The sequence below is a fragment of the Acipenser ruthenus genome, chromosome 32 (genome assembly GCF_902713425.1).
Source record: "Acipenser ruthenus chromosome 32, fAciRut3.2 maternal haplotype, whole genome shotgun sequence".
NCBI lineage: Eukaryota > Metazoa > Chordata > Actinopteri > Acipenseriformes > Acipenseridae > Acipenser > Acipenser ruthenus.
Window position 1 is genome coordinate 3,215,285 of NC_081220.1, and position 60,948 is coordinate 3,276,232.

Consider the following 60,948-nt stretch of genomic DNA (forward strand, 5'->3'; position numbering starts at 1 on the left):
CGTCACTACGCAGCACTGATACCCCCGTCACTACGCAGCACTGACACCCCCGTCGCTACGCAGCACTGACACCCCCGTCACTACGCAGCACTGACACCCCCGTCGCTACGCAGCACTGACACCCCCGTCACTACGCAGCACTGACACCTCCCCCACTACGCAGCACTGACACCCCGTCACTACGCAGCACTGACACCCCCCCACTACGCAGCACTGACACCCCCCCACTACGCAGCACTGACACCCCCGTCACTACGCAGCACTGACACCCCCGTCACTACGCAGCACTGACACCCCCGTCGCTACGCAGCACTGACACCCCCGTCGCTACGCAGCACTGACACCCCCGTCGCTACGCAGCACTGACACCCCCGTCACTACGCAGCACTGACACCCCCGTCACTACGCAGCACTGACACCCCCGTCGCTACGCAGCACTGACACCCCCGTCGCTACGCAGCACTGACACCCCCGTCACTACGCAGCACTGACACCCCTGTCACTGCGCAGCACTGACACCCCTGTCACTGCGCAGCACTGACACCCCCCCACTACGCAGCACTGCCACCCCTGTCACTGCGCAGCACTGATACCCCCGTCACTGCGCAGCACTGACACCCGTCACTACGCAGCACTGACACCCCCGTCACTACGCAGCACTGACACCCCCGTCACTACGCAGCACTGACACCCCCCCACTACGCAGCACTGACACCCCCCCACTACGCAGCACTGACACCCCCCCACTACGCAGCACTGACACCCCCGTCACTACGCAGCACTGACACCCCCGTCGCTACGCAGCACTGACACCCCCGTCACTACGCAGCACTGACACCCCCGTCACTACGCAGCACTGACACCCCTGTCAATGCGCAGCACTGACACCCCCCCACTACGCAGCACTGACACCCCCCCACTACGCAGCACTGACACCTCCCCACTACGCAGCACTGACACCTCCCCCACTACGCAGCACTGACACCCCCGTCACTACGCAGCACTGACACCCCCCCACTACGCAGCACTGACACCCCCGTCACTACGCAGCACTGACACCCCCGTCACTACGCAGCACTGACACCCCCGTCGCTACGCAGCACTGACACCCCCGTCGCTACGCAGCACTGACACCCCCGTCACTACGCAGCACTGACACCCCTGTCACTGCGCAGCACTGACACCCCTGTCACTGCGCAGCACTGACACCCCCCCACTACGCAGCACTGCCACCCCTGTCACTGCGCAGCACTGACACCCCCGTCACTGCGCAGCACTGACACCCGTCACTACGCAGCACTGACACCCCCGTCACTACGCAGCACTGACACCCCCGTCACTGCGCAGCACTGACACCCGTCACTACGCAGCACTGACACCCCCGTCACTACGCAGCACTGACACCCCCGTCGCTACGCAGCACTGACACCCCCGTCACTACGCAGCACTGACACCCCCCACTACGCAGCACTGCCACCCCCCACTACGCAGCACTGACACCCCCGTCACTACGCAGCACTGACACCCCCGTCACTACGCAGCACTGACACCCCCGTCACTACGCAGCACTGACACCCCCGTCACTACGCAGCACTGACACCCCCCCACTACGCAGCACTGACACCCCCGTCACTACGCAGCACTGACACCCCCATCACTACGCAGCACTGACACCCCCGTCACTGCGCAGCACTGACACCCCTGTCACTGCGCAGCACTGACACCCCCCCACTACGCAGCACTGCCACCCCTGTCACTGCGCAGCACTGACACCCCCGTCACTACGCAGCACTGACACCCCCCACTACGCAGCACTGCCACCCCCCACTACGCAGCACTGACACCCCCGTCACTACGCAGCACTGACACCCCCATCACTACGCAGCACTGACACCCCCGTCACTACGCAGCACTGACACCCCCCCACTACGCAGCACTGCCACCCCCCACTACGCAGCACTGACACCCCCGTCACTACGCAGCACTGACACCCCCATCACTACGCAGCACTGACACCCCCGTCACTGCGCAGCACTGACACCCCCGTCACTGCGCAGCACTGACACCCCTGTCACTGCGCAGCACTGACACCCCCCCACTACGCAGCACTGCCACCCCTGTCACTGCGCAGCACTGACACCCCCGTCACTACGCAGCACTGACACCCCCCACTACGCAGCACTGCCACCCCCCACTACGCAGCACTGACACCCCCGTCACTACGCAGCACTGACACCCCCATCACTACGCAGCACTGACACCCCCGTCACTGCGCAGCACTGACACCCCTGTCACTGCGCAGCACTGACACCCCCCCCACTACGCAGCACTGCCACCCCTGTCACTGCGCAGCACTGCCACCCCTGTCACTACGCAGCACTGACACCCCCGTCACTACGCAGCACTGACACCCCCGTCACTACGCAGCACTGACACCCCCGTCACTACGCAGCACTGACACCCCCGTCGCTACGCAGCACTGACACCTCCGTCGCTGCGCAGCACTGACACCCCCCCCACTACGCAGCACTGCCACCCCTGTCACTGCGCAGCACTGACACCCCCGTCACTACGCAGCACTGACACCCCCGTCACTACGCAGCACTGACACCCCCGTCACTACGCAGCACTGACACCCCCGTCACTACGCAGCACTGACACCCCCGTCGCTACGCAGCACTGACACCCCCGTCGCTACGCAGCACTGACACCCCCGTCGCTACGCAGCACTGACACCCCCCACTACGCAGCACTGACACCTCCGTCACTACGCAGCACTGACACCCCCGTCACTACGCAGCACTGACACCCCCGTCGCTACGCAGCACTGCCACCCCCCACTACGCAGCACTGACACCCCCGTCACTACGCAGCACTGACACCCCCATCACTACGCAGCACTGACACCCCCGTCACTACGCAGCACTGACACCCCCCCACTACGCAGCACTGCCACCCCCCACTACGCAGCACTGACACCCCCGTCACTACGCAGCACTGACACCCCCCACTACGCAGCACTGCCACCCCCCACTACGCAGCACTGACACCCCCGTCACTACGCAGCACTGACACCCCCATCACTACGCAGCACTGACACCCCCGTCACTACGCAGCACTGACACCCCCCCACTACGCAGCACTGCCACCCCCCACTACGCAGCACTGACACCCCCGTCACTACGCAGCACTGACACCCCCGTCACTGCGCAGCACTGCCACCCCTGTCACTGCGCAGCACTGACACCCCCGTCACTACGCAGCACTGACACCCCCCACTACGCAGCACTGACACCCCCGTCACTACGCAGCACTGACACCCCCCCACTACGCAGCACTGACTCCCCCGTCGCTACGCAGCACTGACACCCCCGTCACTACGCAGCACTGACACCCCCGTCGCTACGCAGCACTGACACCCCCGTCACTACGCAGCACTGACACCCCTGTCACTGCGCAGCACTGACACCCCCGTCACTACGCAGCACTGCCACCCCCCACTACGCAGCACTGACACCCCCGTCACTACGCAGCACTGACACCCCCATCACTACGCAGCACTGACACCTCCCCCACTACGCAGCACTGACACCCCCGTCACTACGCAGCACTGACACCCCCGTCACTGCGCAGCACTGACACCCCTGTCACTGCGCAGCACTGACACCCCCCCACTACGCAGCACTGACACCTCCCCCACTACGCAGCACTGACACCCCCGTCACTACGCAGCACTGACACCCCCCCACTACGCAGCACTGACACCCCCGTCACTACGCAGCACTGACACCCCCGTCACTACGCAGCACTGACACCCCCGTCGCTACGCAGCACTGACACCCCCGTCGCTACGCAGCACTGACACCCCCGTCACTACGCAGCACTGACACCCCTGTCAATGCGCAGCACTGACACCCCCCCACTACGCAGCACTGACACCCCCCCACTACGCAGCACTGACACCCCCCCACTACGCAGCACTGACACCTCCCCACTACGCAGCACTGACACCTCCCCCACTACGCAGCACTGACACCCCCGTCACTACGCAGCACTGACACCCCCCCACTACGCAGCACTGACACCCCTGTCACTGCGCAGCACTGACACCCCCCCACTACGCAGCACTGCCACCCCTGTCACTGCGCAGCACTGACACCCCCGTCACTACGCAGCACTGACACCCCCGTCACTACGCAGCACTGACACCCCCCACTACGCAGCACTGACACCTCCGTCACTACGCAGCACTGACACCCCCGTCACTACGCAGCACTGACACCCCCGTCGCTACGCAGCACTGCCACCCCCCCACTACGCAGCACTGACACCCCCGTCACTACGCAGCACTGACACCCCCGTCGCTACGCAGCACTGACACCCCCGTCGCTACGCAGCACTGACACCCCCGTCGCTACGCAGCACTGACACCCCCGTCGCTACGCAGCACTGACACCCCCGTCGCTACGCAGCACTGACACCCCCGTCGCTACGCAGCACTGCCACCCCCGTCGCTACGCAGCACTGCCACCCCCGTCGCTACGCAGCACTGCCACCCCCGTCGCTACGCAGCACTGACACCCCTGTCACTGCGCAGCACTGACACCCCCGTCACTACGCAGCACTGCCACCCCCCCACTACGCAGCACTGACACCCCCGTCACTACGCAGCACTGACACCCCCGTCACTACGCAGCACTGACACCCCCCTATATATATAAATAACATTTTTCTAACATGTTAAGAACATAAGGACATAAGAACATAAGAAAGTTTACAAACGAGAGGAGGCCATTCAGCCCATCTTGCTTGTTTGGTTTTTAGTAGCTTATTGATCCCAGAATCTCATTAAGCAGCTTCTTGAAGGATCCCAGGGTGACAGCTTCAACAACATTACTGGGGAGTTGGTTCCAGACCCTCACAGTGTCAACATTCTAACAATCTGCCCGATGCTACATGGCCACAGCTCTAGATCCAGCTACCAAATCATCCTACACTATTGGCTGGTCAACATATTCAACCTTCTGTGCTCAAAATCATATCCACACATACGTTACATACGTTTTGCTAACACTGCTTCTAAAACACAGAGTGGCACACAGATATAGAGAACATTTTTGAATTCCTACAAAATGATTTCTTGTTGGAAATCTGTGTGCTGACTGACCCTTACTCATGAGTGCTTTTTACTGTATATAATTCATTATATCTTCCCAGAAGACATGCTATTTCTTGTTTTGTTTCAAAGAACAGATGTAAAGAAATGTTTTAAAGCTATAACATTGAAAGGTCACCATATTACTTTTTGTATGCCATAGAAGGATAAAGAAAGCAGACAAATTTATATATTTAAAAAAAAAGTTTTTTCTAAGATTTTTATGCAAAAACCAGCGAGATATGTCTTTGCTAAAGTTCACAAAACAAAATTCAATGTACAGTCATCTTTTTCAGACAAAAAAAATGGTTAAGAACAAATATGTAAATAGATTGGTCTTGTGAAATGGTCTCAGAATGCAGATAAAATGACCCAATCTTAATTAATTGTTAGTAATTTACTTTACACATCTTAAATAATAAATAGTGAGAAAACAAAATCTATCTATTAGTTATTTTTAAACAGCATTCTTTGGCTTTCTCAGATATTCAGAGTTCACCGTCGCATCAGCTTCCAGCTTTCCTGCATCAGGCATCCGTTCCTGTGACCACTTCCTGTTTCATGACTCGCACTTCCTCATCTGGCTCCGCACCTCCAAAACCGACCAACTCCATCAAGGACACTTTATTCAACTGTCAAAAATAGACTCTCCAGAATACCCCTACTCCTCCATGACAAAGTACATTTCCCTCAAGAAACCCAGTCAGAGCCACTGTTCATCGATTCCTCCTGCACAATCATATTCCACCACTGCTTCTCATCTCATCTAACCACCCTTGTCTCCAGAGCAGGCCTTCTGACTCAGTTCTATACCCCTCACTCATTTAGAATCGGAGCAGCCACTTCCGCAGCCAAGGCTAACATTAATCTTCATCTGATTAAAAATATGGGGCGCTGGACTTCCTCAGCAGTTCATACATATATCCGCTCATCATCTACCGACATTGCCCACCAGAAAATAGGTAGCATGCAGGGAGTGGGGTCTATCTGCCCGCGGGACCACCAGACATTTTCCCCTCATTAGTCAATGGGTTTTTTTCCTCTCCACTGAGTGGCAGGTACACACATAACCATCTCTCACACTAACCTTGTCTAACCCACTCTTCTTCTTTATCTTGTATGTCCTTCTTGCTTTTATGGTATGCACTGGCGTGTCTACTGTTGTTTGTCTCACGGTGGAGTTCTGCGGGGAGCCGGGGGTCCACCCTTTGGGGGGCAGGTGAGTCTCACTTCCCCGACCTCAGGTCAGCTACGCTACCTCTTCCTTCACAGAGGGGGGTTCTCATCACGTGAGTCAGAGGGGACCCCCGGGCATACTATCCTTTCTCAGCTCATGCGCTTACCTTACCTCAGTACGTGAGGCCCTGCTCTATTTCCTTTCGGGACGTGGCCCGCTTTACGCTCTCTGTGCTCGTGTCGCAGACTAACCCATCTGCTCTGTTTTACAGGTTCCCTGCGGGACGCCTCTCCACTCCCGGCTTCGGAGGCCTGTGCTTCACCTCATCCGAGGGCTGCACCAGACGAGTCAGGGAACCCTTTACCATTTCCTTTCAGGTCCGCACCGCACCAGGACTGTTCCTATCGCCCTGAGAGGCGCCTCTGCTGAGTCAGAGCCCTTTTATGTGTTTTCAGATCCTCGCGCTAGCACCCTTCGAGACTGAGCCCTCTCCTCCGAGCAGGACGGCTCCTCGGTCGGGGAGCTCTTCTTTTCCTAATTTCCAAGTCCAGGCCCTCTCAGACCGCTTCTAAGACCGGGCTAGCAGCTCGCTCCTCTAAACTAGTCCAGGCCCTCTCAGACTGGGCTAGCAGCTCGCTCCTCTAAACTAGTCCAGGCCCTCTCAGACTGGGCTAGCAGCTCGCTCCTCTAATCTAGTCCAGGCCCTCTCAGACTGGACTAGCAGCTCGCTCCTCTAAACTAGTCCAGGCCTTCTCAGACTGGGCTAGCAGCTCGCTCCTCTAAACTAGTCCAGGCCCTCTCAGACTGGGCTAGCAGCTCGCTCCTCTAATCTAGTCCAGGCCCTCTCAGACTGGGCTAGCAGCTCGCTCCTCTAAACTAGTCCAGGCCCTCTCAGACTGGGCTAGCAGCTCACTCCTCTAAACTAGTCCAGGCCCTCTCAGACTGGGCTAGCAGCTCGCTCCTCTAAACTAGTCCAGGCCCTCTCAGACTGGGCTAGCAGCTCGCTCCTCTAAACTAGTCCGCATTGCTCGTTTTTATTTTTCTGTACGTAGCCTACTATTAGATTGAATGCATGTTTAATAAACCCCTTGTTTTAAAACAGATTCCCAGTATATCATTTGCCTGTGTAACACCCTCGATGTATGACCTTTAAATGAAATAGATTGTGGTGTATTGTTTGTTGTAACGTGTATATCTGCTATCATTTCCAGAGAGCGATACTGATACAGGTTTATACATTATAATAAAATGTGGTTATGTTTTTAACAATATTAACTGCTACTATATCACTCACTGTTATGGACGTCCCGAAACGAGATGCTGCTGAAAGGTGAATTGTAATAGGAATCTGTTTTCACATTTAACAAACTAACGGCATGATAATTGTTGAAAATAAGACAATTCTCACAAATAGTAAACTATTAGCGCGATTGCATTGCATAGCATTACTGTAATACATTACTGTAACGTTACGTTACGGTTTCCTCTATAAAGAGAAACGTTTTGCGTAATAAACGCAGGGCGTGCTTGTCTCCTATCTAGAACCCATACCATTCGAGCTGCCTGGAATTCGGTACTGGTGCCAGCACCAGATCTGTAGTGTACGAAACACGGACACTTCTAATCTGCTGGCTTCCTGCCTAGATTAGTCATAGTCATAGCCAACCACTGATAGAGGGTGCTGTTTATGCCATTACTTGCTCAGTATGACCATCTGTGTCAACTCTCCTTTGCATGCAGGAGATGACCGGGTCGCTGTTGAGGAAGGGAAGTGAAGTAATGCCAGTGGGCCATTTCCATTCTGCAGTATAGCGCCCCCTGGTGTCAGAATCCTGTTCCGTGTGTGTGGATGTTTCTCATAACAGTTCCCCTGTAGCTTTGTTTATAGAATCCGAATAGTCTTAAACAGAACCCTCCGTAATACAGAAGACAAGTTCTGAAGATTCCTCCCATCAGTGCGCATCTGGCCCCCAGCAGCTGGTTGATCCCAGAACTTTGCCTAGTCAACTCAGAAGGGCTTGGTAACCCGTTCCATGCCCCCAGCCCTCTCTGTGTAAGTGTCTCCTTCGCTGTGTCCTGTCTGTTTGTAACAGTGTCCTCCAGTCCTGCTTTCTGTGCGGTGCTTGAAATAGTGACGAGAGTAAGTTTGTCAACATATTTCAGGATTTTAAAAACTTCAACCGATGTCTTCACAGTGTGTTTGAAGCTCATTTTAAATGTGGGTCCTTATGCCCTTGAAACTAAATCCCAGATTAAATCAAAATGATGGCAGCGATTTTCAAGTAAGGCTATTTGGATTGGATTGAGTCTATGTGAGGAGACATCAGGTCCGCTGGACTGGTAGCCATGTACCTGTGATCAATGTGATCAGACCTGTGCACAATAATGTTTCAGCTCTGGAAATATATGATGCACACTAGTCCATGTATAAATGTGAACTTACAAAATCACTTTAAATACTTTGAAATAACCCTGAAGCAGCATTTTGGTAAGAAAACAAAGTAAAATCAATGTGTGTCTCTATTAGTTAATAACAAAAGTAATGTAATGTCTGTACATAAAGCCGCCAGCAGATGGCACTGTTGAGTGCATTGTAAAGCAGAGAGACTGTGGTGTTGTCATGTGAGTCAGAAACAATGAATTCCAAGCACCTCAGTATGCAGCACATCTTGATTATGTGCTCCAGGCTCACTCACACACAGTCGATTCTCCAGGTACATCCACGCTTTTACATCTACACACAAACCTACTCCAAACTTTAAACCACAATTTTCTCCCCTAGCACCTTACGCGGATGGCGCCTAGCTCTTCCTCTCCTTCCCCTCCTTTGATTCCCACATCTCCTCCCGCATCTCAGAATTCCTCTCAGCTATCTCAACTTGGACACATTCTCACTACCTCAAACTCAACCTCTCTAAATCTGATCTTTTGCTTCTCCTCCTTCCTCTCCCTCTCATTATCCCTCGATTCTATAACACTCTCCATCTCCTTGAGCTAAAACCCTAGGTGCTACTCTTGACCCCCCTCTCCTTCTCTCAACACATCTCTTCCGTAACATGCAGCTGCCGCTTCTACTTATTATTCCACCCAACTCCTGGCCCAAGCTCTTGTACTCTCCATATTAGACTACTAGCTATCCGCCCCCTTCAGCTAATTCAAAATTCTGCTGCTAGTCTCCCAACCCTGCTACTCTCATGCTGCCCCTCTGCTTCACACTCTCCACTGGCTACCTATCTCTGCTTACATTCAATTCAAGATCCTTGTTCTTGTCTACCACACTCTTCACCACACTGCCCCCTCCTACCTCTAATCCCTCGTGTCCCCCTACACCCCCTCTCCGCTCCTCCTCTCCTGGCGGGCTGGTCATGCTTTCCCTCCACTCTCCATCCTCCCGTGCTGCTCCTTCTCTTCTCTAGCCAGTCAGATTTTGCATATACTTCTTTTATTGCTCTGAGCACACTCAAACTCAGGGGAGACGTTTAAGGAGGACAGAGATGTTTTAAACTCCTGTAGTGGATTGTTCATGCACTGGGCTTGCAATGTATTATTGCACTACTACGTTATTGTAGATATAACTTGCAATCCTAACTTGTTGCATCCTATTTCATAGTGTATTCTTTTAGTATTATTGCACTTACTGTAAACTATACAGTATTTAATTATGAATCCTGCATTGTAACCCTGTACTGCCCTGTAATACCTGTACGTCACCTTGGATAAAAGGTGTCTGCCAAATGAATAAATAATACTAACACAAAATGTAGTTATCTGTCATGTTATACTATTGTGTTTTTATCACTTTAAACAGTGTAGCCTTTTTATTTTGTACATGATCTTTAAAATATATCAATCAATATATACTGAATAAACCAATTGAATTATGAAGAACAAAGCTGCTGTCTAATATAGTTGCTATCTTGCTAGCTTTAGAAATCCTGCAGTACCTCAGAAACAGTAGGTGGGCTCCGGAGTGGCGCATCCTGTGAAGGCACTCCACGTGGAGTGCAGGATGCGCCCTATAGCCTGGAGATTGCTGGTTTGAGGCCAGACTATTCCACTGCCGACCATGGACGGGAGCTCTGAGGTGGCGGCGCACAATTGGCTGAGCACCGCCAGGGTGACCCCTGTGGACTGGCTGAGCGCCTGCGTGCCTGCCTGTAAGTTGCCCAGAGCTGTGTGGCCCTCCAATGCTGTAGCTCTGAGATGGCTGCATGGCAGGCCTGCAGAGTGAAAAGAAGCGGACGGCTGACGGCACACGTGAAATAAAAATAATTGGGCATTTCAAATTGGGGAGAAAAACTTGAAAAATAATTGTGAAAAAAAAAAAGAAACAGTAGGTGGTAGTCTAACTCCAAACGTCTTGTGTTTAGGGAAGCTTCTGTGTAACAGTGGGTTATATTTCAGGATGATTAAAATGTTTTGAAGTTCATAGTGTTATAGTGATATTTGTTATATTTAGAGAAATCAAGAAACAAAAGACAGGGGGTTCAAATTGCAAACCTTTATTAATCTTATAATCCCAAGAAATACACACAGAAATCCAGACTATAAAGTGAGCTATGACTCACGCTATCTATTACAGATTTCCAGTTTAGTTAAAACTGCAGCATCATATTAAAATAGAACTACTAAAATATAACTACTAAAATATAACTAGTGTGTCTGTTTATTACATTCAACAGAATAGCATGAGGTGGTTTCACCAGAAACCAGGCCCTGTTGGCTGTCCAGTTTGTTTGCATTCCCCAGAGGCAGGTTGTTTCAGCTGCAGGCAGGCAGGCACACAAGCTTCCTCCCTCCTTTGAAGCTTTCTGGCCACTCTGTGTCACTCTGATGTGCCCTAAACAGGCCTAACCCCAACCCCAACCCCAACCCCAACGCTCTGCTGCAGCTCAGGGAAGCAACACAAACGTGCAAACAAGGAAAATAAAAAGTTTGATTCTCTTTTGTTTTCCATGTGGCGATTTTGTATACTGGTGCTGATGACATCATACAGGCCTGACTGATGACAGACACGCTCTCTAAATATGTAAAAACTATTTTTATATTTAAATAAAATAAAGTGCTTAAAAGTAGCAATAATGAGAATAGCAAGCTAAGCATTACCCCCTCTGAACTGCTCCCCTATACCCTATATTAAAGGACTGCTAACTCCAGCTTTCAAATTCATTTTCTGAAAGCTTACCAACACCAGCAATATTATCACTGGACCTTTTTTTTTTTGCTTGTGTTTTATATTTCAATTTGGAACATGTAGATATTTCAAAGGCAATGTTCTACATAATAATAACTGAAACCAAGTGAAACCAATTGAAACCAAAGGTACCAGGATGCAGCAGTTTATCTACATGCTGCATTTTAAACAGCTGTGGATCCAGAATTAATAAAAACAAGTGAAGCAGCTTCTGAAAAGACTGCTCAAGGCTGATTGTGAGGAAGTGATTTTGAGTCTTTTCAGAAGCCACGATTGCTGGAATAGTTAGTAAGCATGGCAGATAATGCTCTGAGCGGAAACAATAGAGAATCATACAGAACACACACAATAGGATATTAAACAATTATGGAATGAAATATCACAATAATTTAGATCATTAAAGATTGCTACATAGTATTTCCTTCTCGTGGATTGTGTAGTATTTTGGTGCACTACTCCTATAGTAAAGCTCTGGGTTCTGTGGAGACAGTGGTTCTCAGATGGGGGCTGGGACCCCCTGGGGGTCACAGAAAGGTTTTTAATGACCACATCACAAGCAGACCTAGCATCCGCGATGGCTGCAGTGCATTGCAGCACCTCTTTATAGAGAGCAGACATGGCATTGTCCAGCTCTGTCAGACACAAGATTTATTTCTGTTTTATTATTCACACATTCCATGTTCATACGATTTAAATTTAGATATTTCTAAAGTGACTTTAAAGGGGTCCCAACTAGAGATAGTTTGAGAGCCACTGTTGTAAAACCTTTTCTGGTAGTTTTTAATCTTTGAAACAGACAAAGGGGAGCTTTTCATAGCAGCACAGATCATTCCATTCAGCACCCCCATCCTCCCGCAGCACCATCTCCCCACAGTGCTCAAAGTAAGGATTGTTGGGCTCCCCAGGGGCCCAGTCAGTGTAGTTTAGGGGGGACCTCTTATCCTTACCAGCAACCCAGTACCAGTTAGCATACACAACGGTTCTGTGCAGGCCGATCCAGAATCGCGACGCAGTGCTGTTCCTGACGAGCTCCGACACTCTGTTCTGTGCAGCCAGGCTTGTGAGGCTCACTAGGTCAGTGTAGTGATCCTTGCAGTACTGCCAAGCCTCCGGCCAGACCATACTGTGAGAGATCAGGTGGAGCTCCTCAGGGACTGGAGTGCCTGGTAATGATAATAATAATAATGTCATTGACTTCAATATGCTTTTATATGTGTGCCATTCATGTACTATTCATGTGCCAGAGTGTTGGGTTGGTGTTTGCAGTAATGTTTAAATTGTGCTTCTACAGCTGCCATCAGCCTACATTTCTTTATGACAGCAATATGGCTCAGATTATCCTCAAGCCAGACTGGACTTGCAGCACACATGTAACAATGGTGGAGTTTCCATGCATGGTTTTTTTTAGCTCGAGAGATTTGCTCGAGAAAAATGTCTCGTGTAAAATGCTTTTTTGGGTTTCCATTCGCTCAGTTTAGTTTACTTGAGTTTTTCACCTGGCATCATGCAAATGAATGGAAAAGGTGGGGGTTGATATGTAAATTAGCTATGCGTAAAGAACTCGTGCTGTTTTTGAAGATTACTAGTGACACTTTGTGAAAATGTGGTTTCCATGCGCAGAGAACTGGTACACGAGTGAATCTAAGCTGCTGTAATAAAGCAAAATACCTCGTGCAGGGTTGGTTAATAATGTGTTTTACTGCTCTTGACCAAATTGTTTTTCAAATGTCATTAGTGGGGTGTCATGTCGTTAGTAGTGAATACTGTTTCAACTCATTTATCTTACGACTCGTTAATTAAAAATGAACTCAGGAGGTATAAAATGAAACTGACCAACAGGTATTGCAGATCATCATGGCTGAAAACCGGAGGAGGCAGCAGTGTGGAGTAGTGGTTAGGGCTCTGGACTCTTGACCGGAGGGTTGTGGGTTCAATCCCCAGTGGGGGACACTGCTGTTGTACCCTTGAGCAAGGTACTTTACCTAGATTGCTCCAGTAAAAACCCAACTGTATAAATGGGTAATTGTATGTAAAAATAATGTGATATCTTGTAACAATTGTAAGTCGCCCTGGATAAGGGCGTCTGCTAAGAAATAAATAATAATAATAATAATATATATATCCCTTTCATTCAGGCAATACAGCATATAGGGGATCAGGTGATGCTGCGTATACTACCCTTGCATAGAAACCCTATCCATTCGGACGGCTGACAGCTGCTGAGGAAGCATTCAACATCACGCTTGGGCAAATACGGGTAGTGGGCACTTGAAAGGGAGGTGGCGGATACTGATGAAACGGACTGAAGTGCAGCATTAGTTCATTCCCAACATTGCCGCTGCCTGCTGTATCCTGCACAAACTCTGTCAACAACAGAATGAGGTGTTCAGGAATCAGTGGCTGCCTGTGAGACAGACGGGGAAGGTTACCAGTGTTGCCAAGTCTCACGAGAAAAAAAAGCGTCACTGCCTTTCAAAACAAGCCCAAAACAAGCCCAACCCATGCTAGAGTATGGATGTTTATGCAAATTACAACCCACGACTCTCAAAGAAAAAAGCACAACCCAGCTTATTGTAAGCGGCAACTGTGAAGGTCACCTCAGCCACCAGTTTAAATTGGACAGCAGCGATCTGAGGAGGCTCGTGATGTCAGAGATTCTCTCCTTTGTTTTAAGTTGTGTTGGATTTACTGTCAGTGTTAAATATTAATGATGCAAACAAATAAAACACAATCAATACTGTAGCGTGCACCGGGGAAGGCAGCAGCAGGGCTGGTAGGTGACGTAATCACACATGAGGACATAAGCCCGATATACGCTCCTTGCAGGGGAGCCGGCTCTTTTGTACAGCGGTATCGGCGCTGTGCTTTAGTGCGAGAGGTCCCAGGTTCACGATCGCCCTCCGCCTGTGTGTGGATTGCCTTGCCCTGTGTGATGCGCCTGCCCTCGTTAACAGAGATCGCTATAATACGTTAATTTGCTATTTTATTTGGTCAGTTCTGAGAGTGCATCAAGGTGAACTACACCACTGCTAACCATAAAACCGCCCATCAACCACTTACTTTCTGCCATCTTGGAATCCACAGTAACAGCTGACCTGCTCCCTTGCAGTATTTATAGTGATGTCACTTAAGGATAGACACGCTCATTCACATTTACACGTGAAATGCTGGTTTCCATGTGAAACTGGGCATGGATTTTCCTATGTGTTTCGTCATCTACACAAGTAAATGAGATTTACCCTATCCCTCTCTTTGGCCATTTTTTTCGGCCACAAACCTGATTTACCCGAGTAATTCTCCCAAACGTGCCCGCGCAACGCCATTTCACGTGTAAATTGCCCTGCACGGAAACCCCATGAATGTTACCTGTACATAATGCAGCACAGCCTTCTGATGATAACATCATTTGAGTAGGACATTATCAGGCAGTCGATTTTCCTAAGATAGATTATTTGAACTGTACAATATCATGTAACTGTATAAATTAGGATTCCAAGCCGAAAGACAACCTTCTGCTCTCCTAGTGTTGTTGCTGAATAGTTGCACACAACTCACACAGCTTATATAGGTCTAGTGGATCACATGACATGTGAGGTGGGCTGTCAATCACACTGAACACACTGCCATCTTCAAACTGCACTTACTTTGAGAGACCAGAGTGGAAGGGGGGCTAGTGGGGTTTGAATCTGTAAAATAAATAAAATAATGAAGTAATTTATAACAAAGCTACAATGTTACCAGTACATACTGCAGCATAACCTACTGATGATAAAATCATTTGAGTGCAGTGGGACATTATCAGGCAGTCGATTTTGCTAAGACAGATTCTTTGAACTGTACAATATCATGTAACTGTATAAATTAGGATTCCAAGCCTAAAGACAACCTTCTGCTCTCCTAGTGTTGTTGCTGAATAGTTGCACACAACTCACACAGCTTATATAGGTCTAGTGGATCACATGACATGTGAGGTGTGCTGTCAATCACACTGAACACACTGCCATCTTCAAACTGCACTTACTTTGAGAGACCGGAGTGGAAGAGGGGCTCGAGGATTCTGGTTATGTAAAAAGAAAAAGAGAAAAAAGAAAGATTATAACAAAGCCAGATTCCTGCTGTGGATTCTGAATCCACTGAACTGATTACACTGCATACTTTGAGAGACCGGAGTGGAAGGGGGGCTAGTGGGGTTTGAATCTGTAAAATAAATAAAATAATGAAGTAATTTATAACAAAGCTACAATGTTACCAGTACATACTGCAGCATAACCTACTGATGATAAAATCATTTGAGTGCAGTGGGACATTATCAGGCAGTCGATTTTGCTAAGACAGATTCTTTGAACTGTACAATATCATGTAACTGTATAAATTAGGATTCCAAGCCTAAAGACAACCTTCTGCTCTCCTAGTGTTGTTGCTGAATAGTTGCACACAACTCACACAGCTTATATAGGTCTAGTGGATCACATGACATGTGAGGTGTGCTGTCAATCACACTGAACACACTGCCATCTTCAAACTGCACTTACTTTGAGAGACCGGAGTGGAAGAGGGGCTCGAGGATTCTGGTTATGTAAAAAGAAAAAGAGAAAAAAGAAAGATTATAACAAAGCCAGATTCCTGCTGTGGATTCTGAATCCACTGAACTGATTACACTGCATACTTTGAGAGACCGGAGTGGAAGGGGGGCTAGTGGGGTTTGAATCTGTAAAATAAATAAAATAATGAAGTAATTTATAACAAAGCTACAATGTTACCAGTACATACTGCAGCATAACCTACTGATGATAAAATCATTTGAGTGCAGTGGGACATTATCAGGCAGTCGATTTTGCTAAGACAGATTCTTTGAACTGTACAATATCATGTAACTGTATAAATTAGGATTCCAAGCCGAAAGACAACCTTCTGCTCTCATAGTGTTGTTGCTGAATAGTTGCACACAACTCACACAGCTTATATAGGTCTAGTGGATCACATGACATGTGAGGTGGGCTGTCAATCACACTGAACACACTGCCATCTTCAAACTGCACTTACCGTGAGAGACCGGAGTGGAAGAGGGTCTCCAGGTTTCTGGTTATGTAAAAAGAAAGAGAAAAAAGAAAGATTAGAACAAAGCCAGATTCCTGCTGTGGATTCTGAATCCACTGAACTGATTACACTGCATACTTTGAGAGTCCAGAGTGGAAGGGGGGGGGGGGGGGTTGACTCTGTAAAAACACACAAGAAGATTTAGCGTTTCCTGTTTTAAGTGTATTGATCAAATGAATTGAAATGAAAATGTGTCTGTGCTGCTGTCTCCACCTGGGCAATGTTCACAATGACATGGCTTATTGTTTTCAAATTAATACAATAAATAGTTTATAGAGATAAATAGTAAGAATGTATATCACAGCACACGTCTCTCCTGGGTATAACAATGAGGGGTAGCTGCTCCCTCTCACACTCTTAATGACCGGGCTGGATTCTGGCTCTTCAGATCTCTAGACTACACCCTGCCCTGCTCTGGAGGTCAGACAGCTACTGTAGGATGAGATGGACTGAGCCTCTGAGTCCCTGCTCACAGACTGGGGTACGAACAGCAGCACAGACTGAGCAGGATCCTTACGGTTAGAGCAGAAGAAGGGGAGGAGATAGCTGCAGCCGTAGTCATTCCATCCACCACTCTTACTCATTGTCACACACTTCACATTGTCTCCCCCACTGTTTGGTTCCCCATTGCTCCAGTTGTGAAATGTGTAGTTATGCCCCCGGTGTGACCACTTCCAGGGCTCATTGAACAGGCCTATCCAGAAGGGTGTGCCCTGCGCTTTCTTCACTATTTCTTCATTTTCACTGGCGTTCTTTATACTGACGAGGTCGGTGTGATATTCTCTACAGTACTGCTGAGCTTCAGTCCAGGTTTTCAGTTCTTCAATCAGGGTGTATCTCTCAGTGATGTCGCTGGCCTCTGTAAACACAAACAGCAGATCAAAGTCAATGTCAGCTTTGGAGGTGCGCTGGCTCTCCTGCTGTAAAGTGATTGAACCCGAGTCCCATGTGCAATAAGACTGCCCGTGTATAATAAGGGTGATGATAAAACTGCTAACCTCAATTTTTAAAAACAAACTCCACCACCACTGCATGAATCCAACAAAACTGTTTGGAATAGAAATAAAGGTTATATTTGTCATGAACAACAAGACTGACTCATGTGACTATGTAGCCTGGTGTTGGTTAGGGAAGCACCTACTGTGCTATCAGCTCTGTATCAAAATCTGTCAGATCCGTTGCCCATGATGTCTGAAACTAACTTGCAACAGGGAGATGCAACTTTAATATATTGCAGAATAGCTGTCAGACTAATTTGCGTAACACATGAATCAGTCATGAGAGGTTCAGCCCACTGCACATAATATAGCAAAGCTACAAACCCCATTATCACCTTTTATGTGAATAAAAAAAAATATTCTAACTGTTAAACCTATTTCTTATACATATCTAATAAGGGCTACACATTTAAAACAAGGATTTTGGTATCTGAAACATAAACAATCTAAACCAAAAAAATAAGAACATTTCTTTGAAGAATACTAGAAAGCTTGTGAGGTTTCAGGCAGAAAACCTACAGTACAAGGGCCTGGCACATTCATTGGTTAATCTACAAGCCTATTACCAGCAAGCTATAAGGTACAGTGCCGTGAAAAAGTATTTTTCACATTGTATTTGGTCAGATTTTTTTGTGGGCTGTAGTAGTATATAGAGGGAGTCTGAGAGAAAAAATGACACCAAAGTTTGGTGCTTCTTGCGTTTGTTTTGTGTGCAAGGTAATCAAACATGCAATCTTCAGGTGTGAAAAAGTTATTGCCCCTCCTAGTTAACTCAACCCAATTAAAGGGATAATTAGGGTCAGCTGTTTGAGTACTTAACAACCAGGCCTAATTTGGGCCAGCCCTGCCCAATATAAATCTGACTAACTTTGTGCTGACAACAGAGTGAAGTTGTCAGCACACAGGTTCTAGAGCAGGGGTGTCAAACTCCGTTCCTGGAGGGGCGCAGTGTCTTCTGGCTTTCGTTCCACCCGAGCTCTCAATTACTTAATTAGTCTAATTATTTGATTAACTGGACACATTTAACACTTCTCTTCTGGCCTCAAAATGTTTCACAGGTAGTGTACCTTGAATCAAGTGCATTTTTTAAATCCTCAAGTGTAAAAGACCTTGAAACATATGAAATATGTCCAATTGAACTACTAATTAGATCAATTATGTTAATTGAGAGCTTAAGTTGGAATGAAAACCAGAAGACCCTGCGGCCCTCGAGGACTGGAGTTTGACTCCCCTGTTCTAGAGGCACATCATGCCACGAACAAAAGAAATTCCTGAAGACCTCCGGAAAAAAAAGTTGTTGATGCCAATCAGTCTGGAAAGGGTTACAAAGCCATTTCTAAGACTCTGGGGATCCACCGAACCACAATCAGAGCCATATTGTCCAAATGGAGAAAGTTTGGGACAGTAGTGAATCTTCCCAGGAGTGGCCGTCCTGCCAAAATCTCTCCAAGAGCAAGGCGTAAAATCGTCCAGGAAGTCACAAAGAACCCTAGAACAACATCCAGGGATCTGCAGGCCTCTCTCGCCTCAGCTAAGGTCAGTGTTCAAGCACCTGGATGATCCTCAAGAGTTCTGGAACAATGTCCTATGGACAGATGAGTCAAAAGTGGAACATTTTGGCCGACATGGGCCCCGTTATGTCTGGCGAAAACCAAACACTGCATTCCACAGTAAGAACCTCATACCAACGGTCAAGCATGGTGGTGGTAGTGTCATGGTTTGGGGATGCTTTGCTGCATCAGGACCTGGATGCCTTGCCATCATTGAAGGAACCATGAATTCTGCTCTGTATCAGAGAATTCTACAGGAGACTGTCAGGCCATCCGTCCGTGAGCTGAAGCTGAAGCGCAGCTGGGTCATGCAGCAAGACAATGATCCGAAACACACAAGCAAGTCTACATCAGAATGGTTGAAGAACAAGAATTTTAAAGTTTTGGAATGGCCTAGTCAAAGTCCAGACCTAAACCCCATTGAGATGTTGTGGCAGGACCTGAAATGAGCAGTTCATGCTTGAAAACCCACAAATGTCACTGAGTTGAAGCAGTTCTGCATGGAGGAGTGGGCCAAAATTCCTCCACGGCGCTGTGAGAGACTAATCAATAACTACAGGAAGCGTATGGTTGCAGTTATTGCTGCTAAAGGTGGTGTAACCAGTTATTGAGTCTAAGGGGGGGATTACTTTTTCACACGGGGGCATTGGGTGTTGCATAACTTTCTTTAATAAATAAATGAAATATGTATCAAATTCGTGTTATTTGTTCACTCAGGGTCCCTTTTATCTAATATTAGGTTTTGGTTGAAGATCTGATAACATTCAGTGTCAAAAATATGCAAAAATGCAGAAAATCAGACAGGGTGCAGATACTTTTTCACGGCACTGTATATAAACCTATTTTGCAAACTTTTGCCATGATTTTGAATTAGCACCTCCTCCCCAGCCACCACCACCTCACTCCCAGCCTTGTCCTAAGGGTTGGAGTATACGATGCTCTCTGCCTCATCACTTTTCTTCACCGGGTTGAACACGTCGCATAGATTTATTATTGTATTGTTTGTTTTTTAGCAGGCAGCCCATTGTTTGGGTTCAATGTTTTTGGAAATCTGTAAGATTTTGTATTGTAATAAAGGTGGTTATTTAACACAAGATTGTCCTGACAAATATTTTTCTTCAGTTTCTTATGAAGGAAAAAAAAGAACATTTGTTATAAATAACAAATCTTCGTAGCCTTTTCTAAAAAATCTTAGAAACATGCTGGATTTAAGATGATGTTTCTTCTTTTGAATGTTTCAAGAATACAGCCCGTTTCATTAACAAAGGAATTGAATCTCAACTCACCGCTGTAGCACATGAAATACTTTCTCTGATCGCAGATTGAATCCTCCCACTCTCCCTCCGCATTGACTGAAGCACAGAAGAGGTGTCGTCCCCAGTTGGAGTAGATGACATCACCTCCACTGGACCACTGCCAGTTCTCTTTGTCATGATACAGCCCGATCCAGTAAGCTGTGTCATTAGTTGAAGATATAAGACCTATAAGCTCATTAACCCTGGCCTGGTCGTAAATGCTGGGCAGGTCTCTGCCTTGGTTTCTGCAGTAGCTCTGAGCTTCCTGCCATGTCTTCTTAGTTCCTTCATAGAAACACTGACCAGAGGAGCCGCCTGGGGAGAGGGGACAGCACAATAAAGATGAGTGAAAACATGTTCTTCAGAGAAAAGATTTCCACTGGAAATGGAACCAACAGTCACAGATTACTGGGCTTGTAAGAATGTAGGATACTAGTAGAACTGTATGGTGATAATAAATATGCTAACAACATGCTTGTGGTTTGTACTGTAACATGAGTGACGAAGGTCATGGAAACACCAGGTAGACAAAGAAATCGTTGTGAGAAAAACTCAATTCACTGTCAATCAATGTTAATGTTGTTTTAGAATGTGTAAAGGTACATGTCTTGTTATTATAGGATATTGCACAGCACCTTAAAGCCTAAGTAATAGAAATGGGGTTTACTCTTTTAACCCCATTTAGACCCTCTGTGATTGATTCCCGCAGTGGATTTGTCACCACCAGGACCTATTGAAGTGATCTAATCATGCATCCCTCGTTCCCCCTGAAGATTTACACTGAATTAAATGAGAACACAGTCTGAACAGGGTCCTCACCCTCACAGCAGAAGAAGGAGTTCAGATCATTGCAGCCAGTGTCAGTCCATTCACCAGTCTTACTCATCATCACACAGTTCTGATTGCCTCCGTCATTGTTTGGTTCCCCTTTGCTCCAGCTGTAAAATGTGTAGTTATCCCCCTGGTGTGGCCACTTCCAGGTCTCATTGAACAGGCCTATCCAGAAGGGCGTGCCCTGTGCTTTCTTCACTAAGTCTTCATGTTCACTGGCACTCTTTATACTGACGAGGTCGGTGTGGTTTTCTCTACAGTACTGCTGAGCTTCAGTCCAGGTTTTCAGTTCTTCAATCAGGGTGTATCTCTCAGTGATGTCGCTGGCCTCTGTAAACACAAACAGCAGATCAAAGTCAATGTCAGCTGTGGAGGTGCGCTGGCTCTCCTGCTGTAAAGTGATTGAACCCGAGTTCCATGTGCAATAAGACTGCCCGTGTATAAAAAGGGTGATGATAAAACTGCTAACCTCAATTTTTAAAAACAAACTCCACCACCACTGCATGAATCCAACAAAAGTGTTTGGAAGAGAAATAAAGGGTATACTTCTCATGAACAACAAGACTGACTCATCACTTTGGAGACCTCATGAAACATGGCATTTATGTAGCCTGGTGTTGGTTAGGGAAGCACCTGCCAATCAAGCACCTATTGTGCTATCAGCTCTGTATCAAAATCTGTCAGATCCGTTGCCCATGGTGACTGAAACTAACTTGCAACAGGGAGATGCAACTTTTATATATTGCAGAATAGCTGTCAGACTAATTTGCGTAACACATGAATCAGTCATAAGAGGTTCAGCCCACTGCACATAATATAGCAAAGCTACAAACCCCATTATCACCTTTTATGTGAATAAAAAAAAATATTCTAACTGTTAAACCTATTTCTTATACATATCTAATAAGGGCTACACATTTAAAACAAGGATTTTGGTATCTGAAACATAAACAATCTAAACCAAAAAAATAAGAACATTTCTTTGAAGAATACTAGAAAGCTTGTGAGGTTTCAGGCAGAAAACCTACAGTACAAGGGTCTGGTACATTCATTGGTTAATCTACAAGCCTATTACAAGCAAGTTCCAATTAACCCATAAAGGTGTATAAACCTATTTTGCAAAGTTTTGCCATGCTTTCGAATTAGCAGCTCCTCCCCACCACCTCACTCCCAGCCTTGTCCTAAGGGTTGGAGTATACGATGCTCTCTGCCTCATCACTTTTCTTCACCGGGTTGAACACGTCGCATAGATTTATTATTGTATTGTTTGTTTTTTAGCAGGCGGCCCATTGTTTGGGTTCAATGTTTTTGGAAATCTGTAAGATTTTGTATTGTAATAAAGGTGGTTATTTAACACAAGATTGTCCTGACAAATATTTTTCTTCAGTTTCTTATGAAGGAAAAAAAAGAACATTTGTTATAAATAACAAATCTTCGTAGCCTTTTCTAAAAAATCTTAGAAACATGCTGGATTTAAGATGATGTTTCTTCTTTTGAATGTTTCAAGAATACAGCCCGTTTCATTAACAAAGGAATTGAATCTCAACTCACCGCTGTAGCACATGAAATACTTTCTCTGATCGCAGATTGAATCCTCCCACTCTCCCTCCGCATTGACTGAAGCACATAAGAGGTGTGGTTCCCAGTTGGAGTAGATGTCACCATCTCCACTGGACCACTGCCCGTTCTCTTTGTCATGATACAGCCCAATCCAGTAAGCTGTGTCATTAGTTGAAGATACAAGACCTATAAGCTCATTAACCCTGGCCTGGTCGTAAATGCTGGGCAGGTCTCTGCCTTGGTTTCTACAGTAGCTCTGAGCTTCCTGCCATGTCTTCCCAGCTCCTTCATAGAAACACTGACCAGAGGAGCCGCCTGGGGAGAGGGGACAGCACAATAAAGATGAGTGAAAACATGTTCTTCAGAGAAAAGATTTCCACTGGAAATGGAACCAACAGTCACAGATTACTGGGCTTGTAAGAATGTAGGATACTAGTAGAACTGTATGGTGATAATAAATATACTAACAACATGCTTGTGGTTTGTACTGTAACACGAGTATCATTCTGGCATGAGTGACGAAGGTCATGGAAACACCAGGTAGGCAAAGAAATCGTTGTGAGAAAAACTCAATTCACTGTCAATCAATGTTAATGTTGTTTTAGAATGTGTAAAGGTACATGTCGTGTTATTATAGGATATTGCAAAGCACAGCACAGCACAATACCTTAAAGCCTAAGTAAATAGAAATGGGGTTTACTCTTTTAACCCCATTTAGACCCTCTGTGATTGATTCCCGCAGTGGATTTGTCACCAACAGGACCTATTGAAGTGATCTAATCATGCTTCCCTTGTTCCCCCTGAATTAAATGAGAACACAGTCTGAACAAGGTCCTCACCCTCACAGCAGAAGAAGGGGAAGAGAGAGTTGCAGTCATAGCCAAGCCATCCACCACTCTTACTCATTGTCACACACTTCACATTGTCTCCCCCACTGTTTGGTTCCCCATTGCTCCAGTTGTAAAATGTGTAGCTATCCCCCTGGTGTGACCACTTCCAGGGCTCATTGAACAGGCCTATCCAGAAGGGCGTTCCCTGTGCTTTGTTCACTAAGTCTTCATTTTCACTGGCACTCTTTATACTGACGAGGTCAGTGTGGTGTTCTCTACAGTACTGCTGAGCTTCAGTCCAGGTTTTCTGTTCATCAATCAGGGTGTATCTCTCAGTGATGTTGCTGGTCTCTGTAAACACAAACAAACAGCAGCTGAGAGGCTGGGAGCTGTGGAGGGGAGCTGGCTCTGAACCCCAAACAAACTGTGTGTTTCCAGCAATCCTACAATTTATCACAAACTGTCTTGTCCACAGTCAAGCACATTTTTGTGTTATTTAAAAACATGGGGCAAAATTCACAGAAAGTTGTTATGCCAAAAGTATATTCTTTAGTTGGCTAATTTACTTCTGTTACGGTATTCTTAGTTGGTTATTGTAGATCATATTGCAGACAGATTGGTATTCTCTGCAAAAAGTCAGCAAATGCGTAGACAGAGGCTATCCCTACTTAATCAAGACAATTTACTCAGTATGCAAATGCAGAGACACGGCTTAACACCAATTAATCAGTGTAATCTACTCAGACCGGCCGACACAGGAGACAGGTGATTGGCACCTCCACTTCAAACAGTGTCTCAGCTCTGATATGACTAGCCAATCAGAACATTTCTGCATCGAAAGTGCCATCTCACTAGAAACTAGAGGACTGAGCACAAGCTGTGATGATGGGCGGAGTTTCAAATGACACTAAGGAAGTAAGGAGAGCAGCTGCCATGGAGCTGAAGCTGGATCTTGAGGTGTTTGTAAACTCGTTGTATGCGAAGCACACATGTTCTAGTACGTTTTCAACTTTATGTATCTCAAAAGATGTTTGTTAGTTGTCGGACACCCTCGCGTCCAAGATCGAACCAGACTTTAGACAACAACCCGACCACGGTGTCAGGGGACAGTGCCTCAGTCTCACGCAGACACTTCAAATCCAGGTCGGTAATTCGGAGGGTGGTGTCTGGCCTTGTCTTGTCTTTACCTGAGTTTTCCTGACTGACAGGAATACATTACTGCTAGTTTTAAACTCGCTCTCAGCAGAGATGTTAAAACTTCTACTGCTAAAATATCTATTTAGTCCAGCGTTATAAAACTGGAGACTGAATACTGGTCCCAGTGAACTTCTGCACTGGCTTAAAATTCCCTTAATGTTGTTGAGATTTGTTGGACTTATTTCCATAAAATGAAAGTCCATATTTTTTTTTTCTTTTAGTCCATTATCCAGCCCATGCTGTAGTTTGTTGTGTGTTTTATTCAATCTGTTTTCTTCTATTTCAGTTTGCTGTTCCTCGTCTACTGTTATGTGTCTACTCTTATTTTTTATCCTCTATTCTATAATATTTCTAATATTTCCTATTGTCAATATTTTAAGCTGTTATCACCTTTTATTATCTGTATTATCCTTTACATTTGTTTTACGATTATTGTTGTACCACGAAGTACAGAAACTTTGAACATTCTCAGATAACCAATCATTATTCTGAGTCTGTGCAATTCTAAAATTAGACTTACTTGGATGGAGAAATGATTTAACTAATTGAGACAAACATTAGGAATACTCCAGTTACTCGTTAAGGAAAAGTTTAATTAGTTCAAAAAACACAAGTTTACACTGAGTGTGTGATGTACTGAGTCAGTGATTGTACAGTAAATAACACACACGTCATTACTGTATAATATTCCTTAACTAATTCCCTAACCTGTATGCCAGATATAGGAATAATTCAAAGGAAACATGGTACACATTATAACAACTTTTATTTGTGGAATTTGTATTCATTCATTTCTTTCCTTTTTTTGTCCAACCTTGTAGTCTCCATTGCATGACTACAATAGGACAATAACTGAACAGTGAATTATTTTATTTTTACTAGACTTACTTTCCCATTGAAGCTCGTCTGTAAATAAAAGGGGGGGGGGGGGGAATTCGCTGTTCTTTCACTATCTTTACGAAGGACTGCCATTACTTTTCACTGAGAATAACATTGTCCCTTTATTTATTTATTTTCTTCCCCAAACATATAGTGTAGAAGGACCCAGCCATAGGGAAACCTAGCAGTGGCTCTCCTAAAGAAAGCTCTTGCTAACTAATCTGGCTGGACACCGCAATCATAGACGAGTGAGTGCCCCAGACACAGAGACAGACACACGCACACACACAGAGACAGACACACGCACAGACACACGCACACACACAGAGACAGACACACGCACACACACAGAGACAGACACACGCACAGACACACGCACACACACAGAGACAGACACACGCACAGACACACGCACACACACAGAGACAGACACACGCACAGACACACGCACACACACAGAGACAGACACACGCACACACACACAGAGACAGACACACGCACAGACTCACACACACACACAGAGACAGACACACGCACACACACAGAGACAGACACACGCACAGACACACGCACACACACAGAGACAGACACACGCACACACACAGAGACAGACACACGCACACACACAGAGACAGACACACGCACACACACAGACAGACACACGCACAGACACACGCACACACACAGAGACAGACACACGCACAGACACACGCACACACACAGAGACAGACACACGCACAGACACACGCACACACACAGAGACAGACACACGCACACACACAGAGACAGACACACGCACAGACACACGCACACACACAGAGACAGACACACGCACACACACAGAGACAGACACACGCACAGACACACGCACACACACAGAGACAGACACACGCACAGACACACGCACACACACAGAGACAGACACACGCACACACACAGAGACAGACACACGCACACACACAGAGACAGACACACGCACAGACACACGCACACACACAGAGACAGACACACGCACCAACACTACACAGAATAAGTTAGCAATCAGGATTCACTGAATACGGAGTGCTAACTGCTACCATACTATCACTGGAGCCCCCGGTCATAATAGTGTAGGAATAGGACATGTCAGCCGAACAACTGGTGATCTCTGCATTCCTCTACAATGCTGCAATTCAAGAACCAAGCAACTCGCCTGAGATGATCGAATGGCAAAGTCAATCTACTGCAGAGCTGGAAAGCTATCAGCAAGACAATGACTGGCAATGTGAGAAGAATTCAAAGATGAGATCTGCATCCAGAGCTGCCCACTACGCTGCTGTCGGGGGTGACAGGCTGTGGCAGGAATGGCTGAGTGGTCTGACGTCACGGCAGAAGAAGGGACAACCAAAACAAAAAGGTATTGTGCAGTGGCGCGGGCGCCGTTTTATTTAAAGAATCCAAAATAAATAAAATATTCAAACAGAAAACACTCGCTCACAGAGCAAAATAAATAATTAAACAAAAAGAAATCACTAACACAAAAACACAGGTCAGGCTGGGCAGATCGCCGTCACTGTTCCTGTATGCTATGATTTAGTTTCGTTTTTAAGTAACTCCGTCTCCTCTCACACACTCTCTCCTTCTGACACCCACCCAGAGTGCCGAGAGCTGCAGGCTTTTATTAACAGGTGACCATCTCCCGATTAGCAACAAATTAAATCACCTAATTAATTCGGGAGATGGCCACCTTCTGCACGAGTTTTTATTATTACTCCTGGCAGAGGACGAGCACCGATCTCGCCTCTGCCAGGACACGTTTTAAAAATAAACAAAACACGGCGCTACGCCGTCATAAATATAATACAATAAAACTAAATAAATAATACAAAACACTCTGCACAGGGGCGGAGGGGGAGACCCCGATCTAAAAATAAATAAACAATATCATTAAACAGCAGGGCTTTTCTTCCGCCCTGCTACATATCCCCCTCCTTGTGCGAAGCACACATGGCCCCAACGGCCACCTCCCCCCTCAGTTCTCCCCTTCTGGCTGAGGCGGTAGGGGCTCCTCCCCTTCAGGCGGCCAAGGCGGCAGGGCTTCCTCCCCTTCAGGCGGCCAAGGCGGCAGGGCTTCCTCCCCTTCAGGCGGCCAAGGCGGCAGGGCTTCCTCCCCTTCAGGCGGCAGGGCTTCCTCCCCTTCAGGCGGCAGGGCTTCCTCCCCTTCAGGCGGCAGGGCTTCCTCCCCTTCAGGCGGCAGGGCTTCCTCCCCTTCAGGCGGCGAAGGCGGCAGGGCTTCCTCCCCGTCAGGCTGCGAAGGCGGCAGGGCTTCCTCCCCGTCAGGCTGCGAAGGCGGCAGGGCTTCCTCCCCTTCAGGCTGCGAAGGCGGCAGGGCTTCCTCCCCTTCAGGCTGCGAAGGCGGCAGGGCTTCCTCCCCTTCAGGCTGCGAAGGCGGCAGGGCTTCCTCCCCTTCAGGCTGCGAAGGCGGCAGGGCTTCCTCCCCTTCAGGCTGCGAAGGCGGCAGGGGCTCCTCCTCTTAAGGCTGCGAAGGCGGCTCCTCCCCTTCTGGCAGCGAAGGCGGCTCCTCCCCTTCTGGCAGCGAAGGCGGCTCCTCCCCTTCGGGCTGCAACAGGGAAACCAGCAAGCATGTTCCCTCTGCTGGCGGTGGTGGAAGCGGAACCAGCAGGCATGCTCCCTCTGCTGGTGGTGGTGGTGGGAGCGACATGTCGTCCTCCCACGGAGACGGAGGTGGCACCAGCAGGTATGCTCCCTCTGCTGGCGGAGGTGGGAGCGACTCACAGTCCTCCAACGGCAGTGGAGGTGGAACCAGCAGGTATGCTCCCTCTGCTGGTGGAGGTGGGAGCGGCTCACAGTCCTCCCACGGAGACGGAGGTAGCACCAGCAGGTATTCTCCCTCTGCTGGCGGAGGTGGAACCAGCAGGCATGCTCCCTCTGCTGGCGGAGGTGGGAGCGACTCACAGTCCTCCCAGGGCAGTGGAGATGGCACCAGCAGGTATGCTCCCTCTGCTGGCGGAGGTGGGAGCGACTCACAGTCCTCCCAGGGCAGTGGAGATGGCACCAGCAGGTATGCTCCCTCTGCTGGCGGAGGTGGGAGCGACTCACAGTCCTCCCACGGAGACGGAGGTGTCACCAGCAGGTATTCTCCCTCTGCTGGTGGTGGGAGCGACACGTCATTCTCCCACGGCGGTGGAGGTGGCACCAGCAGGAACTCTCCCTCTGCTGGCAGGTACCTGGGCTGTGGACCTTCGGCCTTCCCCTTCTTGGGCCGTGGACGCACCGACTCCCCCCTCTTGGGCCGTGGACGCATCGACTCCCCCCTCTTGGGCCGTGGACGCACCGACTCCCCCCTCTTGGGCCGTGGACGCACCGACTCCCCCCTCTTGGGCCGTGGACGCACCGACTCCCCCCTCTTGGGCCGTGGACGCACCGACTCCCCCCTCTTGGGCGCAGGACGTTCGGGCTCCTCCCACTCAGGCGCAGGACGTTCGGGCTCCTCCCACTCAGGCGCAGGACGTTCGGGCTCCTCCCACTCAGGCGCAGGACGTTCGGGCTCCTCCCATTCCAGGTCCGTGTTCCCTCTCTGCCTCCTTCTCCTCACCTTCCGCTCTCTCCCCTCTCGCTCCTGGTAGACCCAGTCGACCATCTGGGTCATCCTCTCCAAGGCCTCTATGAGCCCTGGATATCCTCTGGTGATGGCTTTTTCCTGAACTTCTGGCAGCGAAGGCGGCTCCTCCCCTTCTGGCAGCGAAGGCGGCAGGGGCGCCTCCCCTTCTGGCTGCAATCCCACGCAGGACACCACGTGTGGCAGGAATGGCTGAGTGGTCTGACGTCACGGCAGAAGAAGGGACAACCAAAACAAAAAGGTATTGTGCAGTGGCGCGGGCGCCGTTTTATTTAAAGAATCCAAAATAAATAAAATATTCAAACAGAAAACACTCGCTCACAGAGCAAAATAAATAATTAAACAAAAAGAAATCACTAACACAAAAACACAGGTCAGGCTGGGCAGATCGCCGTCACTGTTCCTGTATGCTATGATTTAGTTTCGTTTTTAAGTAACTCCGTCTCCTCTCACACACTCTCTCCTTCTGACACCCACCCAGAGTGCCGAGAGCTGCAGGCTTTTATTAACAGGTGACCATCTCCCGATTAGCAACAAATTAAATCACCTAATTAATTCGGGAGATGGCCACCTTCTGCACGAGTTTTTATTATTACTCCTGGCAGAGGACGAGCACCGATCTCGCCTCTGCCAGGACACGTTTTAAAAATAAACAAAACACGGCGCTACGCCGTCATAAATATAATACAATAAAACTAAATAAATAATACAAAACACTCTGCACAGGGGCGGAGGGGGAGACCCCGATCTAAAAATAAATAAACAATATCATTAAACAGCAGGGCTTTTCTTCCGCCCTGCTACACAGGCCCTCAAAGATGAGATCTGCATCCAGAGCTGCCCACTATGCTGCTGTCAATGGCGACAGGCCCTCAAAGATGAGATCTGCATCCAGAGCTGCCCACTATGCTGCTGTTGATGGCGACAGGCCCTCAAAGATGAGATCTGCATCCAGAGTTGCCCACTATGCTGCTGTTGATGGCGACAGGCCCTCAAAGATGAGATCTGCATCCAGAGCTGCCCACTATGCTGCTGTTGATGGCGACAGGCCCTCAAAGATGAGATCTGCATCCAGAGTTGCCCACTACGCTGCTGTCGATGGCGACAGGCCCTCAAAGATGAGATCTGCATCCAGAGTTGCCCACTATGCTGCTGTTGATGGCGACAGGCCCTCAAAGATGAGATCTGCATCCAGAGTTGCCCACTACGCTGCTGTCGATGGCGACAGGCCCTCAAAGATGAGATCTGCATCCAGAGCTGCCCACTATGCTGCTGTCGATGGCGACAGGCCCTCAAAGATGAGATCTGCATCCAGAGTTGCCCACTATGCTGCTGTCGATGGCGACAGGCCCTCAAAGATGAGATCTGCATCCAGAGCTGCCCACTATGCTGCTGTCGATGGCGACAGGCCCTCAAAGATGAGATCTGCATCCAGAGCTGCCCACTATGCTGCTGTCGATGGCGACAGGCCCTCAAAGATGAGATCTGCATCCAGAGTTGCCCACTACCATGCTGTCTGGGGCGACAGGCCCTCAAAGATGTTGAAATCCAAAAGGACACGGTCCAGAAGAAAAACCCTAACTTCCTCCCTTCTGATGTAACAAAATTCGAGAGCAGAGTGGATGAACCTGAACTAAACACTGCAGCCGAGGATTTACAGAACAGAGAAGAACAGATATTCAGAAGGTAAAAAATGGGTCCGTCTATCACTAATGAAATGCAGGTATTTTTTGGAACTGCCTCTGAAACACACCAAACACATCTAATAACCATCTGTTTTTGTATCCTTTCAGGGTTTTGACTGAAATACTGTTTCAGCTTTCAAATATTATGAGATATTAGCAGCTGTAGGAGTGGTGGCGGATTTGCAAACTCATACAAGCTCCCCCAACAGAGATGCCTAATAATTATAATAACTAAAATAAAGGAATAATCAATTGCAATATAGCAACAAATACGTCTTTACCTTTGTAGCACATGAAGGCTTTCTGAAGGTTGCAGGGTGAATCAATCCACTTTCCCTCTGAATTGACTGAAGCACAGAAGAGGTATGCCCTCCAGTTGGAGTAGATGACATCATCGCTGTTAGACCACTGCCAGTTCTGTGTGTCATCACGATATAGCCCGATCCAGGATTTATCATAGAGAGAAACGCCTGCAATATTTAAGAGCTGCTTTGCTTCTTCCTGGCCGAACACAGTGGCCAGGTCTGAGTGCATCTCTCTACAGTAGCTCTGAGCTTCAGACCAGCTCTTAACAGTTTCCACAAACACACGGTTTCTGATCTGGTTGTACGCAGGCCCACAAAACCCTGATAATGAAAAAAAAACATTATTAACATGCTGATAGCTAGTGGAGTGAAAGATTAATAGACTGAGACAGGATAACATCCTATACGAGTTCATTCTCAGAAATGTTCTGTCCCTGCTGAGGAACTGAAGACATTTAAAAAAAAGATTTTTTATTTGAATTTAAATATATTGAGAGGAACGGTAGTTATCAGCAAGAACTGCCAGAGCCTCTCCATACAGCAAGGATAGTTTATGTGTTTTCAGGGTATATTGGTGCAGCAAAAGTAATTCATCAGCCAAAAGCACCATTTCACTTTTATGTGTAGTTCCCAACACTCTTCGGTGAAATGTAGAAACAAAGTTTTCATTGTTTTCATTAACGGGCAGTGCAAACCGCTTGCCGTGACTGTGTATTCTAGATCTGCCCTGTTTCTTAAGTATAAGTTTACCATCTGTATTTAATAAAACGATGTTCATTGCCTGACACAAATCAAATCAAATTTTATATATAAAGCGCCTTTCACGGCAAGCCATCCCAAGGTGTGCTTTTAACAAGAAATAGGACATAGTAGTTTATTTTCCTTCTGGTATTCTGCCTGGCTGATCCCACCCTGATCAGAAAGAATGAGTGCCCCTACATATCTTCAGCAGCAACCTGCCACATAAAGTGATTTAAAAAAAATATATATATATTATATATATATATATATATATATATATATATATATATATATGTATATATATATATATATATTAATTGATTCAGCATAATGCAATTGACATATCCAAATTTGATCATGATTTCATATTATTTCATCAACAGTATAACACAAATAAATACAATAGAAACTACCAACAATATATAGTGCCGTGAAAAAGTATTTGCTCCCTGTCTGATTTTCTGCATTTTTGTCACTGAATGTTATCAGATCTTCAACCAAAACCTAATATTAGATAAAAGGGACCCTGAGTGAAAAAATAACACAAAAATTTGATACATATTTCATTTATTTATTAAAGAAAGTTATGCAACACCCAATGCCCCTGTGTGAAAAAGTAATCCCCCCCTTAGACTCAATAACTGGTTATGCCACCTTTAGCAGCAATAACTGCAACCAAACACTTCCTGTAGTTATTGATTAGTCTCTCACAGTGCCGTGGAGGAATTTTGGCCCACTCCTCCTTGCAGAACTGCTTCAACTCAGTGACATTTGTGGGTTTTCGAGCATGAACTGCTCGTTTCAGGTCCTGCCATAACATCTCAATGGGGTTTAGGTCTGGACTTTGACTAGGCCATTCTAAAACTTTAAATTTCTTGTTCTTCAACCATTCTGATGTAGACTTGCTTGTGTGTTTCGGATCATTGTCTTGCTGCATGACCCAGCTGCGCTTCAGCTTCAGCTCACGGACGGATGGCCTGACATTCTCCTGTAGAATTCTCTGATACAGAGCAGAATTCATGGTTCCTTCAATGACGGCAAGGCATCCAGGTCCTGATGCAGCAAAGCATCCCCAAACCATGACACTACCACCACCATGCTTGACCGTTGGTATGAGGTTCTTACTATGGAATGCAGTGTTTGGTTTTCGCCAGACACAACGGGCCCATGTCGGCCAAAAAGTTCCACTTTTGACTCATCTGTCCATAGAACATTGTTCCAGAACTCTTGAGGATCATCCAGGTGCTTTTTGGCAAACTTGAGACGAGCATTCATGTTCTTCTTAGTGAGCAATGGTTTCCGCCTTGCTACTCTGCCACGAATCCCATTTTTGTGTCTTTCTGATGGTGGAGTCACTGACCTTAGCCGAGGCGAGAGAGGCCTGCAGATACCTGGATGTTGTTCTAGGGTTCTTTGTGACTTCCTGGATGATTTTACACCTTGCTCTTGGAGAGATTTTGGCAGGACGGCCACTCCTGGGAAGATTCACTACTGTCCCAAACTTTCTCCATTTGAACAATATGGCTCTGACTGTGGTTCGGCTTTGTAACCCTTTCCAGACTGATAGGCATCAACAACTTTTTTCTGGAGGTCTTCAGGAATGTCCTTTGTTCGTGGCATGATGTGCCTCTAGAACCTGTGTGCTGACAACTTCACTCTGATGGTAAGGGCCAAAGTTAGTCAGATTTATATTGGGCAGGGCTGGCCCAAATCAGGCCTGGTTGTTAAGTACTCAAACAGCTGACCCTAATTATCCCTTTAATTGGGTTGAGTTAACTAGGGGGGGGCAATAACGTTTTCACACCTGAAGATTGCATGTTTGATTACCCTGCACACCAAACAAATGAAAGAAGCACTAAACTGGTGTTATTTTTTCTCTCAGACTCCCTAGTAGTATAGCAGTAAAGTTACAGTTTTTATAACATGTAACGAGATGAACAAAACTTTGTAAATAATGATTATGTGTTATCCTGATTGCATTGAAAGTTTTCATCTATCTGATCTGTTCATTTATTATATTGTAACATGTTCATGTTTAGGAAGTAGTACTCGGTAGGGTTGCCACCTTTTCCACAGACCAAACCCAGACATATTTCTCAGTCAGCCTTGGTGTATCAAAACTGCAGTATACTGTAATACAGTTTAACACAATTAAGTAGGTTGGCAATTCCCAGTCCTTATATAAAATATGCCTTTATCGTTAACAGAATGCATTATGCTACATGTATTATTTTACTGAACTAATATGAAGTCACAGAAGCATCATCATTTATAACATATTTAAAAGTACAATAATTGCAAACAGCATCCATCTACCTGTAATTTTTGGCAACTTGAAAACTGAACAGAAATCATTATGCACGTACCTTACATATTGTTCATGCTGTGCTCCTTTTTGCACAGCATAGTCCTTTTAGTACAGTCTCCTTAGCTCAACCGTTCAGCTGTCACTCGCTGAAGCTGATTTTACAGGAAATATACAGATTCTAGTTACTGACGCTTCGTAGAACTTTTTCTTTTTTATCCCAGTACAAAGTTATGATACTCAATAAACCAAATATGTCATCTCCATTGTTTTAATTGTGAGTGTATTTAACGAAAGATGGTAACCGGTAAGTACGTTTTCTTAAAAGTAAAAAAGAATCTTGGTCAAATCACGTCAAAGTGTGCTCGCTCACCGGTGGTGCACAGTAGGGCTCCAAGTATCTGGCACATCATGAATGATATCTTTATAATTCCTGTGACTGGAGATAACATGTATGCTCTATGGTTGCAAATCCTGCCAGTGTAGCCTGCTGGGGTCACGTGACTGCAACCCCTCACTTGGATTGTTTACATCACGTGGATATGTTTGTTGTCCTGAGCATTATTTAAACAAAGTAGAATGTACAGATCAGTACTAAACAGTACATTTTTTCTAATGACATAGTGGAAATCATGCAAGAAACTAGTGTAGGTGTTTCTTATGCATTTCACTTAAAAACCAGACATCAGGGTGTTCAGGCTTGTTAATTCCTGCCACCCTGAAAACAGATGCCAATTCCCGGACTGTCCAGTCAAACCCGGACAGGTAGCAACCCTACCTGTCCGGGTGTTGAATTCTCAAATACTCTGCAACCCCGTAAACAACAAAACCCATGCTCCCCACTCATTCCCATGCTAACAGCGTGACCCATTCACCTTACAATACATAAAAGACAGACAAAACAAACTGAACAGACAACAAGTCCTGCAACAAAGCAATTGCACGGGTCGTTACAATATATTTTTTTAATTTGAAAGTAAAAATATATGAAAGCAAAAATCTTCATAAATATACAATTGAACAAGAATTGTTGAATATTTATTTTTGTTTCACACAGTATTAAATGGCAGTGTTTATATGATAGTGAAAAATAAATAACTATCAAGATATATAAATAAATAAATGTCTATGCATGTATTCATTTATTTCAATATTTATATTATGTATGTATTTATTTATGTTTTACTTTTACCAAATATAGGCTATCCTTTTAATGTTTCTTTTTGTTCAGTGGGGAAAACAAATAGCGTTACTTTCATCAATCAGTATCGAGAGAGGAAACCGTACTTCCTTGCACCAATAGGGACCACAATGAGCGTTACACTGACAGGAAACCAAAAATTTTCAAGATCAAGATCAGAATCTCAGAATGAAGATGATGATGATGAATGATGACTCAAAAAATCTCAAAAATACAAGTCCAGGGAATTCTCAGCTGGCTGACTTCATCTTTAAACATACTGTTTGTCTCAACTAATCGTGTAACACTGAGAGTAATATAACAAAGTTTGCAAACTGAAGGTTAGATTCAAATCTCACGTCACAATCATTTAATATAAATGATTGTGACAGAGATCGAATGATTCTTGGTGTTAGATCTCCCTCCCGACCTGTGAGGGCGCTGTGTAAAGGGAACAGAGTGCCCTGGACTGGATGGCCTGAGAATATTCATTCCCAGGATTCGGCGGAAGTCGGCCATCTAGAAAGGGGGCGGAGCTACGGTACACTAAATCATTGACCCGGAAGGTCAACGGTGTGGCATCCGCGGATTGGACAGTATATAAAGGGGATGTAGTGATGAGATCTGGTCCTTGTGATGGTTACGCTATGACTGAAAGGACCAGTATTGAGATACTAACCACGAGTGCTTTGTTTGTTTTGTCTATCTCTCTGAAAATATTCTGTTTGTCTTGTTTGTTAGACTAGACGGCTAACACGATCCGGAGCTGTCGCCCATGGCCAGCACTAAACCCGGACAACACAGCACTAACTGTTCACAAATAGAAATTGTACTTTCACCACCAGCACTGCAGCACTCACTAAGAGAGGTGACCGTGTTTGTGTTTGGTGTTCGTTTGGACTATTGTTATTGTTTACGGGACTGTAACCCTTCATCATCCCCTGTGCAATACACATCGCTGTGTATTGCCAGTCCTCATATGTTTTCTGTTTGGTCATCAGACCCCTAGAATAAAATAAACAGAACTAATTTCACCCTGTGGCGGAGTGTCCCGTCCCTCTATTTATTTATTGATTTTATATTATGATTTACGTTTATAGTACGGCGAAGCACCGCGTATTTGTTATTGTTTTGTATTTAAAACCTTGTGAGGATGCGTGACTGATCAGCTACTGATTATTTAACTAGCTGACAGTCGCACATCCTTACTAAACTCGTGCAGACTGTGGCCGAGGGGTTAACTAGCTGTTAATTATCTTATTACCAGTATTTTGAAAGGTGAAGTCAGCCAGCTGAGAATTCTCTGGACTTTGCTATATTTTTGAGATATTTTGAGCCATCGTTCATCTTCATCATCCTCATTCTGAGATTTTGAGCTGGAGCTCTGAAAATGTTTGGTTTCCTGTGAGTGTAATGCTCATTGTGGTCCCTATTGGCGTAAGGAAGTATGGTTCCTCTTGATACTGGTTGATGAGAGTAACGCTATTTGTGGTCCCCACTGGACAAAAAGGAACGTTAATTTCTGACAATTAGCTATATGCTGAAGGATATAGCCTATATAGTTGGTAAAAGGAAAACAAATAAATACATTAATAAACACTGAAACAAATTAATACATAAATCAATACAGACATGTATTTATTTATTGACCTATCTTGATATTTATTTATTTATTTTTCACTATTAGATATATAGGAGGCTGTGTGGTCCAGTGGTTAAAGGGAAGGGCTTGTAACCAAGAGGTCCCTGGTTCAAATCCCACCTCAGCCACTGACTCATTGTGTGACCCTGAGCAAGTCACTTCACCTCCTTGTGCTCCGTCTTTCGGTTGAGACGTAGTTGTAAGTGACTCTGCAGCTGATGCATAGTTCACACACCCTAGTCTCTGTAAGTCGCCTTGGATAAAGGTGTCTGCTAAATAAACAAATAATAATAAAAACTGACATTTATTACTTTATGAAACGAAAATAAATACTCAACAGTTAGTGAAGATTTTTGTACATAAAGGTTGTCGTGCTTTCATATATTTTTACTTTCAAATAAAAAAATATATTGTAATAACCCGGGCAATGGCTTTGTTGCTGGACTTGTTGTCTGTTAAGTAGTCACTCCGCAGAGCTCACTTTCTCTTTTGCATCGAACCCACAAATCCGAGTGATGTGACCTCGCAAGGTTAGAGGGTCGTCTTTCCTTTCAGGGAACCAGGGTTACATCACTAACCTATTGTTCCCTTTCAATATCGAAGATGACCACCAACCAATACTTTTGGGAAAAGTACACCAAAGCCATTGCAAGGGAGCGTGAGCAGAGACAGCAGATGAGGGACGTCTCGCTATCACCAAACTAATGTTTGTGTTGTGAGCGTGCAACCTCAAGGACCCTTGTGCCTAATGAAGGCATAGCGGGATCTACCACATTGAGTCGGTAGAACCTGGTGAATGTATGCGGAGTAGCCCAGCTAGACGCAGTACAGATATCAGTCAAAGAGGCACTTCAGAGCTCCCATGACGTAGCCACCCCTCTGGTAGAGTGCGCGGCCCAGGTAGGAGTAGGACTGTATTATTATACGCAGTCAAAACTGTATCCACAATCCAGTGAGACAGCCGCTGCTTTGAGAGGGCTTGACCCAGGGTCCTTTCACCATGACAGGTGAAGAGCTGGTCAGACGCAGCGCTCTCATCCTATCCACATAACATCTCAATGCCCAAACCGGGCAGAGGGAATTCAATCTCAGATCCTCCTCCGCAGAAAAGGGAGTGGGATGGAAAGCCTCTAGTTTCACTGTCTGATTCAGGTAGAAAACTGTAATCACTTTAGGGAGGAAAGCAGGGTTTGTGCGTAACAATACTGTTTCCATTGTCCCAAATGCGCATACAGGAACTGCACAGACCCTGCCTGTAGCTCACTAACCCGCATTGGCAGAGGTGATGGTTAATAAAAAGGCTTCATAGAGAGGTATTTCGTCTCTATGGAATGTATAGACTCAAACAGGGACTTAGGGAGAGTCTCCAATACCACATCTAAACTCCACTCGGGGAGGGCGTCCTTTCTAGGAGGACATGACTGCCCTTTAGAAAACGAGTCGCCAGAATATGAGCGCTCGGGGACACTGAGTCAACGGGAACATGACATGCAGATATAGCTGCTAGGTACACTTTTAGCGTAGTGAGGGATCTACCTGCCTCTAGCAGACACTTGCAGAAACTGTGAAATAGTTATAGGGCAATAGATGGTGTCATGACCTCTATTGAAAATACCTCCACTTATAGGCATATAACGACCATGTGGAGGAGGCCCTAGCATTCTGCAGTGTACTGATGACTGCGCCTGAGAGCCCTAGGGCAGACAGACAGTCCCAGACCCACTGTTTGAGTCTGCCTGGTTCTGGGTGCCAGAGAGTGCCTCTCACCTGACTCAGGAGATCCATGCTCAGCGGGATCTCCCAGGGCTGGCCTTGCAACAACTGGCAAAGGTTTGAAAACCATATTCTCCTGGGAAATCTGGGGCCACAAGGAGAAGCATCGCCTTCTCTCTCCGGACCTTCTCTAGGAAGGCCGGGAGCAGCAGTATTGACAGGAATGCATACAAAAATGTCCTGGGCCTCTCGTGGGCTAGGGCATCTACGCCTAGTGGACTGCCGCAGCGGTGGAGGGAGAACCGTAGGGGGCAGTGAGTCATCTCTGCCGTGGCAAAGAGATCGACTCGGGCTTTCACAAACCGTTCCCATATGCGCTCTACCACCTGAGGGTGAATTCGCCATTCTATCGGACAAGGACATGTCTCTTCTGGAGTACGAAAGGAAATGCTGGAGAGCGAGGTGAACCGCTCACAGTTCCAGCGCATTTATGTGCAGGGCTGTCCAGCCACCCGACCAGGACCCGCGGACTCCTCTGCCTGCCCAGACCGCACCCCAACCTGAGTTGGATTTGTCTGTCATCACTACCTGATGGCTGTGAATCACTTCCGTTCTTATGCCTTCGCGCAGGCGAGAGGCTTGCCTCCACCAGTGTGGGGGGCTAGGGAGAGGCTGAATGGCAGCACGGAAAACTCGAAGACACTTCCCTGGAAGGCAAAGCAGAGATATTTCCTGGCGCGGGGCGAATAGGGACATGAAAATACAGGTCCACAGTGGTAAACCAGTCGCCCAGCCAGACTGGAGGATGTGGCGATGTGTGTCCATCTGGCATCTCCTCTCCCTCAAGAACCCATTGAGGTGTCTCAGGTCTAGGATGGGCCGTAGGCCACTGTCCTTTTTGGCACCAGAAAGTATCTTGAGTAGAACCCCTCTTCTTGAGAGGTGTGTTCTACAAGATGGATGGCCTGTTTCAAAAGTAATGTTTCTACTTCTTCACAAAAACAGTACAAACACCCATGGTATATTCACAGTCCTTCAGCGGTTCATTGATAACCATAACAAAAGAACAGTTCGCTTCATCACATCCCCTTTTGTACCGTCAGCCACGCCCCTTGGTTAGTGAGTGCAACCGTTTCTCCTCCAAGCCGCGATTGCCACATCGCCTCCCGTCTGGGGCGATGAGTTGGTGTACTGTGACTCCGACCCCTTTCTAGATGGCCGACTTCCACCTTTCCCTGGAATGAATTGCCAAACCATCCAGTCCGGGGCACACTGTTCCCTTTACACAGCGCCCTCACAGGTCGGGAGGGAGATTTATAACCAAGATTCATTCTTTCTCTGTCACAGTAGGTTATTTTCTTTTCTACTAATTTCCAGTACCGTATTGGCGTTTGTCTTGTAGATGTGGTGAGACGTGGCCCTCAGTAATTTTCTTTTGTGTTTTACTAAAATACTGGTTACTGTGTAGATGTGCGTTTGGTTTTTCATGCCTATAAAAATTAATTTCAATCAACCCTGCTTGCTGAATTATACTCCCGGTTCCCTGGAAATTTTCTCATTACACTGTATCTATATAGTTGCTGATTCCTGTATGTTTGATGTTACATTTTTGAGTCAGTTTAAACTAAGTAATTCTTACAAGATTTTTGAAGGACATGCGGATTTTTCTTCACATGATGAGGTCTTTTGTAAAGGGAAAGTGGAAAAAGGTGACTGAAAGACGATTTATGTCTGATGAGGAGAATGATCCTCTCACCCCTTCACTCAGGCTGGTAAGTTCATTATGATGATAGATTTTCTTTTCTCTGTTTGATATTTCTAAATTATGTATTTGTGTAACTTCTTAACTGAAAAGAAAAGTGATCTTTATACATATTTATCATATTAGAAAACAATTCAGTACCGTCAGCCGATCAGCTTCCAGTTCTAGCAGGCTCTAATAGATGGTAGTGCCCGCTGGAACATCTCAGCACCAGCTGTGAATCAAATCAGCACACGTGCTGGCTTTTTCTTTTTGACATGCTGTATTTTTACAGGAGGCTGTGTGGTCCAGCGGTTAAAGAAAAGGGCTTCTAACCAGGAGGTCCCCGGTTCAAATCCCACCTCAACCACTGACTCATTGTGTGACCCTGAGCAAGTCACTTCACCTCCTTGTGCTCCGTCTTTCGGGTGAGATGTATTTGTAAGTGACTCTGCAGCTGATGCATAGTTCACACACCCTAGTCTCTGTAAGTCACCTTGGATAAAGGCGTCTGCTAAATAAACAAATAATAATTAGTATAACAGAGTTCTCAATGCATCAGTTATTGCCTCTTCAGTGATCGGTTGCTGATTTGATATATTAGATTGTTTGTTTAAAATCCATGTACTCTTCACCCAATCCTGTTGATGTGTCACTGAAAGGGTCAGAATTTATCAAGGGAGTTTTCCAACCGGACAAAAAGTTTGTTGTCTTACAAGTTCCTCTCCACGGTTGCAAACCCCAAGGCTTTAACATAGGGCTCCTGATTTTCCATTCTGGGAATGGCAAATTCTGTTTTTCAGAATGACCAATTCCGTGTTTACCAATTTATTAAGAATTAAAAATGTAATTTGAACATAAATAACATTTTAACAGTAAAAATCTATTGAATTATTTTTTTCCCTGAGATATTGTAGTTTTCAGGAAAAAATCTTTCTTAAAGCAGTCATTATTACAAATATGTACAATTTTCATAAAATTCAAAATGAAATACAATGTTCAGGACACTTCTCTCCCATGTGTAGTTTCATCTGCAGACTGGTTTATGCTGTACTTGCTGTAAAGCTGCTTGCATGTGTTTCTCGTATACCCTGGACAGGTAGAGTTGCCTTAGTTAGGGCAGGGCTCTTCAACTCGTTTTTTAAAATCAAGAGGTCCCTGGTTCAAATCCCACCTCAGCCACTGACTCATTGTGTGACCCTGAGCAAGTCACTTAACCTCCTTGTGCTCTGTCTTTCGGGTGAGACGTAATTGTAAGTTACTCTGCAGCTGATGCATAGTTCACACACCCTAGTCTCTGTAAGTCGCCTTGGATAAAGGCGTCTGCTAAATAAACACATTATAAATTTAAGTTTAGTTCACATCGATTGGACAGTAAATACTAAACAAAGACACAATTGGTCCAAATTAATCTTATTCTCAAAAGCAACCAATCCGTACCTGCAACTGCTGTGAGCCAGTCACAGACTGTCAGCTCGACTGGAGCACAGACACATTATCTTTCAACAACAACAAAGTGAGACGCGGACAGTTCAGTAATATTGCTCCATTCATATATAGATTCAGAAGAGACAGGCTTTGGCTGAAGGTAGAAACATGGTGAGTTAGAAGGCATTTTAGAGTGGTATTTAATGAGAGATTGTATTGGTAGTTCAGACTCCATCGTACACGGACTGTTCAGTAATTGCTCCGTTCATTCCTCAGGCAATGTCCAGATTATAAATCATTAAAACCCTAACAAGTTAATAAAAAAAATGAAAATCGACTTAATAAATAAAAACTAATTGTTTTTCTCTTTATATGTATCTCATCCTTTAGAACGTCTTTACTCAGCGGAAAGGTACCCGACGAATCCATACAACTTAAAGATAAATCAGGGTTGTGATCGTGATGGCTGGTGGATTACATCAGACCCGGAACAGACAAATTCCCCAGGCAGTGTCATACGGGCATCCCAGGGCGGTGATGTGCAGGCATCCCTGGATGGTGACATGCAAGCATTCCCGGACGAGTCAGAGCTGGCGGCCCCAGGCGACGACGAGCCGGCTGCGACCCCAGGCGAAGCAGAGCCGGCAGCGACCCCAGGCGAAGCAAAGCCGGCAGCGACCCCAGGCGAACCAGAGCCGGCAGCGACCCCAGGCGAAGCAGAGCCGGCAGCGACCCCAGGCGAAGCAGAGCCGGCAGCGACCCCAGGCGAAGCAGAGCCGGCAGCAATCCCAGGCGAAGCAGAGCCGGCAGCGACCCCAGGCGAAGCAGAGCCGGCAGCGACCCCAGGCGAAGCAGAGCCGGCAGCGACCCCAGGCGAAGCAGAGCCGGCAGCGACCCCAGACGAACCAGAGCCGGCAGCGACCCCAGGCGAAGCAGAGCCGGCAGCGACCCCAGGCGAAGCAGAGCCGGCAGCGACCCCAGACGAACCAGAGCCGGCAGCGACCCCAGACGAACCAGAGCCGGCAGCAACCCCAGGCAAAGCAGGACAGGAGCGACCCCAGGCGATGCAGAGCAGCAAGAAACCCAGGCGACGCAGAGTAGCAAGAAACCCAGGCGATGCAGAGCAGGCATGGCGGCATCCCTGGGCAGTGTGGCTTTGGTCTCCTCGGGCGGTGGTGAACTGGCATCCCCAGGCAAAGGCGAACTGCCATCCCTAGGCTGTGCAGGCTTTGCAGCCCCAGGCGGTGGAGGCTTGGCATCCCTAGGCTATGCAGGCTTTGCAGCACCAGGCGGTGGAGGCTTGGCATCCCTAGGCAGTGCAGGGCAGGGCAGGAGTGGTTCCTCTGAAGTCGACGACAGCAGCGGACCCTCTGGAGGCGACGACCCCGGACCCTTTGGATGTGAAGCCGGGAGGGGAGCCAAGAAGGTAGCAGCAGGAGCTCAACTTCTCCCCCTGGTGGTGGAGTTAAAGGCAGCTCTGGCTCCTCTCCTCTTGGTGGTGGAGGCAGAGGCAGCTCCAGCTCCTCTCCTCCTAGCTCTCAGGACGGCAACGGTTGCAGCCCCTCTGGCTCTCGGGACGGCCATGGTTCCATCCCCTCTGGCTCTTGGGACGGCAACAGTTCCACCCAGTCGTCTCCCTCTTGTGGCGGAGACGGGAGTGGCAGGTAGTCTCCCTCTAGCGGCGGAGACAGAAGGTAGTCTCCCTCTAGCGGTGGAGACGGGAGCAGCAGGGAGTCTCCCTCAATCTCTGGAGACAGGAGCGGCTCTCCCTCGGTCCCTGGAGACTGGTGCAGCTCTCCCTTGGTCCCTGGAGACTGCTCCCTCGCTCCCTGAAGACTGGTGGTGACGGTGGGAACAGCAGGTGATTTTCCCCTGCTGGTGGATACTTGGGCTTTGGACAAGTGGTCTTCCCTTTTTTGGGCTGCGGACGCTCGGCATCCCCCCTCTTGGGCTGCGTACACTCGGCCTTCCCCCTCTTGGGCTTGTAGACACACCGGCTCCCCCATTCTGGGCTCTGGATGCAACAGATCCCTCCTTCTGGGCGCTGGACACTCAGATTCCCCCTTTCTGGGAATAAGACGTTCGAGCTCCTCCCACTCGGGCGATGGACGGTCGGGCTTCCGCCTCTTGGGTTTTGGAGGTGATGGGGTCTTCTGCTCTAGCAGCCAACACCATGCCCGAACTCTCTGCACATGACGCACAGGGGAGCCCTTCAGCTCCTGTTCTGCTGCCCAGTACGGGGGTCCCAGTCAGGTTGGATCCTGTGACCACCACCTCCTCTCTCGTTCCTCCCAGGGCTGCTGTTGCTGCCTCTGCCTCCATCCTTTTTTTCCCATCCTCTTCAAAAATAAATAAATAAATAAATGCGCCTGCAGTCCTACTCCTGTTCTGACTCATCCAGAGGCGCTGCTCGATCCCACTGACACCATATGTGACAGTGATGGCTGGTGGATTACGTCAGACGCGGAACAGACGTGCAAGGCAGTCCTGTGCTATGCAAAGCGCTGCTTGCACATTTATTTAATAAACAAAAGATTTAAACAAAAACAAAACACCTTACCAAAGCAAAACAGACAAATAATAACTATAACAACAAACGAGTGTCGTGCTGGTTTTGAGCCAGCACGCATAGCAATTGTTTCATTTCAATTCTTCTTCTTTACCTCCTCGCTCCCGTTCTCTACTCCTAGACACTCTCTCCGAACACAGAAAGCTGCAGGCTTTTATATCCTGGTTGAGTTTACCAACTATGCATGACTGCCAGCTAATCCAATAATTACTAGCTGACAGTCACGCATTCCCACGAGGTATTAAAATACAAAACAAAGACAAACACTGAAGGACGGCACCTTGATCGGCCTATATAAAAATACATCAATCATAACAACAACACAAATACAAACTCTGCACAGGGGTGGGCAGTACCCCGTCCTGAAATAAACATAACACAATACATTTGTATTTATCTGCAGGGCTGCCCCCTCTCATATGTGCAAGGCTTTTCCTCTGCCCTGCCACATATAGGTTTTAAGGTCTTTTTTTTAAAGAAAACAACAGTAAAAATCATTTTCTAATAGCGATAGTGGCCTCGCAATGATGGCTCTACCGTGTGATAGTTGACCTTGACATTCGTTAGCGCCCTCGCCTTCGGCTCAGGACACAGAACCCCCTTCACGGTCAACTATCACACGTAGAGCCATCATCGACGGGCACTATCGCTTAATTATGGGCCCTCCACAATTAACAATATTTTCCTACATTAACTATTTTAACCTGGTTTTCTATAGTATAACATATTGAAATTGGAAATTCATTATCAATGCCAAACTTACCCAATCACTTCATTAAAAGTTCTACAAATTGTGGTACCACTGATCATTTTGGATGTGCCCTTCCTGTGTCCTCAGACCCACCACCTTCTGACAGTACAGCCCACCTTACATCTACGCCCAAGACAGCCTGTGTTCCAAGTAAGGATCTGGACATCGACCATATCAAAAACCATGGTGTCAGTATTGTTTTTGTTTTTTTATATTTTCATAGTAATAGCTGCACTTGTATAATTAGCCCCCTATCCACCACAAAAGGTGGGAAGGGGTGTTATAATCACCCCGGTCTGTGCATGTATGGGTTTTCAAAAAATCAAAAAAATGTGTGGGTCATATAATCTGCCTATATTTTGAATTTGTAATACATATATTCCTATATTTTGACTTCTATTGGCTGGGACCCCTGAAGATATTATTATTTGTTTTATTTAGCACAGTGGCTAACAAACAAGTATCACGCTGGTGTAAAACCAGCACACGTAGCAACTGTTGTGATTTACTGCGTTTCTTTAACTTCACCTCCCGACTCTCGCCTCTGAACACACTAACCTCCATCAGCCAAAGCTGCGGGTTTATATACATGTGACCACCGTCTCCAGATTAGTAATAAATGAATCAATCATTTTAAACAATAATACAACAATTAATATAACACACACTGGGGTGGGGTGTACCCCATCACAGAACCGCATGAACTTTTCTGAGAGGGAGCGTGGAAAATATCAAAACAAATAGAGAGAGAAACAGACATAAAGGAAACTCACCTGCAAGCAGAAGGATGAGCAGCCCTCTCTTCTCCATCACAGCAGACTCTGCAAAGAGAAGACTTTCAATGAATCACCTTCACCGAGGGAAAGCTTCACAGATAAAAAAAAAAACAGCAAAACAAAATAGCAATAAAAAACAGAATACTCAATCACATTTGAACCTCAACAGAAATATTATTATTATTATTATTATTATTCTCTTGTATGTAAAACCCTAATGAAACAAACTGCAGTTACACCACTGACCACCTGGTGTCTGTCTCTCTGTGTGTGAGCCCCAGTGATTATCTTGAAATTATTTAACAGTTTAGAGGACATTCCTAAAACTGTATAAGGACCTTGACTAATTAAACAAATGATCTTTTAGCAAAACGACATATGAAATGTTCAAGTGTCTGTGTTGTAGTGGTGAATTGAACCCACATCACCACCTAGCCCCCCAGCTTGGAACCCAGGCCTCCAGAGGAAGGTGAAAGGCAGGGCCCCAGTTTTGATCTGCACACAGGTTGCTTTCCCCCATGTGGTATCTCCAACAGCAGACCAGTCCATGCTTGTTCTTTTTTGTTCTATCACAGTGACTAGCAAACCTTTAACCCTTTGTATCCAGGATCCCTAAGCAAAGGGCTTGTAGACTATTGATTTATTTTTAAAACTTGTTTTAATGATTTTAAGTTGTAGACCCAATTAAGTACAAATGTTATACAAATGATTTGTCGATACGGACAGGGGGTTGACCTGGCTAAAAAAAACGATAGGATTTGTATTGCAAACCCATTACACTGAAGCAGGGCTCCAGTACACAACAAGCTTGTGGCTTCTCAGTATTTAAACACTAAGCAAAGCTGAGTCATTCAAATCCATTCAAAACCAAAACAGCATTTGCTCCAGTTCAAAGTTTGCATCACTTGAAACAAAACAAAGAATTAGCATACCAATACAAAACACAGACAAGCTCGTTTGTACATCACCTCTCTTAATATCATACCTCGTTTATTATCATGCACCAGAGGTTCTTTGAGAAATTACGGGCAGAATTTTCAAACCCCAGTGTTATTGTATCAGACTCATGCTATAGTAACGAGAGCTTTTGTAGCAAGTGAAATGTGTTCATTAAATCAATCCGTTAATGCTTTTGAAATTGAATCGATTTCTCATTAAAAACAGCATTTTGCATACAAACGTGTGAAAGTGTACACTGTACATTATATACGTTTAGGCAAATTCCATGTCAATTATCTCAATCACATTCCTAGTGGATCTGTGTGCTTGCACACTTGTTCTTCGTTCTTGTGTGGATAAGGTGTTAAAAGCCAAGGACACATTGCAAATCAACAATCACCTAAGGAAACTTTACTGTAATATCTAAAATGCTATTTTCTATACCTAGACTTCAGATGCACAATTCAAATACAATCTACAGTAGAGGTCAGCTATCATAATGTACATATGCAGAATTCAAATAGGCTAAGGCTGCATTGATCATTTCTTGGTAGTAACATTATCAAAAAGGGAGACAAAACCGAACCAGGTAACTACAGACCAATAAGCCTGACTTCTATTATATGTAAACTTATGGAAACTATAATAAGATCCAAATTGGAAAATTACCTATATGGTAACAATAATCTGGGAGACAGTCAGCATGGTTTTAGGAAAGGGAGATCATGTCTAACTAACATGCTTGATTTTTTTGAGGTTGCAACATCGACAATGGATAATTGCAAAGCATACAACATGGTTTATTTAGATTTCCAGAAAGCTTTTGACAAAGTCCCGCATAAAAGATTAATTCTCAAACTGAATGCAGTAGGGATTCAAGGAAATGCATGCACATGGATTAGGGAGTGGTTAACATGTAGAAAACAGAAAGTACTGATTAGAGGAGAAACCTCAAAATGGAGCGAGGTAACCAGTGGTGTACCACAGGGATCAGTATTAGGTCCTCTGCTATTCCCAATCTACATTAATGATTTAGATTCTGGTATAGTAAGCATACTTGTTAAATTTGCAGATAACACAAAAATAGGAGGAGTGGCAAACACTGTAGCAGCAGCAAAGGTCATTCAAAATGATCTAGACAGCATTCAGAACTGGGCACACACATGGCAAATGACATTTAATAGAGAAAAGTGTAAAATATTGCACGCAGGCAATAAAAATATGCATTATAAATATCATATGGGAGATACTGAAAGAAGGAATCTATGAAAAAGACCTAGGAGTTTATGTTGACTCAGAAATGTCTTCATCTAGACAATGTGGGGAAGCTATAAAAAAGGCCAACAAGATGCTCGGATATATTGTGAGACGTGTTGAATTTAAATCAAGGGAAGTAATGTTAAAACTTTACAATGCATTAGTAAGACCTCACCTAGAATATTGTGTTCAGTTCTGGTCACCTCGTTACAAAAAGGATATTGCTGCTCTAGAAAGAGTGCAAAGAAGATCAACCAGAATTATCCCTGGTTTAAAAGGCATGTCGTATGCAGACAGGCTAAAAGAATTGAATCTATTCAGTCTTGAACAAAGAAGACTACACGGTGATCTGATTCAAGCATTCAAAATCCTAAAAGGTATAGACGATGTCGACCCAGGGGACTTTTTTGACCTGAAAAATGAAATAAGGACCAGTGGAGATTAGATAAAGGGGCATTCAGAACAGAAAATAGGAGGCACTTTTTTACACAGAGAATTGTGAGGGTCTGGAACCAACCCCCCAGTACTGTTTTTGAAGCCGACACTCTGGGATCCTCAAGAAGCTGCTTGATGAGATTCTGGGATCAATACGCTACTAACAACCAAACGAGCAAGATGAGCTGAATGGCCTCCTCTCGTTTGTAAACGTTCTTATGTTCTCATGTTCTTATTACACTGGGTACAAATAACGGTATATCATTTTAGCAATACAACAAATGTTCCATAAGGTTACAAATGGTTAAAACAAGTGAATAAATCTCATCCATAACCACAACTATAGAAAAGTCTCAAATATTTTCATAACTACAAATATTGAATTTTCGAGGTAGTCTGTAAGAAATGAACTCTGGTCTGTATTGTCGGCTTTTACAAGTGCAAATTAACTGATGATAAATGATGACAGTTAACACGGATTTGCTTTAAATTCCCGTGCAAACAAAAGAAATAGTCGCAAGAAGCACTGCTCGTTAAGATATTAATATTATTTTCGTAAATCAACACAATTTCGGAAATCACGTTAGGATTATTTAATAACGAAATAGGCAAAATGACCGCTTGAAAATGCCAAAATCAATGCTACATAGTGATTTCTTGATTAACACTGGAGTTATCATTTACGACATTTTGAAAATCCTGCCCTACCTCTCAACATCATTTCACAAACCCGCTTATTCGTGCAGTCTGTCAAATGCTGCGTGGCCGGGCTTTACTAAGTAACCACAGGATAGAATTAATTTCCAGCGCAACTAACAACCAATAATCATCTCGGCTGATAAACTGACATTTTGTGCAGCCTGTCAGATGCTGCGTGAGCAGTCCTAACGGGATACTGTTAAGCTGCAAAACACCAACATCACCACATTTTTATTTCACATAAACTTATACAAATGTGGCACCTAGAAAGTAAGTTGGGTTGAAACAAAACAGAATTGCCAGGAAAATAGCTACCCCTAAAAAACCAAAAAAAACCAAACACTAACTAAACTATAATATAATTGTAATGGTGGATTTTTTTTACACTTCGAGTGTACATTTTGACATGTTAAACCTGGGTTTCTAACAAATAAATCAGTGCATTTAAATATTTTGTTTACACTTGGCAAGTCGACATTTAGCTAACATTTCTAACAAATAAAACCGTGAAAAAATACATGTAACTTAACTTTTTTGTTTGTCTGTTTTGTTTAAACTTGATGATTCAACAGATACATCTGAAAAACATTATCGTTCAGCAATTAAATCAGGTTTTCACAAAATACAGTACGAATATCGGGAGCGAAGCGAACGACACGAATACAGCATGAGTACAACAAAATGTAGCTAATCATGAAAATAAATAAAACACAGAAGAACATGGGAACACCACACACTAAAAAAGGAAACAGTTTAGGGAATACCACCGGCTTGTGAAAGAGCTCATGTGATTAGTATTATTGGTCAACATTATTAAAACAAAGAAGCGTCATTTTACAGAAATACGAAACCAGTGTGTGGCGCTCCCCGTCACTGACTAAATGAAGGTGAAATAAAGAGAGATTGACATGCCATCAATTTCCATTTGTTCTGCTGTTTCTTGACATGTGGCGTCCTTTTTATTGTCTGTATAACCACGGACACTGGCATCATAAGGAACATTATATTTTTCGACTTTAATAATTAAATTCTCATTGATGTAGATTTTTTTTTTTTCTGTGGTAATTTCTACGTGAAATTCACTGACTGTCTGATAGCCGCTTTTGACCTTATTTCTGGGGGCGGGGCAAAGTCATGCACATTGAGAGGGGGCGGGGCAAAGCCCTGCATGGAAATAAAGGTGTTGTGCTTGTTTAGCACGGGTCAATGTTTTGTTAGGATTTCAAATCTATAGTTTTAGATATTTAAATGGGTGATTTAATGTATTGTATGATTTGAATGGCTGTTGCAATGTTTTCTTTGTTATTGTTGATTTGGATATGGTCTTATGGCAAGCCAAATTATCATTTAGAGATATTCTCTAACTCACCTCTTCAAACAGCACCTGTAGAACTCCTCTGTTTGTATCCTGGGACACTATCACCCTTCATGTAAATGTGCTTTATTTTGCTCTTATCTGCCCCCTATTTTACTGCATTTAATCCTGCACTTCAGAATACTGTAATCTGCCAAGTGTTTAACCTGTAGTATTTTGTATTTAATCATATCCTGATGTAACTATCACTATTTAATCATATCCTGATGTAACTATCACTATTATCTGCTGTATTATTGAATTGTGTTTTGTCACACTTGTACTTTGTTTGAACAAAAGTTATTGTATTTCTTGCTCTTATTGTATTACTTGTATTGTAACACTTAAAATGTATTTGCTTACGATTGTAAGTCGCCCTGGATAAGGGCGTCTGCTAATAAATAAATAATAATAATAATAATAATAATAATAATAATAATAATAATAATAATAATAATAATAGTAAATAGGGCAGTAAATTTAGTTAGCGTGCACGTATAGTGAGCCCAACTCCAAATGTAGTGCCCTTTTGTAAATGAGGCCATATATATAATTTTTATTTAATTTTTTCTCTAATTTTGCCTCCTCTAAGGAGCCTCCCCTGACATGCATGTATAGTTAGATACACGTCATGACCTGTAGAATAACGTCCTTCCTCTCCCCAATCTACAGAACAAAAAACAAGCAGAGTGAAACTCAACAGCAAGTGCGTCTGTAACACCCACCCGCACCACACTTCTGAATCCATTCTGAATCACAGCAATCACTAGCATGGATGGAGCGCCGGTTTTAATAGCAGGGAATTCTAAGGAAACAGTGAGCAAAACTCTGCTGAGGTAAGGCTGACAGATTTACCTGACAGGTTGACCTTAATTTTACATAAATGCAGGGCTAGGGAGTTTGTTTAGACTTGTCGTTTAAATATTTGACGTCAGTGTTTTGCTGGTACAATTTGGATGTTTCCCCAGTGCAATGCAAATTATACCACACAACGTTAAACAAAACATCAACACACTATTTCTGTTTGTCCACGTCCTATTGTTGATATTTGTATTGCAAATCTCCTCTGCACAATATACACAATACTTTTTTTTTCCCCAACTAACTCCCCTCAGTTTCACTTGGCTATAGTCCCTCCCTGCTTCTTCACTTCTGTGTAGAATTTATACAGCAGCATAGCAAAGCCGTGTTGTATGAAGAAAACCAGCAACAACTTCATTCAAGTAAAACATCATTTTGAAACGCTGATCTCACGGCAGCTATCCCAGGGACTCGCAACATCACGTTTCACTTTAAACTAGGGCTGTCAAGCGATTAAAAACATTAATCGCGATTAATCTCACGATTAAAAAAAATAATTTTAGATAATCTCGGTTTTAATCGCATATTAAATTGTTACAATTACTACATTAATCTAATTTAAATTTGTCTTATTACTGATGCTATTGTTTTTATTATCCTTAACTGTAAATAAAATTGTTTGAAATGTATTTATTTATGTATTTATTTAACCAGGAAATGTACCCATTGAGACCACCACCAAAATGTACTAGGGGCAATAATTTAGAAATTACAAATACAACCAACACAATAACATGTGCGGTTCAAGCTTGATCAGCAGCATACAGAGCTCCGAAAACACAATACATAGAATATCTATTTTTAAATGTGAATGTGAACTGAAATGAATTAGTGTTTTTTTTTAAATAAAATTATAAATATGTAGCTATAATAAGCATTTCTAGGAAATTAACTGTTAATTGTGAAGAGATGAAGGCGTGTTCAGCATGCAGCAGACTCGATGTACTCGTGTTTGATACTGGAACTCACTTTGACAGTAGACAAGTAAGCGTCTTTCTGTTCAGTGAGCCGTCAAAAAAAAATCCCATTCATTTTTAGTGCTTTGCTCCATTAAGCGATTCAACTGCACTCAGACACTCACTCCAGTGCTGCCACGGCCGGGATTGAAGCACGGTGTGCCGAAAGACTCAATTCACAGAAATGCGATTAACGTGCGTTAAAATAATTAATCTAAAAACATTCACACGTTAATCGCAGAAGTTAACTGCGATTAATTGACAGCCCTAATATATATATATATATATATATATATATATATATATATATATATATATATATATATATATATATATATATATATATATATATAGATATATATAGATATACACAAATACATATACATACACAGGGTTAGAAACTAACCAGTATTGTGCTACTAGTCCAAAGGACTAGAGTCTTTTGAAACATGGTAGTTGGAATCAGCTGGGGTCTCTAAAAATAGGCTTAGATTTTATTTTGCTAAAAAGTAAACACCGTTATAAATTTAGATTTAGATTTTTTTTTTTTTTTTTAGTAAACGCTCATACAGATCGATGAATCACCTGTTTGCACCTCGATACTGAGCGACTCGCTGTACTGTGTGCTGAGAAACTGACACAGCACCAGACGGGATGAGAAGAAAAAATTCTCTCAGCTGTGTTGCCTTGCCGACCATGAAGCTCTGTCTGAAATTGACACCGATGACAGAAATAAAATGCTTATTTTGTTGTACATTACATGTGTTGCTATTTACAAAAATGCTGGCTTGCAATGAATTACTATCTACAATAATGTACTCACATGCGGTCTTCATTAAAGTCCCAATTTAAAGACGGTACGTTTCACTGTAGCCCTCGGCATGAAATGGTTAGCTAGGTGGCTGTTTTATTTTTAATTAGTGGTGGGAGTACAGAACGGGCGCTGTATCTACTAGGTTTAGATACTAATGAGAGCATAACAAATTCAAAAGAGTGACAGTGTCACATGAACCAAGCTGGATCCTTCCCATTGCATTGATTCACCCCTGAGTGACAGTGCAGAGAGGCAGCCAACCCGCTCTCACTCACCCACAGTGCAGAGAGGCAGCCAACCCGCTCTCACTCACCCACAGTGCAGAGAGGCAGCCAACCCGCTCTCACTCACCCACAGTGCAGAGAGGCAGCCAACCCGCTCTCACTCACCCACAGTGCAGAGAGGCAGCCAACCCGCTCTCACTCACCCACAGTGCAGAGAGGCAGCCAACCCGCTCTCACTCACCCACAGTGCAGAGAGGTAGCCAACCCGCTCTCACTCACCCACAGTGCAGAGAGGCAGCCAACCCGCTCTCACTCACCCACAGTGCAGAGAGGCAGCCAACCCGCTCTCACTCACCCACAGTGCAGAGAGGCAGCCAACCCGCTCTCACTCACCCACAGTGCAGAGAGGCAGCCAACCCGCTCTGTCACCCACAGTGCAGAGAGGCAGCCAACCCGCTCTCACTCACCCACAGTGCAGAGAGGCAGCCAACCCGCTCTCTCACCCACAGTGCAGAGAGGCAGCCAACCCGCTCTCACTCACCCACAGTGCAGAGAGGCAGCCAACCCGCTCTCACTCACCCACAGTGCAGAGAGGCAGCCAACCCGCTCTCACTCACCCACAGTGCAGAGAGGCAGCCAACCCGCTCTCACTCACCCACAGTGCAGAGAGGCAGCCAACCCGCTCTCACTCACCCACAGTGCAGAGAGGCAGCCAACCCGCTCTCACTCACCCACAGTGCAGAGAGGCAGCCAACCCGCTCTCACTCACCCACAGTGCAGAGAGGCAGCCAACCCGCTCTCACTCACCCACAGTGCAGAGAGGCAGCCAACCCGCTCTCACTCACCCACAGTGCAGAGAGGCAGCCAACCCGCTCTCACTCACCCACAGTGCAGAGAGGCAGCCAACCCGCTCTGTCACCCACAGTGCAGAGAGGCAGCCAACCCACTCTGTCACCCACAGTGCAGAGAGGCAGCCAACCCGCTCTCACTCACCCACAGTGCAGAGAGGCAGCCAACCCGCTCTGACTCACCCACAGTGCAGAGAGGCAGCCAACCCGCTCTCACTCACCCACAGTGCAGAGAGGCAGCCAACCCGCTCTGTCACCCACAGTGCAGAGAGGCAGCCAACCCGCTCTCACTCACCCACAGTGCAGAGAGGCAGCCAACCCGCTCTCACTCACCCACAGTGCAGAGAGGCAGCCAACCCGCTCTCACTCACCCACAGTGCAGAGAGGCAGCCAACCCGCTCTCACTCACCCACAGTGCAGAGAGGCAGCCAACCCGCTCTCACTCACCCACAGTGCAGAGAGGCAGCCAACCCGCTCTCACTCACCCACAGTGCAGAGAGGTAGCCAACCCGCTCTCACTCACCCACAGTGCAGAGAGGCAGCCAACCCGCTCTCACTCACCCACAGTGCAGAGAGGCAGCCAACCCGCTCTCACTCACCCACAGTGCAGAGAGGCAGCCAACCCGCTCTCACTCACCCACAGTGCAGAGAGGCAGCCAACCCGCTCTCACTCACCCACAGTGCAGAGAGGCAGCCAACCCGCTCTCACTCACCCACAGTGCAGAGAGGCAGCCAACCCGCTCTCACTCACCCACAGTGCAGAGAGGCAGCCAACCCGCTCTCTCACCCACAGTGCAGAGAGGCAGCCAACCCGCTCTCACTCACCCACAGTGCAGAGAGGCAGCCAACCCGCTCTCACTCACCCACAGTGCAGAGAGGCAGCCAACCCGCTCTCACTCACCCACAGTGCAGAGAGGCAGCCAACCCGCTCTCACTCACCCACAGTGCAGAGAGGCAGCCAACCCGCTCTCTCACCCACAGTGCAGAGAGGCAGCCAACCCGCTCTCACTCACCCACAGTGCAGAGAGGCAGCCAACCCGCTCTCACTCACCCACAGTGCAGAGAGGCAGCCAACCCGCTCTCACTCACCCACAGTGCAGAGAGGCAGCCAACCCGCTCTCACTCACCCACAGTGCAGAGAGGCAGCCAACCCGCTCTCACTCACCCACAGTGCAGAGAGGCAGCCAACCCGCTCTCACTCACCCACAGTGCAGAGAGGCAGCCAACCCGCTCTCACTCACCCACAGTGCAGAGAGGCAGCCAACCCGCTCTCACTCACCCACAGTGCAGAGAGGCAGCCAACCCGCTCTGTCACCCACAGTGCAGAGAGGCAGCCAACCCACTCTGTCACCCACAGTGCAGAGAGGCAGCCAACCCGCTCTCACTCACCCACAGTGCAGAGAGGCAGCCAACCCGCTCTGACTCACCCACAGTGCAGAGAGGCAGCCAACCCGCTCTCACTCACCCACAGTGCAGAGAGGCAGCCAACCCGCTCTGTCACCCACAGTGCAGAGAGGCAGCCAACCCGCTCTCACTCACCCACAGTGCAGAGAGGCAGCCAACCCGCTCTCACTCACCCACAGTGCAGAGAGGCAGCCAACCCGCTCTCACTCACCCACAGTGCAGAGAGGCAGCCAACCCGCTCTCACTCACCCACAGTGCAGAGAGGCAGCCAACCCGCTCTCACTCACCCACAGTGCAGAGAGGCAGCCAACCCGCTCTCACTCACCCACAGTGCAGAGAGGCAGCCAACCCGCTCTCACTCACCCACAGTGCAGAGAGGTAGCCAACCCGCTCTCACTCACCCACAGTGCAGAGAGGCAGCCAACCCGCTCTGTCACCCACAGTGCAGAGAGGCAGCCAACCCGCTCTCACTCACCCACAGTGCAGAGAGGCAGCCAACCCGCTCTGTCACCCACAGTGCAGAGAGGCAGCCAACCCGCTCTCACTCACCCACAGTGCAGAGAGGCAGCCAACCCGCTCTGTCACCCACAGTGCAGAGAGGCAGCCAACCCGCTCTCACTCACCCACAGTGCAGAGAGGCAGCCAACCCGCTCTCACTCACCCACAGTGCAGAGAGGCAGCCAACCCGCTCTCACTCACCCACAGTGCAGAGAGGCAGCCAACCCGCTCTGTCACCCACAGTGCAGAGAGGCAGCCAACCCGCTCTCACTCACCCACAGTGCAGAGAGGCAGCCAACCCGCTCTCTCACCCACAGTGCAGAGAGGCAGCCAACCCGCTCTCACTCACCCACAGTGCAGAGAGGCAGCCAACCCGCTCTCACTCACCCACAGTGCAGAGAGGCAGCCAACCCACTCTGTCACCCACAGTGCAGAGAGGCAGCCAACCCGCTCTCACTCACCCACAGTGCAGAGAGGCAGCCAACCCGCTCTGACTCACCCACAGTGCAGAGAGGCAGCCAACCCGCTCTCACTCACCCACAGTGCAGAGAGGCAGCCAACCCGCTCTGTCACCCACAGTGCAGAGAGGCAGCCAACCCGCTCTCACTCACCCACAGTGCAGAGAGGCAGCCAACCCGCTCTCACTCACCCACAGTGCAGAGAGGCAGCCAACCCGCTCTCACTCACCCACAGTGCAGAGAGGCAGCCAACCCGCTCTCACTCACCCACAGTGCAGAGAGGCAGCCAACCCGCTCTCACTCACCCACAGTGCAGAGAGGCAGCCAACCCGCTCTCACTCACCCACAGTGCAGAGAGGCAGCCAACCCGCTCTCACTCACCCACAGTGCAGAGAGGTAGCCAACCCGCTCTCACTCACCCACAGTGCAGAGAGGCAGCCAACCCGCTCTGTCACCCACAGTGCAGAGAGGCAGCCAACCCGCTCTCACTCACCCACAGTGCAGAGAGGCAGCCAACCCGCTCTGTCACCCACAGTGCAGAGAGGCAGCCAACCCGCTCTCACTCACCCACAGTGCAGAGAGGCAGCCAACCCGCTCTGTCACCCACAGTGCAGAGAGGCAGCCAACCCGCTCTCACTCACCCACAGTGCAGAGAGGCAGCCAACCCGCTCTCACTCACCCACAGTGCAGAGAGGCAGCCAACCCGCTCTCACTCACCCACAGTGCAGAGAGGCAGCCAACCCGCTCTGTCACCCACAGTGCAGAGAGGCAGCCAACCCGCTCTCACTCACCCACAGTGCAGAGAGGCAGCCAACCCGCTCTCTCACCCACAGTGCAGAGAGGCAGCCAACCCGCTCTCACTCACCCACAGTGCAGAGAGGCAGCCAACCCGCTCTCACTCACCCACAGTGCAGAGAGGCAGCCAACCCGCTCTCACTCACCCACAGTGCAGAGAGGCAGCCAACCCGCTCTCACTCACCCACAGTGCAGAGAGGCAGCCAACCCGCTCTGTCACCCACAGTGCAGAGAGGCAGCCAACCCACTCTCACTCACCCACAGTGCAGAGAGGCAGCCAACCCGCTCTCACTCACCCACAGTGCAGAGAGGCAGCCAACCCGCTCTCACTCACCCACAGTGCAGAGAGGCAGCCAACCCGCTCTCACTCACCCACAGTGCAGAGAGGCAGCCAACCCGCTCTGTCACCCAGCGGGTGATCACTGTTGGTTGTTAGTTGTAGTTCTGTGGGTTAACTCAAACTGTTTTGACCCCTGTACAGCCAAGTGTAAGATCTGCGAGTGGGCCTTTGAGAGCGAGCCAGTGTTCCTGCAGCACATGAAGAACACCCACAAGCCAGGAGAGATGCCGTACGTGTGCCAGGTGAGTGCAGCAGGGAGAGGCTGGGCACGAATCGCAAGAGAGCTGGGCTCGTCTGCATTCCTGCTTTTAAACTCCTCTCATCTCACCGACGGGACAGGACAGAATCCGTAACGGCGGCAGTGTATCACACAACACTGCCTGTTACAGGAGCGCGCGGCATGCATTAGTACAGGGCAGTGAGATACGCTGAGGGTGTTAACAGAGACCAAAAGATTAAACGTGAATTCAAATGTGAAACGTCATCCAAAGCATGCATGATAAATGTGGATGCTGACCTTACAGTGTTTATGCAATATGTAACAATAACTAGTTTTTCAAACATTTGAGAAATGCAACAGAATCTCAACACCCCCTAAAAATACACCCATTTAATTTGTTCTGTTTTTTTTTTTAATTATTGTCATTCTTTGATTTACATAAGTAAAATACCAAAATTATGTTCATAGTGTTTTTTTTGGTTTGTTTGTTTGTTTGTTTGTGTGTGTGTGTGTGTGTGTGTGTGTGTGTGTGTGTGTGTGTATGTATATATATATTAGGGCTGTCAAGCGATTAAAAAAATTAATCGCGATTAATGTCACGATTAAAAAAATTAATCTTAGTTAATCTCGGTTTTAATCGCATATTAAATTGTTAAAATTACTACATCCATTGAGTTAAAATTTGTCTTATTACTGATGCTATTGTTTTTATTATCCTTAACTGTAAATAAAATTGTTTAAAATGTATTTATTTATGTATTTATTTAACCAGGAAATGTACCCATTGAGACCACCACCAAAATGTACTAGGGGCAATCATTTAGAAATTACAAATACAACTAACACAATAACATGTGCGGTTCAAGCTTGATCAGCAGCACAGAGAGATCAGAAAACATAACACATAGGATATCTATTTTTAAATGTGATTGTGAACTGAAATAAATTAGTGTTGTTTTTTTAAATAAAATTATAAATATGTAGCTATAGTAAGCATTTCTAGGAAATTAATTGTTCATTGTGAACAGAACTTAAAAAAAAAAAAAAAAGCCTGTCATCATATCCAAAAACTGCAAACTAACAATTGTTAGGTTTTACATACAAAAAACTAATTTAAAAAAAAACAAAAGAAAGTAAAGTATTAGCTTGATACGGGCTTGCAGCGATCCTGCATTTGTGTCGAAACTGGTGGGTTTAATTTGTTGTTATTGTCTGTAGCAGAAGAGCTGCTCGTGTATGTTGAGAGATGAAGGCGTGTTCAGCAGCACGCAGCAGACTCGATGTACTCGTGTTTGATACTGGAACTCACTTTGACAGTAGACAAGTAAGCGTCTTTCTGTTCAGTGAGCCTGTCAAAAAAAAAAATCCCATTCATTTTAAGTGCTTTGCTCCATTTAAGCGATTCAGTGACTAACTTTCTATTTAAACAATATCTGCACTCAGACACTCACTCCAGTGCTGCCACGGCCGGGATTGAAGTACGGTGTGCCGAAAGACTCAAGACACAGCAATGCGATTAACATGCGTTAAAATAATTAATCTTAAAACATTTACACGTTAATCACAGAAGTTAACTGCGATTAATTGACAGCCCTACTTTAAACATACAATTTCCAGGATGTGTCTCTCACAGTAAACTTTCCCGTGTCATTCACACAGTACAGTGTGTGGAGGCGGTCTGTACACCAGACCAGAGAAACAGTTTCAGATAGATAAGATGACAAATGTCACATTTTTAAACAAAAAAAAAAAAAACTTTGTAACTACATGTAATGTGACGCATCGGTCCTGCATATTCATTCAATTTCCAACTAACCCTCCCTTTAATTTCATGCACAGTACAGACGATATCTACTTTCTTCATGGTCTATCAATTGCCCGTGACAACGTCTTTCAAATGTTTTATTGTTTAGATGAAAGCAATACCTACAAGTGTGTTCTACAAGAAAGCAGAGGAAAGAAACATAGTCCTACCTGCAGGAGATCAGTCAGATGCAAGCTTTGAGACAGATGAGGAAAAGGAAACGCTTACTCCAGATTATGAGGGACGGACTGAAAGTGCATTTGCATTTCTAGGTATTGGTGTTCAGGTAGAAATCGATGAGAGGGAAAAGAGTGATAGTGACAATGCTGACTTTGTTTTTCAGCCAGAACTGAGTAATGAAGCCAGTGCGCTGGAACCATTTTTAAAGTGGGGGAGCTGAAAGTCATTGAACAAAACTGTAACTCCTGTATATGATGGAAGCCATGCAAAGCCAGGGGTGCTGCCACACTCCCAGCGCCCCTGAATGAAACCAGTTCTGATGAAGAACATTTTTATCAGTATTGCAGTTGATAGGGAAGACAAAAGTACAATTTTCAGGTTTTCGAAATTAAAACTTTGATTAATCACTCTCCAATTTAAGAAAAAATGTAAACACAACATTTTTGGAAAACATTTTTAAAACAATTCTGAATACCGACACTATGATGAATAGGGGCAGCTCATACGTATGAGGATACCGTTTAGAGGTCTGTTACCATGGTAACATAGAAAATATATTCAGACTGACACTTTTCATATTATTATTATTATTATTATTAGTGGCAACTTACAAACTTACAGGTGTTACAGGGCAGTACAGGGTT

At 46.2% G+C, this 60,948-nt stretch overlaps 2 protein-coding genes across 2 annotated transcripts; both read right to left on the bottom strand.

The window, feature by feature from the left end:
- Positions 1–11,233: 11,233 nt before the first annotated feature.
- Positions 11,234–23,882, bottom strand: LOC131703161 (C-type mannose receptor 2-like). The gene is made up of 10 exons (XM_059006116.1): positions 23,697–23,882; positions 22,849–23,172; positions 21,286–21,627; positions 20,458–20,781; positions 17,141–17,482; positions 16,570–16,605; positions 16,059–16,094; positions 15,548–15,583; positions 15,171–15,212; positions 11,234–12,689 (listed from the first exon to the last, which is right to left on the bottom strand). The coding sequence occupies exons 1-10, from the start codon at positions 23,761–23,763 to the stop codon at positions 12,307–12,309; spliced, it is 1,932 nt and encodes a 643-aa protein (XP_058862099.1). The 5' UTR covers positions 23,764–23,882; the 3' UTR covers positions 11,234–12,306.
- Positions 23,775–46,262, bottom strand: LOC131703077 (snaclec coagulation factor IX/factor X-binding protein subunit B3-like). The gene is made up of 4 exons (XM_059005942.1): positions 46,216–46,262; positions 31,349–31,693; positions 23,874–24,038; positions 23,775–23,791 (listed from the first exon to the last, which is right to left on the bottom strand). Exons 1-4 carry the CDS (start codon positions 46,250–46,252, stop codon positions 23,775–23,777), a joined length of 564 nt encoding a protein of 187 aa, XP_058861925.1. The 5' UTR covers positions 46,253–46,262.
- Positions 46,263–60,948: the final 14,686 nt, after the last annotated feature.

Bases quoted from the DNA above. Each gene is read 5' to 3' on its own strand.
- LOC131703161 (XM_059006116.1), bottom strand. From the start codon at position 23,763: ATGAGTAAGAGTGGTGGATGGCTTGGCTATGACTGCAACTCTCTCTTC. The intron at 16,095-16,569 runs GTAAGTGCAGTT...TTACATAACCAG, and splicing joins TTCCACTCCGGTCTCTCACG to AATCCTCGAGCCCCTCTTCC. The intron at 12,690-15,170 runs GTAAGTGCAGTT...TATCATTACCAG, and splicing joins TTCCACTCTGGTCTCTCAAA to GCACTCCAGTCCCTGAGGAG.
- LOC131703077 (XM_059005942.1), bottom strand. From the start codon at position 46,252: ATGGAGAAGAGAGGGCTGCTCATCCTTCTGCTTGCAG. The intron at 31,694-46,215 runs GTGAGTTTCCTT...TTTCATTATCAG, and splicing joins GCTCATCCTTCTGCTTGCAG to GGTTTTGTGGGCCTGCGTAC. The intron at 24,039-31,348 runs GTAAAGACGTAT...TTGTGTTTACAG, and splicing joins AGCCTTCATGTGCTACAAAG to AGACCAGCAACATCACTGAG.